The sequence below is a fragment of the Bidens hawaiensis genome, unplaced genomic scaffold (genome assembly GCF_021521415.1).
Source record: "Bidens hawaiensis isolate Kalapana, Puna unplaced genomic scaffold, B.hawaiensis_p1.1 tig00005162_1, whole genome shotgun sequence".
NCBI lineage: Eukaryota > Viridiplantae > Streptophyta > Magnoliopsida > Asterales > Asteraceae > Bidens > Bidens hawaiensis.
This window is the reverse complement of record NW_027491330.1, coordinates 342,385-398,867: the sequence shown is the minus strand read 5'-3', so window position 1 is coordinate 398,867 and position 56,483 is coordinate 342,385. Positions and strand designations below refer to the sequence as shown.

At 36.3% G+C, this 56,483-nt stretch overlaps 3 protein-coding genes across 3 annotated transcripts; all 3 read left to right on the top strand.

Annotated features, from left to right (window-relative positions):
* Window positions 1-15,172: 15,172 nt before the first annotated feature.
* Window positions 15,173-16,861, top strand: LOC143629126 (autophagy-related protein 8C-like). Its single transcript, XM_077098482.1, has 5 exons — window positions 15,173-15,248; window positions 16,012-16,067; window positions 16,149-16,201; window positions 16,296-16,414; window positions 16,510-16,861. Exons 1-5 carry the CDS (start codon window positions 15,212-15,214, stop codon window positions 16,602-16,604), a joined length of 360 nt encoding a protein of 119 aa, XP_076954597.1. The 5' UTR covers window positions 15,173-15,211; the 3' UTR covers window positions 16,605-16,861.
* Window positions 16,862-19,906: 3,045 nt separating this feature from the next.
* Window positions 19,907-22,627, top strand: LOC143629125 (GDSL esterase/lipase At5g55050-like). Its single transcript, XM_077098481.1, has 5 exons — window positions 19,907-20,390; window positions 20,846-20,994; window positions 21,195-21,431; window positions 21,521-21,770; window positions 21,945-22,627. The coding sequence occupies exons 1-5, from the start codon at window positions 20,120-20,122 to the stop codon at window positions 22,163-22,165; spliced, it is 1,128 nt and encodes a 375-aa protein (XP_076954596.1). The 5' UTR covers window positions 19,907-20,119; the 3' UTR covers window positions 22,166-22,627.
* Window positions 22,628-24,086: 1,459 nt separating this feature from the next.
* LOC143629113 (uncharacterized) lies at window positions 24,087-27,007 on the top strand. The gene is made up of 6 exons (XM_077098471.1): window positions 24,087-24,146; window positions 24,833-24,942; window positions 25,032-25,225; window positions 25,340-25,542; window positions 26,333-26,677; window positions 26,764-27,007. Exons 1-6 carry the CDS (start codon window positions 24,087-24,089, stop codon window positions 26,875-26,877), a joined length of 1,026 nt encoding a protein of 341 aa, XP_076954586.1. The 3' UTR covers window positions 26,878-27,007.
* Window positions 27,008-56,483: the final 29,476 nt, after the last annotated feature.

Sequence of the window (56,483 nt, the reverse complement as noted above, 5' to 3'; positions counted from 1 at the left end):
AATAATAAAACCTGTGGGTGAAGAGCATTCCGGCAAAGAAACAAGCAGCACACAAGAAGACAGTCAGTTGCTTTGACATCAATCTTCTTTGGACTGCATCATTCTGATGTAAGCAGAGAGTCTATAGCATTCGTCGATTTTATTTTGGTACACATAATAATTGATTTATATGAAATTTGAACGGCTGAAATGCTTCATATGAGGAAGGACAACCAATCACGTGTGATGTGATCTCTATTATTTAAACTTTAAAGCAACTCTTGTACCAATCATGTGAATTTTTTTCACTTGTTTTGCTATAGATGTACAACCACTTGTCTTTTTCGACTTCTCACTCCTCACACTACGATTTACTTAGACACATTATGTGTCATTTGTCAAATTCGGATCTCGAGTTGTGTTAGTTTTGTAAACTTTTATTTTCTTTTTAAACCGACTCAACAATTTTAGAACTTTATTAAATTATTATATAATATTATTTTTGACCTCAATCTTAAATAAACCGATGTTTGTCATCATTTAGTAGTGTTAAGAAAAACATAAAAGGTTCAAACGGATTTTTCGTAAACTCGTTATAAACTTTGAAAACCTTTAAACTTGTGTTAAACAACGATTGAAACTTGGAGGGCTTGTTTTGAAAATATACATTACATATACCACCAACACAAAACCTAACCCTAACATAAACATCAAGCCTCATCTCTTTCTCTCTTGTTTCCCGGCCGCCGCCGCCGTCTCCGGCGAGCACCGCCACCTCCGGCCACCACCTCCAACACACTCACACAACACACAGCCGCCCCATCTATTCTCTACCGTTTTCCGGCGACCTCGGTCTTCCGGCGAGAAGCCGGCGTCGGCCACCATCATCTCCTTTCTCATATCCGGCCACCACCTCCCACTGCATCACCACCATCTCAACCACCACCACTCTTCATTTTCTCTCTCTCGGCTTTCTGGCAGCCCCGCAACACCTTTCCCCTCCGATTCGTTTTTCCGGCCACCCTGTCTTCCTCCTTATCCTCGTCTCCGGCCATCGGTAACATTATATCTCTCTGAATCTGCTCCGTCTCTCTCTCCACCTCGCTGCTCCCTTTCACACTCCGGTCGCTTTTCCGGCGACCGGGAAACCAGTAAATCATACCTCTCTCTCTGCCTCTCTCTCTCTCTCTCACGGTTCTCTCTCTCTACGTCTCTCTCTCTCTATCCTTGCTCTCTCTCCCTCCGGTTGTTGTCAACGATCTCCGGCGGTCTCGGCTCGGTTTCTTCTCGGTGTAGAGCCACGACCAAATGGACAGTTAGTAGGTAAATTAAATCGGGTGTTGGTATCAAAGACACTCTTGTGCCGTTCAGGATGTTGGGACACGCCTCATCGAGGACGATGAGTCCAAATGGGGGTTGTCTGTAACACCCTTGGCAAACACAACATTGTCCCACTCTTAGGCTATCCCACATCGGGCGTGGACAAGAGAGATCACTGGTTCATAAGTAATGTCCTGCCTCTTCAATCACCAACGCGTTTTGGGCAACCAAAAACAAATCACTATCCAAATAAGGCTTTTGTACAACATTAACACAACAAAAAGCCTTAAATACCGACACCTTTACGCCACGAACACCTATCAAACTCACTATCCAAATACTTTAAAGACACCGACAAACACACCCACAAAATACCTTGAACATACAATAACCAAAGCTTACCCAACTATGACTCAAATCCTTCGACCCCTGCTATGTCAATTCACCAAACCATATCGCCACACCGTTCACATCCAACCATAGAGTTTAATATCAAAATAGAAATCCAAACACTCCTTACTAAATACATGTATACACCGAATCTAAACCCAAACTAGTCAAAGTCGACTTACCCAACCCATCAACTTACCCGAACTCAAATATGCAAGCATCATCCTAATAGCCCAACCACTACTCACACAAATCATCCAACCTTAACCCACTCAAAAGACCTAAACTCAACAAACCCCATCGACTCCACTCAAGAAAACTCAACTATCCAAACGGACCTAAACACTCACAATTACCACAAAAAAATAAATTATGTATATACAGCTAGTGTATTTATAACAACCTCATGTGTTCAAATAATCACTTTTAAATTATAAACTCTAAAATATATATATGGTACTGTCATGACAATAACAAAATTTGATTATGAGGATTTGCTTTCGAAGATTATTAAACGATTATATGGGTGATTTCATGATTTATAAATATTGTCACCTAAGGTGATAAATCTCATAAAGACTTTATAAATTCAAGTTTTCGTTTTGTATGTTGAATGCGGGATTTATTTAGTAACAAATTTTAACTTTCACCATCTTGCATAAACTCAATGACCATGGCTTTGCAAATCATTTGGGATGCGTTTATAAATAGATTATATTGTAACACAAATTCTTGCTCAATAACGATTTACGTAAACTATTACTTCTTATTATCGCAAGCATTATTTTATAAATAACTTTTTATCACAATCGCTTATAGTATACAAATTCCTTTAACAAATTGGACTTACATTTACACTTGATAATGACCAAAACGTTTCTCTAGCTACGCGATACCACGATATATTGATATTATTATATTCATTTTCCTTGGAAACCATAAAATGACTTTACTTGAGATTTCATTTTCGATGTTATTCTTATATTTTCAATGAGCCTATAAAACGCGATTTACATATTTCGTCATTTATTCGAGTCTCACTGTTATTGCGATTTTCTTTCCCTAATGATGAGATGTTTCAATGGTAACTTAATGCACATGAGATTTCATTTTGGTGTTTTGATTTTGACCGAATCCAAGCTATTCAATAACAATTTGTGTAATACTTTCAAAAGTTTAACTTCGCTAAAAATCTCCTTTATCTTTTAAACGATATTTTCATGACTATGTTGTTTATATTTGAGCATTTATGTAAACACGATTCTATACATTATTATATATCATTTTATCTAATCTATTAACGGCCTATGAGTGGCTGTCTACAAGTTTTGGCGTTATTAGAAACCGTTATTATAATGACGATTATATAAAAGGTTTCACAATAGTGGTCGTATTCATGTTTTATCACATTTCATCAATTGTTTGGGTTAATCAAATGCTATTTTATTTATATTGATACATGTATGCGTTACCTCAAAAGAAACTCACCTCACTCTCGTGTTATCACTTTTCAAGTAATCATATCCTCAAATACTTATAACCTCAAGTTTGTTCGCGTGTGAAACTCATTGTACGCCATTATTGTTAATTGTAACGTTGTTTACCTCGACCTCATGTACTCACTTATTGGGCTTCTCATTTACATCAATCGGATTTTATACTAGTTTAGTGACCCAACTTTAAACCATGGATTCTAATGATTTACTTATTCCTTCACGCTGAGGACGTTTAACTTCAAATCTCGTTTCATATTGTTTACTCTATTTTATATTATTCAATCGTCCTTACTTAATTTAAGCCGAATTGTTATTTTCGCCTTGATTTATATTCTAAGACTGTAAACTGTATCATTTATGTATCCCATTTTCCTACTTACTAAAAAGTCAATCCCGAAATTTTCAACCGCTAGAACTGTTTTGTCAATATTGGTAAAATCTAACAAATTTATTTACACATCTATGATAAATATTTCAAAATAAATATGTCTCTTAAACCACACAATGGACGAACCATGTGGACCATACGACGATCTAAATAATTTTGGGTGCACACTTAATTATCGAAATCCCCGTATGGAAGTCATAGTTAGTACCCTTGTGTGCGATAACTCAGTCCCGAGAATGATAGCGAAAAAAAAAACGGTAGAAATGCGAGTTATGATAAGGGCATGGTGGATACGCCGATGGTACATCCTATATATAAGTGTCTTTATTATGTTTCTCATTTGTAGCGTTTTTCGAGTCATTATAGGATTTGACGTTATTCTTTTGCTTAAAATAAGTTCATGCAAGTATCTTACTAAAGACAATATTCGTTAATAATTACTTTTTCTTTGAGTTTATTTTAGTTTCGGGACGAAATTTCAAAAAAGTTGGGGATACTGTGACATTTGTCAAATTCGGGTCTCGAGTTGTATTAGTTTTGTAAACTTTTATTTTCTTTTTAAGCCGACTCAACATTTTTAGAACTTTATTAAATTATAATATAATATTATTTTAGACCTCAATCTTAAATAAACCGATGTTTGTCATCACTTAATAGTGTTAAGAAAAACATAAGAGGTTCAAACGGATTTTGAGTAAACTCGTTATAAACTTTGGAAACCTTTAAACTTGTGTTAAACAACGATTGAAACTTGGAGGGCTTGTTTTGAAAATATGCATTACATATACCACCAACACAAAACCTAACCCTAACATAAACATCAAGCCTCATCTCTTTCTCTCTTGTTTCCCAACCGCCTTCGGCGAGCACCGCCACCTCCGGCCACCACCTCCAACACACTCACACAACACACAGCCGCCCCATCTATTCTCTACCATTTTCCGGCGACCTCGGTCTTCCGGCGAGAAGCCGGCGTCGGCCACCATCATCTCCTTTCTCATCTCCGACCACCACCTCCCACTGCATCACCACCATCTCAACCACCACCACTCTTTATTTTCTCTCTCTCGGCTTTCCGGCAGCCCCGCAACACCTTTCCCCTCCGATTCGTTTTTCCGGCCACCCTGTCTTCCTCCTTATCCTCGTCTCCGGCCATCGGTAACATTATATCTCTCTGAATCTGCTCCGTCTCTCTCTCCACCTCGCTGCTCCCTTTCACACTTCGGTCGCTTTTCCGGCGACCGGAAAACCGGTAAATCCAACCTCTCTCTCTGCCTCTCTCTCTCTCTCACGGTTCTCTCTCTCTACGTCTCTCTCTCTCTCCGTGCTCTCTCTCCCTCCGGTTGTTGTCAACGATCTCCGGCGGTCTCGGCTCGGTTTCTTCTCGGTGTAGAGCCACGACCATATGGACAGTTAGTAGGTAAATTAAATCGGGTGTTGGTATCAAAGCCACTCTTGTGCCGTTCAGGATGTTGGGACACGCCTCATCGAGGACGATGAGTCCAAAGGGGGGTTGTCTGTAACACCCTTAGCAAACACAACATTGTCCCACTCTTAGGCTATCCCACATCGGGCGTGGACAAGAGAGATCACTGGTTCATAAGTAATGTCCTGCCTCTTCAATCACCAACGCGTTTTGGGCAACCAAAAACAAATCCGTGAGATCTTCGTGGGCAGAGCGGACAATATTGGTGGTACGAGAGGCCGGGGTGTTATCAATGTTAATATATATCAATTATCGAGTCTAAATTGTTAATGATGGGTTTTTATGTATCGGTTTTATTTATTGGTTGTACTCTTGGAAACGGGTTGGACGGGTATGGAGTTGTTTTGAATTGGGTAAAAGATAAACGACCGGGTAATGGATACATTAAGTTCTTATGGGTTTAATTATCTTGGTTCCTTTGGTTTGTACGTTAGTTACTAAACTAGAGGTCACGGGTTCGAGTCTAATCCTAGCCGGTTTTGGTATTATTTTTATACTTAACAAATAATGGTTACTATTAGTACTAATATCACTACATAAGAATTATTATTAGTATTATTATGGTTAACTTACTATTATATGTATTCATGTTTAATATTGTTATTATTATCATTATTTTTATAAATATTAAAGTTGATATTATTATTAATAAAGATCATATTATTATTATTATTTAGTAAAATCATATTTTTATCATTTATTATTAACAACAATATTATTATATTTATTTTATGAATTCGTTTAGAAATCAAACCGACATCAAGTATGGTATCATTATTTACTATCAATATTATTTATTATTATTATTATTATTATTATTATTATTATCAACAACATTTTAATTAATACTAAGATCTTTATTCTTTAACTATTATTAGTAGTATTATACTATATTAGTATTATTATTAATAATTATTGTTATTATTATTATTATTATTATCATCTTTATCTTATATCTATATACGTATATATATATATATATGTATATATAACCTATCTTTTTAGAATTATTATTATCATTACTATCATTTATCATTAATAATATTATTATAAACTTTATTATCAGTTCATTTAATGAAAACCGAACTCTTGATTTAAAACCCGTCTTGTTTTTATTTAATATTGGTTTAGCTACTTAAAAGCTCAATCATATAATATTTATTTTATTTTAAATTATCAATTAAGTACGAGTCCCTAATCGTTAACAAATTTGCCGGTAACCCGATTAACAACCGAACCTTCTCGTTCAATGTTTCAAATGAAGTTTCAACTAAAGTTCAAGTTCATTAATATATTTTATTTATTCGTTTTCATTTAGCTTTCAAGTTGGATTCGTTCGTTTCGTTCGCAAGCTTTCTACATTTCGATCATTTAGTATTTCTCGATTCGTCAATTGAGGTGAGTACATTTCATCCCCCGTTTTCACTTTTATCTTTTGGTGGTAACATGCATACTTATTCAAAACAAGAATGATTTATTATACACTTTTCTCAAACCACAAACTTTAGGGTATATGATACTTGGAATACTTGCTCTTTTGTGTGATATGCCTCATATGCTTTACGTGCACGAGTGTTTATTTTTATGTTGTTGTTGAGCCTCATTAAGTATGATCATACGCTCCCCTAACTACTTAGCCTTGTGCTAGTAGAATAGGGCCTCATTATCCGAGTATGTCGGTTGTTACCGATCAGAAAGGATCCTCATTACATATGTTTTATATACCACGATTGATGCTTTTATTTATAGTCTCATATACGTTTGTGGATTTCGCTCATATTATATATACTCAAAACTATGAAATTGCTCACCAACATACGTGTTGACAAAATATTATTTTATGCATTGTTATAGGTTTGACTTTTATCGACTTGAGGACTTGATGAAAAACGTTACCAAGACTATTAGGATATTAGTAAAACGAACAATATATTTGTTTACTTGTGTTCAATTTGTTTGTATGACCAAGATGTGTTGTTTATTGATTTGTGAAATAAATGAGTTGATTAAATATTGTCACTTTAATAGTGTCTTGTGTTTTGGGCAATCGGTTGCACCCGGCATGTTCTGCATTTGGTCGGGGTGTGACACATTAGGCTAGGTCATTATATATTGTCCCCCATCCCACACATGCACACGCCACACCCTTCCTGCTTTCTCTAATCTAATCTACACCCGTCAACACCCTTCCTGCTTACTCTAATCTAGTCCACACCCGCACTCCCTAATACTCTAGTTTGGGTCACAATTTAACTTGACAATCACAACATATTGCGATCGGGTTAGGGTCGTGCCCTTTTTGACAATGTGTGTGATGACTTTAGAAAAATGTGTGATGTCTTTTAGTGATGGTTTTGATATTTTTATGATGCCGTAACAATCAATGAAAAGGTCAAAAAGAGACTTTCATTAATTTTTTTAACTTAACAATCACAATTTTTAATCCTTTTTTGTAACGAGATGTTATAATAAAAAAAACAGGCTAGATGCCAAAAAGACAAAATAAACATTTTTATTTTATAGTTATTTGTTTATAGTCAATGATCCCGGGCTCAAGTGGTTAGGATGAGTCATCAAAAGATTTCATTTTCTAAAAAATTAGAGATCTTAGGTTCAAGTATCATATTTAACGAAAAAAATAGAAGGTTTCAAGTGGGCCAGTGGATTTTCTGTTCTATAGCCATGGATGAGGAGACTCGGTATTGGTAGCGGTACCGATTTGGTTAATATACTTGTTTTCGTCTACAAATATTTATACGTAATGTAAATTTATCCTTTTCCTCTAAAAACTTTGAGCTTGACATCCCGTTTTACACGTATTAAGTCTGCTCATCTGCGTTTACATTCAAGCTTCGTCATTGCCTATAACCCTATCGCCCGCGAGTGAGTCAATGACATTCAAGAAAATATATTATTATTATTATTATTATTATTATTATTATTATCTATGGATAAGTAAAAAATGTGGGCCATATACCCTTTTGGATGTTTGTCTGCTCCGATTCACATGTTATGGTGGCCATTTCTATCTATGGATAAGTCTGCTCAGATGCACATGTTATGGTTTTGATGTTTGTTTGTTTGGTCATGTCTATACTTTTTGTGTAGTCTCTTCCTAGACTTTTGCTTTTATTTATAACTAGTGTGTTCTCAAAGTGCTTTTGCGAGAACCAATATTTTAAAATGTGGATATACAAATACAACATAACATAACGATTAATGACTATCAATTTTGATACAACAAAAAAAAGTTTATTAAAAGAACATGGTCGATATCGATTATACTCATTACAATATCAATGTGGAATTGACACTTGGTATATAAATTACAAGTTACGCTACAAAAAAGACAGTCTGTTATAGTGTTATGAATACATGTATATTTTCAAACAAGCTTATATACTTTATTGCGACTATACATCAGTTTTGACATCGTGACATAGATTAAAGAAACATGTCATAATCTCTCTATCTAACAAAGGAATGGGTTTTTCAACAAGTATCCCACCAAAACTCTTGCTTTGTACACGTGTAATTTTCCCATCATTATTTTCCTATTAATATAAAATCACTCCAATAAAAAAATATATATATAATGCTCCGATTTGACCCTAGAATTCTCTCAAATCTCCATCGGATCCAATTCGTATATTCTGAATGCTTACATTTTAGTAAAATCTTATTTGGCACAATTTGGCATTAATTGAGGCCCCTTTGTATATATTTGCTACGTCTATAATTTCCTCTTCTATCTTAGTTTATATGTGGTTTCATATAAAGGTTGCCAATCGAGATATAAATTGTTTACCTCATTAGATAAATAGGTTCTCAGTTTTGATCTATTATGTGTTTTCTCATCGTGGTTATATCAGTCAGCTAAGACTAATTGTTGATAATATTGATGTATGGTTTTACTTTGAGAACTTGGTTTTGGTTCGACTTTTTGAGAGCCAAAGTTCAAGCAGCAAAAGAGCTTATTCAATAAATCTCCAATGCTCTTTTAATATCTTTGAATGTTTCTGTAAATCATTTCTTACAAACTAAATCTTTTACACATCTTGGTTGTTTTTGATGGTTTATGATATTTAGTTTTATTTGTCAACTTAGTTGTGGCTGCACACTTTAAGAAGGTAGGACTGCTCACACTCTTACTACACATATAGAGGCTTGCTTGCCTTGCTGTTGAGTTGGTTAATGGTTTAATTTTAGCTGATCAAAAAATACCAACAGAAGTTATGGATCTATGAAGGTAGTTTTTTTTTGTCGTTATGTTGAACAAAAATTTTTCCTTTATTCTTGAAGTAGTAGTGGTTGGGTTCACCACATTTATATTATTTTCAATTTTTTTTATAGATTCCTAGATCGAATCTTTTATCTGCATCATTATTTTATATTTACCTTTGAATTTGTTAGGATGGGAGGAATAGATCCAAGCGAGTTGCAAGAGAAGGATGCATGTTTACTTTTATTGGCAGTCCATTATATTTCCCATGATTTATTACATGTGGTCATACCAAAAAGTTTGTGGCTCGATTTTGTATTAATCTTAATAAACAAATTATAAATAGCTTTTCAAAGTAGATATAAGATTGTTGGAATTATATATATTGTTTATGTTTCATAACCAATCCGTATATTACACGGGTTTTAAACTAGTGGAATACTAAAAAAATGTAACACTTGGTATGTTAACCATTATAAAAGAATCAATAACTCAAATATATAAATAATAACAAAAAGAAAAAACAAATGTAATGAGACAATTTAAAACCATGAAAAAGCTGAGGGCTAAATTACAAAGTAAACAAAGTTTAAAGAAATAATATATTAGGGATCAAGCTAAAACATATTAAACTTTTGGAGCTAACTTTAAACAATTTAAAACAAAAGGGACTGAACTTGCCAAAGTCTTTACTCTACCGTAGCAATCAGGTTTTCTTTAATATATAGCTAGGTGAAACCCGCCGCGTTGCGGCGATGCGAGTTTGATCGGCATCAGTTAACATGCATTGGTAAACCTGGGCGTTGCGATGGTTAGTTGAAGTAGGTATCGATTAGGTTCGTTACGGTAGCATAACTACCTCAAAAGTTAAATTTGTAAATAAACATATAAAACAACATAAATCGGTAAAACATTGACATTGCGTACCTAGTAAACATAAATTTTATCGGCATCGATAAGGTTCGTAATAGTATCAAAACTGAATCCAAAAAATAAATATATAAAAAACACATTTTAAAAAAAAATCAAATAAAGTATTCTAAAAGCTCACTTGTGACACCCTACTTCTGATAATTATCTATATTATAATTCCGATATCTTAACGTCTTTATTATGACTTGTAGATAATGCTTTGTTTATTGTATATTATCACACAACTAAATTTTTAACAAATTAGCAATTATTAACAGCAAAGGGAAAACGTTTTCCTATCCAAAGCTATTAAAAAAAACAAATACATCGTAAAAAAAACTTATCTAAAATTGCAGGACATATCTTTCCTCATTCTATGCCTTGGATTTGGAAAGAACAAAAAGTGCATTACTCGATTCTTAAGGGATGAAAGATGCAAAAGTAAAAATGATACTATAGCATCTAGATTTACATTAATATATATTAGTAAAGGTCCCGGCGTGTTGCGCCGCTGGTCATCTAGCGCGTGCCGGTAACCATCTGACGTTTGTATTGCCATATAGCCTATGTAATAGCATGTAGCCATCTAACGTTTGTTTAGCCATATAACCTATGTAATATTATCGACATGAAACCAATGTTGCAAAAGTCGCTAGGCGGTCCTTAGGCGGCCAACCCCCTTGGAGGGAGTACTCGGACATGATAAATATAAAGAAAATTAATTTTTTGGGTAATATATATATTTCAAATATCATAAGTTTACTAGTATTTATAATAAAATAAGTGAATATCAATATAAATAAGAGAAATACATTTTAAATACAAAATAATCTAAAAAATGTTAATCATTAATTATAAAAAAAAATGATATTCGTTCTTTAATATTATAGAAATACGAATTATGTTGTATTTTAAAATCAAAATAGGCCCAAGTTAAACGACTAAAGGTATTTCTGGCTGATGTTGACCATCTTTGAACAATTTTTAGTAACTAGGCGGAGTTAAAGAAACTCCCCTCAGCACCATACCTTGTAGCGAGTACTCTGAGAGTACTCGGCCTTGTAGACCTACTTTTACAACATTGCATGAAAAACATAAGACAACATCATGAACAAACATTCATGTTGCCATACGGAACAAATAAATTGACCCTTTTATATATATGATTTCCGCCTTAACAATACAAATCACCAAATTTTTGTCTATGTTATTCATATCCAATAAATAATAATAAATTTAGACCTTTTAATTTATCAGCATCATGTGAAACAAATGTCTCCACACCATGTTCATATGCAAACAATAATGCAATAGAATAAGCACACGAATAAGCACACTGACGATAAGATGCTTTAGTTAAAAGAACCACATAACCTATGCACAACAATCCCTATTAACATATATGAAATTATGAATCCCTTACTTTTAATTCCCATAATTTGTCAAGTACAGGTCAAACAAATACCTATTTACTTTTGAATGCGTAAAGATAGAAATAACATAATTCTAAACATGCAAATTCGACTTTTAGCTCAAAAAATGCACATGACTTTTCATTACTACAGCTACATTCTATGATCATTTGCAGTTTAGGTTGTAAACATGCAACTCTAATATCACTAATCATTAAATTGTAAAATTTGTATATCACAAAAGTTAATCCATACGCCCAATTCTTTTACTTAATTTTTTTATAAAAACAAAATTCAAAAGAACATCTAAACACATCAAACAATTTGCAGCAAAAAACACATCACATAACCTTTAACGGAAGGATTTGTACCAAACACAAAATCAATTTTTATAACTAAACAAATGGGTCAATCTGAACTGGTAAAACCTACGTTTATAACTAAACAAAATAAATCTACATGCCAAAAACAATTCTACTAAACAACATTTGAGGGCACTGACATCTACAATGAAGAAAAAAACTACATAAAAAGTCAGCCTAGAAAGCAATTAGAGTCCTAATTGAAGTCGAAGCATCTGGTGTCCAGTGGCGCACAACCAACCCCACGGAGGCACAAATTGTGACATTCGTCAATTTCGGGTCTCGTTTGTATTCGTTTATCATGTAAACCGACCCATTTGTAAACCAAAGCTTATGATATAATCAAAATGATGGATTTTATGTTACAATATTGTTTTACACTTGTTGGGTCTTTGAAAACATCATTTTTGGTCCTTAAAACTCCTTAAAAATGAGTTAAACCAAACTTTGGAGACTATTATTGTCATTTACCAAAAACTCTTTTGACCATTTCAACCATCACATGCATCTTTACCCCATTTGTATGAACCATACTCTTACCATTATAAAAGAACGGCTCCATACACCACTTTGGTTGTTCATCTTCTCCAAAATCTCTCTCAAATCCAAGTATTCATCTTCTACATTTTGCTTCTTCTACATTTTGCTATTTTGACTACTTAAGGTCAAACTAAAAGCTAACCTTGTTCTAACTAATTCTTATCACTTGAATATGATGGTACAACATATATATAATACACACCCCTTGTTACCTTCGGTACTTACTTCTCCGATTCCGGTTGGTTATGTTTCGGACCTCATAAGGCAAGGCTTCATAGAGGAGTTCGTGTTCTTGATATATATACACACACATAACTTGTTTGCACCTACTAACCATGACTAACTTCTACTCTTTTTAGTTTATTTGTCATATTTATGAAGTTCCATGGTGTAGGTTTGTATAGACTAACCTCGGTTTAACCGTAAATTGTCCAAACCAGAAACCGAACTTTTGCTTACTATTTTTGTTAAAATAGTTGTTTAAACATGTTTAATGTTATATTTGAGTTTCAAAAATCATTTTTACAAGTTCTTTTATATTAAGCATGTGGAATTCATCTATGAACTCGTTGGGAGATGGAAACTGAACCAAACCAAAACTTTTGCTTAAAAGACTTGTTGTTAACTTTTTAGTTGTAAAACTTAAATAATTTTCATTTATAAATTATTATACAAGATCTATGATATTTGAGCATACGGAAACCATCAAGGAATATATTGTGAGATGGAAACCGAACCAATCCGATTTTTACTCGCTTAAGACACACAAGTGTGTTTTTAGCTATCAAGACTTGTATAATTCTTTAAAAATAGTTTACAAACTGATTTTAATTATTTTCTTAAGTACTTGGAATTGTTGGATCCAACTTGATCTCATAACATAGTTTGGACCGACAAAACCGAACACTCGCTTAACGTACGTTGTTAGTTCTAAAACAATAGATCTACATACTTGGTTAAGTCTTATAAAGTTTTATTGAGTTATCTCATAACATTCATTATTTTGGAAAGTTGACTTTGGGTTTGACCAATTATCAAGACTCGAACCAACAACCCGAACACTCGTTAAAGACCCGTTTTAGTATCTTTGTCCCAAAGGAACTTGCATTTAGCATTTTCTCACCTTATTACTTAACATAGGTTAAGTAAATATTAAGGTTAGATACTTTAACCCGGTTTCGAGCAAACTTGCATTTTTAAAGGGTTATTATTATAAATTCTTAAATAATTACATTATAAACCTTGAACTTTAATTGTTTAATTTTTGTAACAATTATTTTATTTAAAGATCTTCAAGACAACCTTTCTAAATCCAAGACTTTCTTTTATTTAGGCTTCATACGTTAAACTCGTCGTTTCGGCAAATCTCCAAATAATCAATCTTTCAAGTTTATTACTTGAACGTGAGTAACTTCATACCCCGTTTTCTATCTTTTGTTTTGAGGGTGACATTTCATCTTATCTAAACTAAATGTTTTATTCTTGGGTCTTAAACCACAAACGTTGTTGTATACTTTACTTGAATAATTACTTGATTTGGTGTTCTATGCTTATTTGCCTATGTATTTATTGCTTTTGGATGGTGGAACTATAAATCTTAGACCATTTGGCAACCCCTCATGGCAAGGTGCCGTTAGCGTAATGCAATTAACGATAACTATAAAATCCTAAACTATTTGGCATCCCCATATAGTTGGGTGTCGCTAACTTGTTAGCGATAACTATTTCATCCAAGTTTATAGCTCTTATTTATTGTTTCGTATACTAGTTTTGTGGTTTTTCTTACTATATATTATTGTTGCTCAAACTTATGAATTGCTCACCAACCTTTGTGTTGACAAACTTTATTTTATGAAATGTTACAGGTTCGCATTTCGGTTGATTCGATGCTTGTGGAGAAAACAAATGTCAAGACCTTTAAGTTATTAGCAAAATGAACAATATTTGATTTGCTATATTTTGTTGTAATTGACTCATGAATATTTGGTTATGTGACATTTTCGATGTTGTGAAATGAAATGAGTTTGTTAAATATTGTCGCTTTAAATAGTGTTATGCGCTTATAGACAATCATTGCACCCCGGCATGTTCCGCCGCCTTTGGTCGGGGTGTGACACAAGTCGCAGCACTACCAATCACCACCACTCGGAAGAGAAGAGATTAGCATGTAATTGATGCGTGCTCAAAGCAAGTTGAAGATCGATGAAACCCAAACAGGTGGAAGTCGTAAATCCTATTGATGAGACAGCAGCCGATAAAGCCAAACAAAGTACAAACACACGCATAAAGAAAGCCCCGAAAAAACTTGGGAAATTACAAATATACCTCTTTTACTGTAACAGTTAGGATTCCTTTAATATATACAAACTTGAAGGGCTTTAGTTCGTTATCAAGCGTATGCATCAGTGAAACAAAGTGTGATTGTTAGCCTACTAACATAATGCTAACCATCCTAACTTCATTAAGTTTTTCATACAAAAAATAATAATAATAATAATAATAATAATAATAATAATAATAATAATAATAATAATAATGTGGGCCATAGTCGAGGCCTGGTGGGTCCGGTATTGAATGAAACGTAATAAACCCGAAATCAATCAATCAATGAATCTAATAAAAAGACGAATATCACACAATTGATTTGTTTCACAAATCTTTATTCCCAATTCTGAAAGTAAACCCTAATAATAATCTGATCGCAATGGCAAGAAGCTCATTCAAATTGGAACACCCCCTTGGTTCTCTTTCTTTCTTTACCTCTCTAATTATTATTATTATTATTATTTTTATTATTATTATTATTATTAATCAATCGTATATGTTCTTCCACTTACCGATTATTCGACTATCTAATTCTTATAGCATATACGATCGTGTCAGTTATTGATCGGTTAATCGCACTAATTATGATCTTTAACTGTCATCACGTTATTTATTAACTATAGATTTCAGTTATATGTTAGGGTTTGCGTAAAGAAAAACTAACTGTTTGATTTAATTATTGTAATTTGTATGCAATGTGAATCTTTTATGGTTACGTGATCATGATAGTTTTAACTTTAAACTATCATAACCAGAACCACTAGCTTCGCTTTGGTTCGGTTTGAATTTTACTCTTAACCATAACCAAAGCCGATCCGAGCCGCTGCTTCGGTTAATTGGTTTTGAAGCTCGACTATGGTTCGGTTTCTGTTAATTAACCAAGCCATGTTTTAACTAAAACTTAAAACTATTATGAATTCTCAAGGGTTTTTTTGTTAAAATATTAATACATAAACCTAATCCACATGTACTCAAATATATATTTATCTTGATGTAAGCATGTCTTAATACTTTTCGGTTCAGTTAACGTTCGGTTATAGGACACCGTTAATCATAATTCATAACTGATTAGTCGGTTAATCGAATAATCTTGACCATAACCATAGGTTAATCTCAGTTATCTGTTATTATGTGATATGTAAGGTTTTGTAAAGTTTCTATTTTTGTTAAAATTTTCAGAGAGGCGACAGGCTGAGGCTGCGCGAATCAGGGAAAAGTATCCTGACAGAATCCCGGTATTGAATGTTTTCGGTTATGGGCTAAATTACATTACTTTTAGCTTTGTGTATGTTGTTTATGTTTTTTCCTTTTTACAGGTTATTGTTGAGAAGGCTGAAAGAAGCGACATATCCGACATAGACAAAAAGAAGTTAGTTAAATTCTGTTCTTCGTGTTCGTTTTTAATCTTATATGAGTTCTGTTGTTTTTATTGAATTTTGAATTTTGTTGTGTGATGGATGCAGATATCTGGTACCCGCTGATCTGACTGTCGGACAGTTTGTGTACGTGGTGCGGAAGAGGATTAAACTGAGTGCCGAAAAAGCTATCTTTATCTTTGTCAAGAACATACTGCCACCTACTGGTATTTATATATTTCAAACCGGTTTAATATTAAAGTTTGCATTTGGTTGTTTGAATTTTTATTTATGCGTTATATTGTTGTCGGTCATTATATAGCTGCCATGATGTCTGCAATCTATGAAGAAAACAAAGACGAGGATGGTTTCCTGTACATGACTTACAGTGGGGAGAATACATTCGGAGCATGTTGAGGTTTAATAGTTGACGTAAATATGGTTATTGAAGAAGTTATGAACATGTATATTCTTTTGGCTATGATGCTCGCTTATTAAGGTCAAAACTCAAAACCGCTATCTGCTTTTATGTTTTTGCCTCAGACTTGGCCTTTTACTAGTTAATTAATGTTGGAACTGATATGAATGGATGCTATATGTTTCTGGTCGAGTCATGTGTTCATGTGTTTTATTGTGGTGTTGTGATCATGGCTTGATGGTGATGGATGGATGAAACATCATGTTTCGTCGCATTCGTCTTTTAAGGTGGTGTTTGGATGCATGATTGAAAGTAGTTGTCAAAAGTTAGTTTGTAGAGTATGTTGCTTTTGATCATCTAATAACTAGACCATATCCATTTATGTGTGTGTTATGACTTATGAACATACAGAGCTACTTGAGATTGGCTTACTAAACTGAACCTGTTCTGATCCATCCCCCCCCCCCCCCTCCCTCCCCAAATCCCAACCCAAAAAAAAAGGCAAGAAAAGAAAAATGCAATGTGGCCAATTTTTTAGATATACTTGGTATCACATAAATTTTGTAAACACAAATATCGTTTGAAAGCGTTTTAGTTAAACTAAGATTTAAAAAGTAATTAACATTAACACGAAATTGATGTGATTCAGTCTTTGTTTTGGAATTGTGAGCTGTGGGCATGTAAAAACAAAACAAAGGATTATTATAGTTGTAGGGGGTTAAACTAGAGGTGGGAAAAACCCCGCTTCTGGACCCGACCTAGTGTATCTGAAAACGCTTCTGGACACATGGAACCAATCTGTGCTGGCAAACCCAGTCAGATACCCAAATACCCGGAAACAGTTCCTAGAATCCTACCCTACCTGTTTTTTGACTTTTGTTGACCGTACCCGAAACTGGTTCCTACCCGGTTTCGGTCCTGAAAATACCCGATCTGATCAGCTCTACGTTAAATGATCTTGTTTGATTATGGTTTTTATACTTAGAGGTGTTTCTTTTTTCCTTATTGTCTATCAATAAAATTGAACTACATTTCCGTTTCCAAAACCAGATCTAATTGTTGAAGCAAAATGTGGCAGCTCCCTGTGTAGGAAGGAACTAGGATCCAAATGTAGTCAAATTTCGTTCTTGATTTCAAATATATAAGTTTAAATAGATTGTAGATACATACGTATATGCAATGTTGAAAAGTATATGTATTTGAATGTCTCCTACACCATTTTATACGGAAATTTAAATTATTTGTTTTATCCATACTATATATAATGTACCATTCATGGACAAATTAAGACACTCAATTTTAAGTAATTTACAATTTTTCAAACACATAGTACAACCTTAAATAGGGGTATAGTAGTCATTCTAACACTAAAGTTAACGTTTCTTTCATATTTCTTCAAATTATTTACAACATTGCCTCCTCAACTTTAATCAACATTTAAAAATTTAAAGAATAGTTATAACTTTGATCCCCCATCTTTTAACTATATATTATTTATAATTTTACTTTTAACCCAAATTCCCTCACGATTTTTAAACGGTTATAACTTTTTCATATGTTAATATTTTTTTATAAAAATGGCACCATAAAAGCGAACATTTAGTTCTCTTTAATTTGGGTATGATATTGTCATAGTTTGTTTTCAGTTAAAAAAATAGCATCTTGCGTATATGCGTTTGTAGTCCGGTTTTGATGGTTTTAAACTAAGCCGTGAGCCAAGCCGTTTTTTGTCATCGAAAACTGAAACCAAACTGTTGAAAATTAAAACCCAAAAAAAAACCATTAACAATGGTTAGCTTTCGGTTGCATTTGTACTTCGCTACTAAATTGAGTTTAAAATAAGAATTTTTAATCCACGGCTTCAAATGGAACAATGAGAACCCAAAAATCTCTTACGTGATTATTAAGGCCTGTATTTCCCGCTGCATCGCGCGGGCATTCGTCTAGTATAATACAATATTAAGGCATTTATTTACAAAGAAAAGGTAAGAAAAAAAGTGTTAGTAGGTCAACGTCAACCCGGCTTTTCAATCCTTCAGGCCCATTCGACACGTTGCCCACCTCGCCCATCGTGACGCGTTCTCAGTCCCATGTTATGAACCAGACCCGAGCCCAACTGGCCCAACAATGGAAATGAATTAGGAATTTCACAGGATATAATCGAGCAAAAGAGAGCAAATAGGGATAACGAATATGATGATTATGTGTATTCTGCTTCTTCTTCCTATCTCTTTCTGTAACGTCTGATATCCATCTCCTTCACTTCTTGATTTTTCAATTGTAATACTAGTTGTGTTATTTTGAGTACACAATATCCCATACCGTCAAATGTGTGAAGATCACTTTTAACATACGGGAATTAACTGCTTGCTTTACCCTTAAAGGTAGAGTAAATACCGATAAGTCAATGACATGTTGAATGTTGCATGAAAATATTCACATGTACACAAAGTTTTGATGAGGTGCAAACTAAGAACACTACCAAAGTTTTTAACAGTTTTGTTGAGGTTTTAAAGAAACAACTCTCAAGTCATATTCTCATGTTTAAGACTGGATGAAGCACCACTAGTTCGATTCGGCCTCACGACTTTGAAAATACCTCCCCCCCCCACACCCTTGGCGGGATTGTTGTGGGGGGTTTAGCCAAAGCCGGGACCTATAGTTGGGGCAAGCCGGACAACCGGCCAAGGCACCTACTTTTTGGGGGCCAATTTTTTGTTATATTTTTGTATAATTTTTAAGTTATTATTTACGAAATATGTATGTATCTTAATCATCTTAACTGTATTGGGCCCATGACTTTTTTTATCTATAATCCATTTAAGTTATTGGGCCAAAGCTAAATTTAAATGAAATAATTAATTAAATTAAAAAACAAAAACATACGGCATTACGGTCGATTGAATTCTAGGCCCAATCCTTCTTTGGTGAACATTGACGATTGACTAAAGGCGAGCGGACCAAACCATTGCCGTTGACCACCATCTCACAGCCGTTGAGCACTAGCTGGGCCGCCCTCGTGGGCACCGACTAGTATTCAATAAAGTGTGAGCCGTTAGCTATTAGAGTATTGGATTTTACTACTAAATTTTTGCTATGTTTATTGTTATAATGTTAACATGGTTTAAATGAACAACTTATATACTTCATTACTCGTTAGGGCCTACGTGCTTTTTTATGTTGACTTGGCCAAGGTATTTCTATTCTCGAAGACGGCCCTGAGTTTAACCAGTGTTCGTCATTAAAAAATGAAAATAAAAATTTATAGATTAGCCGCCACTTTCTGCATTTAGTATGTTCTGTTACAATACATATAAATCTCTTCGCTACTTTCAAAAAAATATACAAATATTATTATAACTTTTTGCCAAATTAAGCAAACGGTTGCCACACTTAAACGTGCGATCACGTATTGAAGATTTGAATCTCTCAATTATCTACACCCGTGGCCAGCTATTATTATTTACACCTTTATAAATCCCACACTTTCCATGAACAAAACACACACACACACATGCACGTACACAACATGGCCATCACTTCTCACATCACCCGTGTTGGCCCTACGATGGCATTGTTGGTGTGCGTTTTGGTGTTTATTTGTAAGGCTCAGGCGGCTGCACCAGCGGTTTACATATTGGGTGACTCGTTGGTGGACGTCGGAAACAATAATTACCTACCACTTTCACTCTTGAAGGCTAATTTCCCACACAACGGCGTTGACTTTCCCATGGGAAAACCCACTGGAAGATTCTCTAATGGCCAGAATGCTGCTGACTTTCTTGGTATTATTATTATTATTATTATTATTATTATTATTATTATTATTTATTATTATTAGAGTGAAATTAGGTTTTCGTCTTTGTGGTTTGTTCAAATCTGTTGTTATTTCAGTCCAAAAGTTTAAAATTTGTTATTTCCGTTCATAAATTTCATTTTCATTGCAATTTTCGTCCTTTTACATATTTTGGACCGAAATAGCATATTTTAACAAAGCATCAGGATGAAAATCGTAATGAAAACGAAACCTTATGAACGAAAATTGCAACGTACAAGAATACTTAGGGACGAAAATAGCAGTTTTTAAACCATTGAACTGAAATAACAAATCTGAACAAACTACAGAGAAACCATAGCTCACTTATTATTATTATAAACAGCAAGGTTACAACACTCCTAATACATTATTATTATTATTATTATTATTATTATTATTATTATTAATCACGGTGTTTTGCAGCGAAAAAGATTGGATTACCATCACCACCACCGTATTTATCATCACCACCACCGTATTTATCGTTGACTGGTGGTGCAACACCCATCACCGGAATGAGCTTTGCATCCGGAGGCGCCGGCATACTTGAAGAAACCGGTGGATTCCTCGTTGTAAGAACCGATCAAACTAAGACTAAAAACTTAATTAAATTTCATGTAGTATGTTAAAATCATCAAAAAGAGAAAAACAAATGAGTGCGGTGAATGTGGATCGAACACGTGACCTTCAGATCTTCAGTCTAACGCTCTCCCAACTGATCTATCCCGGCTGTTTGGTTATCAAATTATTAAATTTGGTTTTATGAATGCAGAAACAAGCACTTTCTTTAGGAAAACAAGTGGAATACTTCACCAGGGTCCATGACAAATTGGTCACTCAACTAGGACCATCTGGTGCACAGGCTCACCTATCAAAATCCATATTCCTAATCGTATTCGGAAGCAACGACTGGTTTGCATATTATAATGTCGGTTCACTTGCCGTTAAACAATACAACCCGCAACAATATGTTGATCGTATGGTGTCCACCTTCAAAGGGTTGCTCAAGGTAAGTTTTTTTTCACTAACAAATTATTTTAAAACAATTTGATAACCAATTTAAATGTATTAAATGAATGAGTTTTGAAATTTATACAGACGTTGTATGGATTGGGTGCACGAAAATTGGTGGTGAGTGGAGTTGGGGCGATTGGTTGTTGCCCAATTAAGAGAAAGGAAAACCGCACCGGTGAATGTAACGTTGAAATAAATTATTGGTCGACTAAGTATAATGATGGTTTAAAGATTATGCTAGAAGGATTGAAGTCGGAATCATTGGGCTTGAACTATGCTTACTTTGATACTTATGGTGCTATGGTCAACCTCTTCCAAAATCACGAGGCTTATGGTACATTATAAATTTATTAAAAACATTCATTTGTACGGTTTTCAATAAAGCGTAAAAAATTGACAGAACTAGAATCTTTCAACTTGGATTCCTCTAGTTCTGTCATGCAAAAAGATAAAAGTAGTAAGTAAAACTTATAATATATAATTATATATGCATTTTTTTTTATTTTAGGGTATTCTAAGATAAAAGAAGCTTGTTGCGGTATTGGAAACCTAAAAGCTGACGGACCATGCATCCCACTAGCGACCTATTGTTCGAACAGAACAAACCATGTTTTTTGGGATCTTTACCATCCGACGGAAACAATTGCTAGCTTATTCGCAGGCTATTTATATAGTGGATCGCAACAGTTCATGGTTCCCATGAATGTGGAGCAACTTCTTGCTCTTTGAATCAAGATCGGACCATAGAAGAAAACAAATAATCAGAATTAAATCGCTCGTTATTTTTTTAGGTTTTACCACAAAATGTATGTGAGAAATTAGAAAATACCAACACAATATGTTACATTTTCTCAATACACATAACTTTTCATGTTGTTTGCAATAGTCATTAAAAGGTATAAATTTTGAAAATCCACACCGGTGCTCGGTTCAAGGTTTAACCGGACCGCTTGTGGATATAGTTCGGACGAGATTATAAGACCACCGGTAAATACAAGGACAATATGTCCTTAGTTTATTGCATCTACATCAATTTGTTAAGTAACATGTCTAAGTTTATTTGATGAAAAATTAAACTTTACACTGACTTATTAACTAAAAGAAGGGTTCAAAAGGATTAGCATTAATCATTACCATTGTTTATCTCCACCACATACCGGTTGTTGTCGGCACCTCTGCCACCACCACCATCACAATCACCTCGGCCATCGCAAATAGTAACTATAATAAAAGAATAGAATGTGAATTGTTGGTATTTTTTTCCACTTAAAATGACTTATTTCAACTTGACTCTATTTTGATCAACATCCGTTTTAGCTCGAACCAAAATGACAGTCTTTCTATAAAAGCATTTATTTTGATCGAAACTCATTTTATCTACAAAAAAATTTACTGGAATCCGAGACTGTCATCCTTTCAGTTTCAGTTTCCAGGCTCAGTAAAAGACTTAAAAGTTATTTTAAAATTTGTAATATTGAATGATTAAAATGAATTTAAATTAGTAATAAGTTCAAAAAAAAGTAAAAATGCGGTGAACGTGGATCGAAGGTGATTGTGATGATCAGATCATAGTCTTCGAACACGTGACCTTCAGATCTTCAGTCTGACGCTCTCCCAACTGAACTATCCCCGCAATGTTATCTCATCATAGTCTTTGATAGTGAAAACCGATATAGACCTTTCACATTTCCCTCCAAATAATCAACACGAATCGTTTAATAACCAACCAGAAAATCTCGGATGTTAAAAATCAGATTCTGTTTTCCACTGATATAATTATTCTATATTTAGAAGTTAATATTTTGTGTTTACTAGCTAAATTTGTAATCCATTTATATTTAACCGTATATCAACTGAAAATCCTCATTGCTTGATTCCGAATACAATTCCCGGACGGAATACCGATATCCGGGAAGAGTTGTCCTCAGATTTTAACCCGCAAAGGAGGTAATTAATTATACTCATTTCCTCATCTTTCCACGATATTTGAATTCTTTCAATTACACGATCGTGATATCTAGAAACCAAGGAATTAATATGGGTTTTAGAATAAACCCATGCGCCTACCGTATGTTACGTGGCGCCATGCACGCAGAGCTGGCCCAAAGGGAGTTCGAGAGACCCAGGCCCATCGTCCCGAGAGACCCATGATTGTTAAGAACATAACATATATTTTATATATTATATTGTTTTAAAACATAAGGTTACAAGTACCATAATGTGCTAAATCAGCATTTAAACACGCATAACCTACGTCGTGTGCCTAACTGCTGCCAAAAGACAGAAGCAAAGCTTAAATTTACATTATTTTTTTTTTAAATAAAAGAACATTTTTAAAACAACAAATTTTGACCCTAAACCCATTCCGTCTCAAACCAAAATAACCCTTTTTTGAATCACTTCGTACCGACCTGAACCCGCCTGATCCGACTCATTTGCCGGTCCTAGTTTTAGTAATATATCATCATTATTGTTATTAGTTTTTATTTATCTTATTTTTTTCCTCTTATTGTTTATATATTATTGGGCAGGTAAAGTTAGATTTAAAAGATTTAGAGAAAAGGGAGTCCAATAAGCTATAACAAAAGTGTGATAATAATAATAATAATAATAATAATAATAATAATAATAATAATCAAAATATACAAAAATGGCGTTTCCAATATTTGCTGGAAATCTATACCTATCAATCAGGACTCCTAATTCTAAGGTACTTTCTTTACAACCTCTTATTGGCAACCAAAATTGTAGTTTGATGTGCTTTTCTTTGATTACATTTTTTTCATTATTTGATGTCAAATCTACAGAAACATCATTTATGTATGTCTCGGCTTTTGTTTCATTCTTATGTTTTAAAATCACTCTGGTCATCTATATGTTTCTTTTTTTGTTTCACTTTTCATTATCTATATCTAACTTTGTTAGTTTTTTAAGTAAGATCATAGCGTGTGCTATACATGTGAGGGCAAATTATTATAAGATATGTCAGGTGACAGATAAAAAGACTATGGCCGTATATTAGGTATAAATATTTTCGTTTCACTTTTCATTATTTATGTCTAACTTTGTTAGTTTCTTAATTAAGTCATTGCGTGTGCAATACATGTGAGGGCAAGTTAGTAATAAGATAAGTCGGGTGGCAGATACAATAAAAAGATACTCCGCAAAAGTTTTATCATCGAGGATGGGTAAAACCGTAAAAGTACTAATTCACCCTCACATGTATTGCACATGCCATGACTTAACTTAACAAACTGAGTCATAAAGAGATGAAAAGTGAAACAAAAAGGAAAACGTAAAAAATCGTCAGCGAGATTTTTATACATTTAAAATGAAACCTGAAAGCTGAGCCAAATGTGAGATATTTTACGTAATCCCGTCTTATTTGCTTAACAGGTTCATGTATTTCAGGATAAGAACATCGATTCACAAGGTCCAGATGACGTGAACAACAATGATATCATACCATCAGTATCCGTGCTAAAGCAATTAGCCATAGGTGTTGAGTAAGTTAAAAAACAATGAGTCCATATTTGAATGTAAATAAATGAACTTGTTTAAAACAAAAGAGTACTTAAGTTATTAACTACTTCAGGACCACAAAAATTGTAAAGTCAATGAAGGATTTGATGATATTAGCTAGAGATTATTCACCAGCGAAAGAGAAATCCGGCTTGAGTTTATCTGCCGTGAAGTCTTTCGTTGTTGGTGAGAAAGAAGATAAGTTTGCTGCTGAATTTGGTCGTTACGAAAAAGTAATGTCTTTTATGCATTCGCTCACGGATCCAGGTAACGGTTATCTTAATCCGATATTTTTTAACCCGTGTTTAATCCATAAACAACCTCAAAACTTTTACAAAATTCTTATTAAAGATGATCTTTGATATATTCACTTCCATTGTAATACTTGCAAGATATTCGCAGAAGGACATATTTCAAGAAGGAAAACAAAGTCTCTTTTGGATACAACGACAGCCGTTACTAAGTATTTTAAAGAACTTCATGGTGCACCACCAGACAGCTTTGTTCCCGAGCTTGCTGAAGCGATGGGAAGCATTAAAACTTTGAAGAAAATGGCATTGTTTTGGTGTACGGTTGTTATGGAAGTAAGTTACCATAGTTATCAAAATCGACCACTTAAGGCGCTTAAGCGCATTTATTGGGCGAGGCACATAAAATGTGCTTTTAATGCATCGATATTAAAAGCGTTGACCTGTTCCTGTTCTCAAGTGGCATGCGTATTATTTATTAAATGGCACTTAACTCACCTCTTCCTATTCTCAAGTAAAAACTAAAACTCCTACTATTTAAGGGCTCAACTAGTCTATTATTTATTATTTAATATTTAATTTATATACGTTTTAATGCTTTTTTCCTATATTTATTATTTATTTTTCTTTTATAAATATCACAATGTATGTTGTTTAGTATCTAGTCATGTTTATCATAATTTGATATATAAAATAATAATAGTTATATAAGTATATATTAAATTTTAATATATACTTATATAACTATTATCACTATATATATCAAATTATGATAAACATGACTAAATACTATGAACTGTTTCAAGAATGAATCTTTCTTTTCTTAAAAAGATGTTCTACTTTAGTTAAAATTTTGTTTTTTAGCGTGCGCTTTTTTTGCGCTTTTATTTTGGGCGCTAGGTGAAGCCTCAACGCTTCCGAGCGCTTATCGCTTTTGATAACTATGTAAGTTACTTTGGTTAATCTTGTACTTAAGAACTAAGAATATATTAAAGGCCACCTAAAGTTGTGTACTTTTTAAAATAAAAGTCAGACCAAAATGCCCTTTAATCCCTTATACATAGTTAATTAGCATACGTTAATGTACGTTTATATACTAAGCATATGTTTCTTGTTTTATGAGCAGTTAAGAAATATATGGAGTGAAGGAAAACATATTCCTGGGATCCCAACAGATGAAATACCAAATTTAAACACCTGTCTGTTACATCAACAGTTACAGGTTATCAACTGTTGTGTGTCTAGGAAACGACGTCGTGCTATTGCCACTGCATCATTAGATTCTGTTCTGAAACAAGCCGATGATAATGCTGGCGTGTCACGTTCTTCTAAGGATATCATTCCAGAAAGCCCTGTTATGTATGCTCGAGATAACTCTGGGAAGTTCGTGCTTCGGTTAGGAGCTGATAAACGACTTGAAAACACAACATTGTTGGATACCGGTGAGCCTGCATATACCCCAGTGATGCAGGTTTGATAATATACATAATTTATATCAAGTTGCCATGTTAATTTTTATTTTGCGCTGTTAAGTTATTTTTATGTTCTGGTTTCTAGGAATGGCCTTTGCTCACAGAAGATATTATTAAAGAAACCGAAGAATTTGTATTACGTACAGGGAGGTTGATTTTTTTTTTTTTTGAGTATAAGTTTTTAATACATGGTTTATGATTTTCTTACAAAGATTGATTTTTTTTTTTGGTCAGTGTTGGTGCAGGGTGTTCTCAGCTTCTATCTGATATGCAGGCTTTCAAGGTAAAAATCTTTAAAGAAAAAATGGTACTTTTGATTTTTTATTTTTGATTTTTTATTTTTTAAACTTGTTTGTTGTAAATTTTTAGGCAGCAAATCCAGGGTGCATATTAGAAGATTTTGTAAGATGGCATTCACCTCCTGATTGGACGGAAACTTATGATGGCGGTAAAGATGTTACTGTCGGTGATAATTCGCCTTCTAGAGGACACCTGAGTACACGTATGCAGAAGGAAGGTAAATTTTTTTACTATGATTTTTTTCAGAAAATAACGTTGATTGCTGACGTGGAATTGGCATATTTCATGATTTTAGGTAATTTATGGCAAGAACTATGGAAAACCGCAAAACCGATACCTGCTGTTAGACAATCTCCATTATACTATGAGGATTTATCTGTGTAAGTTGCACAGTTTCATTTACAATGATTTAAAAATTAAAATAAATAAATAAATAATTTTATTGTTTTTTTTTTTTGTAGTGAAGGGATTTTGAATGGATTGGAGAATATTTCACCTTCTAGTTTGTTTGAGCAGTTGTTTCTTTCACTTGTAAGCACTGTCGTTATTTATATTAAAATTTTATACAAAAGATAATTTTTGATATATCTAAAGTCTAATGACGTAACACGAAATTATTTCAGCTTAGTTCAGGATGCGCAATTGTTGAGACGAGAGTCTCAAGTAACGAATTTCTGTACAAGATGTTCAAAGAGTGCAAAGACTACATTGTCCTTGTTTGTCAAAGCAAAAGTTGGGTCGAGAAAGCCAACGATATATGCCAGGTATTTTTATATAATGTAACAAAATTATTTAAAAAAATATGTATTAACAATATTTTTTGGTGGCAGGTGTATGAGACTATGGTGGTGATGGCATTGAACCCGAATAAGGTTATGAGGATCATGAACGCACCGTCTACCGATCAGACTCCTGCAAAGGAGGAACCGAATAACTTTTGGAAAACATCATCAAAGAACCAAAAAGATAATGCAAGTCCACAGTCCCCGACAATGTTTTCAAAGAAGCCGCCAAAACCGATCCTTTGCTGAGAACAAGTCGGTTTTACTGAAAACGGATGTATATATGTTTGTAAATTGTAATGAGCTTGGCTAGACACCATGTATAGAAATATTACTTTCTTATTATTATTTAAGTGTAAAGTTTATGAAGTTGATCATGATATATCAGTGTGTTAATAGTAAAATAACAAAGAGAAACAAAGAGATGGGATAACTATGCATCTATAACTTTACATTATATAGCATTTTTTTGTAATGCCTTTTGATGCATAGCAGCATAGGTTTATTATATGTGGCCAATAACATTATAATGACGCATCGAACTTTTCAAGTTTAATGAATCGTTCTAATGCTTCTTAACACACAAGTTCATAAACCGTATAAAAGGCACAATAACAATGTAAGTTTGTTGCACATTTATATACTTACATAGTTAAATTTTCGGCTCAGTCTGTGTAACGTACTAATGTGGGTTACAACTACAAGTTCATAATGGCGTGTCTAAAAACATGGGCTGGCTGGCAAAGTGGGTCACTGTTGTTAGGATTAAACGCACACACGAACTGAACACGACACACGAAAGCAATAAACGACACGAGGATTTAACGTGGTTCGGTCTAAACTGACCTACGTCCACGGGTGGCAACTAGGTATTCTTTATTGAGTGACAATAATTACAAGTACATAGCATTGTTTAAATAGAGACTGGTCTAAGGTTTGTAAATTATTGAACAATAAATCTAAACCGGGCCGGTCTTCGGTCTGGCCACCCTACGTCCCTACACCCGTCAGCCCTTTAGACTTCAAATAATAAACCGGGACAACAAGGCCTACGAACCCAACACTTGAATGGGCTATAACTGTTTAGTGGGCCTTCTTTTCTTTAAACATCTTGGGTCTAAAACAAGTAGGATCTAAAACAAGATAAAACTACACCTACCCATCAATGTAAGCTAGCTACCACAAGTATTTGATATTGATATGTTTTGAACAAATGCATAACCATATAAGTTGTGGATGAAAGTCTCTTATATACCTCCCATGGGGGCATTATACATTGGCTTGTAAATTTCATACGGTGGACGAGTTGTGTACCACAAGGAAATACGCCAAAGAAGAGAGAATGTGCTTTTGTGTCATTGTGTGTGTATATGTGTTTAGTTTTGGCTTTGGTGATCAAGGCACAATGGCTCGTTTAGTACATACTCACTTATCAACCTTTGCTAACTAGTGTATACATGTATTATACTATTATCTGATATGTAACTAGAACCCAAAGGTTGTTCGCGAACAAGGATCGAACACATTACATTTTATCACAATGTAGGTCTTTTGAACACTATTACAAAACCTTTATCTAGTGTTACTAAGAGTCTATACACTTACTTTGAAATGAAATATGAATGTGATTGTAACTAAACAAACTAACTCATTTGGATGTTAACCCATCTCAGTGTCGGCCATGATACTAGTCACTGATCTTTATTATTTGGAGTTGACCTAACAATAACAAATGAATGGTTATTGAACCTTTAAAAGGTTGTAAGTTGTAACTACTCCACTATACACCAAAAATATTTCAAAATAAACTACTTTTTTGGACGGATGACTTCTAACTACTAGTACTTAAGTCGGCATATCTTTATTATTCTAGAGTCACTTTTGGCTCTTTAGGGTTCAAATTTGAACTATATATATATGCCCTTTCATATAAAACCCAAGAGGCAATAATTCAAAAACATTGACCTTTTCACCTTTAGCCTTTTTGCATCTTTGATGGGGATCTATTTGCAAGAATGAATGGTTGGCGTTGTTATTTTTTTTTTGAATGACCAACTAAGTAACGCCGGGTACTTCGTACGCGGTTCTCATTGGCTAAGGGTAGCCCGAGCCGGCCACTAGTTCGGACGGACGAAGCCCCTAGCGGTCCACCTATTGAAGGATTCACCGGATAAAACTCGACCCGCACGCCCGCCAAATGGCACGACAGCGAGGAGCCGGTAAAACCGGGTGAGATCAGGACTCGAACCATGGCAAGCCATGGTCATCCCTCATATCTCCCATATAAATTGGTGGTAGTGAGGTTTGAACCTCCTACATCTCACTAGTAAAGTGAGTGTTCTACCATTGAGCCACAACCAATTTATGGTTGGCGTTATTATTATTATTATTATTATTATTATTATTATTATTATTATTATTATTATTATTATTATTATGAAAGAGATTAACATAATTATCTATTAGTAAATACAATTTTAGTTTTAACACATTAAAGTTTATGAATATATTAATTTAGGTGTACTGTTTTTTATTAATCTTAACTATTATTTTTTAGTCGTTGTCGTTCTCAACTAACGAATTGGTTGCTGACGGTCCCAACTTTTAACGTATTTGCTCACAACGGCCTGCAACTAACAGAATTCTAACACCGTTAGTTGCAGATTACCTGAAAAACATTTTTGACCGGAAAACTCACATTTTTTATGGAAAACTCAACATTTTCGTCTCAGGCATCTTTGTTACATTGGAGTGGACCTTTAAGAACATTTTTCTAGTAAACCCCAATAACTGATGTCGCGGAAACTGTAGAATCATTGTCGAAATCGGTTGGTGGTGCTCAAGGGGTGGTGGTGAGTCAGTTTGTGGTTGCAGTGTTCGGGTTGAGTTTTCCAGCAAAAAAATGTGACTTTTCTGGCTAAAAGCGTTTTTCTGGCGACATGCAACTAACAGCGTTAAGATTTTGTTAGTCGCGAACCATTAGGAAAGTACATTAAAAGATAAGACCGTCAACAGTTAATTCGTTAGTTGAGACCAATGGTAACCAAAAGATTATCATTTAAATTAATAAAACCAATATCCGGTATATACCTATAATTTATTTTTTATAGAATACACCACAAACTTAAGTCAGTATACGTATCTTCTCCGATTGACACAGAAAGTATTTATTTTTTATTCCTTTTATTTTATCTTTTTAGATTGGGGGCGGTGGTGGGTGTTTAAACCTGTGGCTGCCCTTAAATCACACAAATAAAATAAAACTGATGCATATCATATTATCATGTGACATGTATTAGAAATCCATGTGGCATGTATATGCATTACAGCATTAGCACTTTTTAAAGTTTTAAAACCATATAAAAATTTAAAGTTGTTTTATATTCTACTTTAAATTAGTTATATGTGTATCAATAACGCATACATTATTTATGACATCAGTCTGATTTTAAGATCGATCTGTGATGAATAACCAATAAGTCCGCCAATTAACCACAAAAAAGTTGCCAAATTATTCCTTTCTACATAAAAAAGACTAACCAAGGTTTGAAGATCATAAACACATTGTGTTATACTGTTCTTGGTTACAAAAACACAATTAAAGTTGTACTCATTTGCTAATTCAAGAAATAAATGATCCAATAATGCAAAGTTTAAATCTGAATCAATTACCAAACAATCATTATCATTCATATTCATTAAATCAAGAAAACTTGAAACAACCACACTTGAACCATTATCTACATCAGATCCTAACATCATTCTATCAGACCATGAATAATCATCCACATCCAAATCCGAAAACAAAAACAAATCCGCTCTGTTCGACTCACTATCATCATCACTATCACCATCATCGTCATCGTTATCTTCCACATCAACACCGAAACACAAATCCGGTTCGTATATCCTTAATGCTTCATCAACATGATTGATTCTGACTGTGATCCAATCATCCTCATCAACCCAATTTGGCAAACATGATGCACTCGCTTCCACCAACTGCCTTATTCTGCTCATTGGGTAATCACCTGAGACACCCACCAATCGTGTCGGTTTGGGTGATACCTCGGGTTCTTCAAAAGAATCCCAGAATCCTTGATTTAGGATACTACTTGGAGAACTTTTTACAAAACTTTCACTCTTTTTACCACTAGAGTTCAAATTAACAAAAGGGTGTTGAAGAAGCTCTTTTTACATTCCATCTTTCTTTATCATCTCTTTCCAAACATTTGTGCAAGAAATCTTTAGCTTTCTCGGTTAACCAATCCGGAAACTTCGGCACATCACCCGAATAACCAATTCAGTATAAAGCTGACACCGGGTTGTCTAACCCCTGCCAGGGGTGACAACCCATTGCCATCTCAATTACCGCACACCCAAGGGCCCACACGTCACCAGCAAACCCTTGCCTTTCCCCTCGTGCAACCTCGGGCGCCATAAAACAGGGGTGCCCGAGGTTGTAGAGGAAGTGACCTGGGTTGTGCTAATATCAACCAGTTTAGCACAACCTAGGTCACCAATTTTAATACAGTCGTCACACACCAAAATATTTGAGCATTTAATATCGCAATGCACAATATTATTGGAGTGAAGATAATCCAACCCGAGTAGAATCTGGTGAGTATAAGACCGGATCAAACACTCGTTAAGAGACCCGCTGAAGAGGTAGGTGAGCCCAGTTGGACCCGCAAGACTCACCTTGAAGAGGGACGTCTGCGCAAAGACCAACTGGTTTCGCAGGACCCACCATGCTCAGAGAGATGAAGACCTTACGCGCATACGCCAGCTGTTCCCGCAGAAAAAGCCTCCCAATGGTGAAGTACCCCGCATGTTCGCGCAGCTGCGGATACAAGCCATCAGCGGAGGCTACCCGCACTAATAGCAAGGCTACACGCACAAGGCACTAACTCAATAATTCAGTAATGTCACCTGAAGAAGGAATGAGCAAGCCGGGAATACTCCCGCCCAAATGAGCCAGTCCGTACGCTTCTGGAGGATCTTTTGTACTATACCTGCCAAGGTATGGACAAAATAGACAAGATCTGACCAAAGCAGCGACAGCTTACTGACAACAGTACGACGAGGAGCACGCTCTAGTACTTAATGTCACTATCAGCCGCTGCCTACTCACCAACCCTTGTCGTGGCACGTACATAGCCTGCAGTTGGTGGAAAAGGAATAGTACACGGCCGGCCATGTCACTATCAGCCGCTGCCTACCCACCAACCACCAGCATGGCACATGCGTAGCCCACAGTTGGTAGAAAAGGAATATTATACAGCTGGCTGTACCTGCTTGGAAACCTACCTTCGGCTATAAATACTCCAACACCTTGGAACGGTATGATCATCTTATATCTTATATCATATCTTATACCATCATATATCTGCTCTAGCTATTTCTCTTAATATACACATATTCAGAGCAATCTAGTCTGATTCTCACGCCGGAGGGTGGTCACAAGGAGGTACCCCCCCCCTTCTCAGTGACGAGCTCACGGTGTCTGTTTTGCAGGTCATCAGAAGAATAACCATCTTTGCCGGACCTAACCCTCGTGGGAAACATCTACTTAACCCCCAGATTATCCGTAATCTGCCGGGGTCACTTAGTGTTTCTTCATTGGCGCTATCCGTGCATAAAAGCTAGAACTAATTTTCAGTTTTTTCAAAACCTCTGGAAAGATGGTTAAGGTTACTCCGGTGCCAAGGCCAGCGAGTGACCAAGAAACCCCGGTAACCACAACCCCAGCTACTGGGGGGAACACCGGCGAGTACACAATTTTTACGAACACTACCCCGGTTACCCAAGCCGGGGCAAGTGCAGTAAACAATCATTCACTGGGATTCACCGATACCCAGTTTGAGAGACAACAGACGAGGCTCCCCCGCCAAACACTTGATCAAGTTAAAGCGTGGGCGGAAGCACGTCAGAAGGAATTCCAAGCTGAGTTGGATGAACGCTTACGTTCACTCCAACAGGCTGACGAGTTCGGAAACACTCGACAACAGCTCAACATGAGCAATGAGTGCGAGTACTTGGATAATGATTGGGAGGAGTCCGACAGTGACGCAAACCCTCGTCATAGGGCGAAAGAGAAGCGCAAGGAAACGAACTTCCAACCAAGAAGGGATTTTGGAGAAACCTTCAAACCAAGGAACGCGGGGGGAAACCCACGTGACTTCTCCAAAACCTTTAGACCAACTGTTGCAAATGCGGGAATGTCCAAGTTTGCAAGGGACATTGCGGAAGCAATCGCCCCGAAGAGTGCCAAATAGATGTCCAACATCGGCACTTATGATGGTATATCCGACCCAGATGATCACTTGAACAGATTCATAGCGGGGGCAACCGTCAGCAACTGGACGGAACCCACGTGGTGTTATATGTTCCAGATGACGCTGGTTGGAGCGGCCAGGGCGTGGTTTGATCGTTTACCGGTCCACCAAATCTATGATTGGGCGGACTTCCAACACAAGTTCAGCCAACACTTCAGCCAACAGAGGAAATATACTGAAGAGCAGTGGACGATCCTCAACTGCGTTAGAGAAGAGGATTAATCTTTACTAGACTTCATCACTCGCTTCAACTCGGAAAAGCTGAGTCTGGGCACCGTAAGCGAAGATCTTGTTCGCGCCGCTTTCATCCAGGGCGCCGAATACCCAGAGCTTATCCGCACCTTAACGGGTAAAGATGGCATGCCATCCACGTGGGATGCCATCATGACAGCAGCTAAACGCTTCGCGGAAACGGAATGGGTAGGGATCTTCCCCAGAGTACAAACCTCTTGTAGGTTCCTGGACGGATCGTACACGGGATGTCGCTAACAACGCAGGTGCGGAATCCCTGCGTGGGTAGATACGAGTGTAGAGTATGTAGAGATCGAACACGAAAGCAATAAACCAACCACGTTATATTAATAACAACCACGTGACCCGAGGTCACTGTTACAGACTATGACACGAACACGTTCACTGAACAACTGAAACAAACCCTAAATACTTTCTGCTTGTAAACTGTTCGCTGAACAGTATATAAACACGACAACTTCGCCACAGGCGAAGTTGTCAATAACTTCGCTGATTCAACAAGTTCGCCATAGCGAACTTGTTGACAACTTCGCGTTTTACATAACTAAACATAAACAAAACATAATTACATTACAGACTCGATTACAAATTGCTAGACTATGAACTACTGACACATGTACCAACAGACTCCCCCTTGGCAGTAGCTTCATATCTTGATCTTCAAATCTTGAGTCTTGTAATCTTTCATCTCTACGCGTGCGCCCCTTCTCTAACACATACCGACACCACCCGTTGATATTTCCTAGCTTGATCCTTCCAAGCAGGAATGTAGAAGATCTTCTTCTCGTTGAGCGCCTTCAGATCAGCCTTCGATAGATTAACAAGATGCATCGGGTCGTAAACCCGAAGTACTTCTTGTTCATCCTCATCTTCCATTACCGCCTCAGCTGTCTCGCAATCTACGTACCACCATTTTAGATCTTTGAGCACGTCCTTGGGCATGAACTTCATCGGTACTTCTTTAAGGCACCGGATCGGTTTGTATTTCATAACCATCCAAGGTTTTCCATCAACTCTCAGATCTCTATCCTTGTCTTCGACAAGTTTTCCTTTTTGTGGTTTCAGTAGCTCAAACTTTTTCTCTTTAACGCACTCTTTCCACACGATCTTCGCAATGATTCTAGCCATGTTATCTTCGCTTCTGTTTACCAATCCCAATCTGGCTAGATCTTTTACTTCACATTCTGGCAGTGTGTTTAGAGATCTCAACTTTCTCTGGAAGTACTGAACGCCATCGTACCTCTTGATCACAAAGAGCCGTAGCTGCTCGTCGTATAACCAGCAGATAATACCTTTCTTGGCTTCCGCGTATCCCTTAATATTGTAACTTTTTCTGAACATCTTAGGGACCGCCGGCTTCTTCGTCTTTACGAACCAGTGGGCACAACCTTCCTTCCAGTTCGGTTGTTCCTCCCACTCAGCATCTTCCTCAGCATTCTCATCACCCAAACCTTTTCCGTCAACCACCAACAAATTTTCTTCCAGTTTTGTTCATAAACCGTTTCACACGCCTCACAATCATTGCCATTTGCCACTGCAAATCCATCTCCTCCAGATCATCAGCATCGATCTGGTCGTAATCCTCATCAAGAGCAGCAGGGTCCACAATCTTTCCCTGGATGTAGTTTTCGTAGGAAGCAATAAATGAATCATAGACTGCAAACTGCTCTTCAGCAGATTTTACACTCATAGGCATCTTGGAATAATTATTGCTTGAGGCATTTGCAGAAAAACTACTTGAGGATGCTTGAGGCTTTGAAGTACTTGATCCTCCAGCAACGAAACAGACGTCACCATTCGAGTTTACAGAGACGTTTCCTTCATGAGAAGAGTCAGAACCTGACTCCCCTTTTGAGTAATAAGCAGCAGATTCAGGCCTCGAACTTGAGCCTGATTTAACCTTTGCACCATACATACTAGGGTCTTGTATCTGATCTGTTGGTGTTTCTTTTCGAACCATATTAAGCTCATAAGTTCTGAGCTTGTTTACTGCCGTTTCAAGATCACAATTTGGAAAGTCTCTGTCTTCCCTCATAAGAACGGTGTACATTTCCCACTTCGGTGGGAGAGCATCGAGAAGCTTTTCAACGATCTCTTCTTCTCGGTAAGCAATTGAATAATTGCTGAGCTCTGTCATTAGATGATAGTATCTGGTGATAATATCATCCAGTGATTCGTTCTTCAAAAATTTGAAGACGGAGAACTGGGTCTTCAAAAGTTTTACCTTCGATGCACGGATACCCACATTCCCCTCGAATCTATTTTCAAGAGCATCCCAAAGCTCTCTTGCAGAAGTGTACTTTCGGAACGTATGGAGAACCTCTTGAGGAAGTGCCATTGTTATCGCAGCACGGGCCTTGCTTTCGGCCTCGTACATTTTCTTCTCTTCGTCCTCCATTTTGCTGTACTTCTTAACCACATCGCGACCTTCGTATTGCGCAGTTGGAGGGATATATCCATCCTGGATGCACACCCATATTTTGGCATCCTGGTATTTGATGTATTGGATGAATCTGTCCTTCCATGCCACGAAGTCAGTTCCTTTCATCAGCCTCGGGGCCTTAGTGGCAGACCCCGCTTCTACTTCCATCTTGACCAAATCGGAGATGTTAATCGACGACATCCTTGCGAAAACCTGAAAAACCTGAAAATACAAAAAAATATTAAAACAGCTCAGTAGGCGAAGTTAAGAATAACTTCGCTTGAAAGTTAACTTCGCTGAAAAGAGAACTTCGCTGAGTTCTTAAATTCGCTAGACTTGGCGAAGTTAAAAATAACTTCGCTTAGAATGAGCGAACTTAGGAGTTAAGCGAACTTGGGTGGGAAGCGAAGTTGCGGATAACTTCGCTAAGGCGAACTTATGATGTTAAGCGATGTTGTGGTTAACTTCGCTAATCCTTATATCTTCGCCGAAAACCCTAATTTCAGTGACGGCAACTTCGCCTGAAGAAAGGTAACTTCGCCCGAAGAACGATAACTTCGCCCGATGAACAAGGAAACTGTTCAGATTTGTTTTCGTCGATCCAGCAGTTTCCGATCAATGCAATGGCTTGAAAATGACTGTCAAGCACGAGCAAAACACAATCCCAACAAAAACACGTCCCGCGAATAGGTCAAACGAGACGTTTTCTACACCCGCGTGAAATCCCGAACCTCACAATCGAGCCGATGGCTCTGATACCAATTGTAGGTTCCTGGACGGATCGTACACGGGATGTCGCTAACAACGCAGGTGCGGAATCCCTGCGTGGGTAGATACGAGTGTAGAGTATGTAGAGATCGAACACGAAAGCAATAAACCAACCACGTTATATTAATAACAACCACGTGACCCGAGGTCACTGTTACAGACTATGACACGAACACGTTCACTGAACAACTGAAACAAACCCTAAATACTTTCTGCTTGTAAACTGTTCGCTGAACAGTATATAAACACGACAACTTCGCCACAGGCGAAGTTGTCAATAACTTCGCTGATTCAACAAGTTCGCCATAGCGAACTTGTTGACAACTTCGCGTTTTACATAACTAAACATAAACAAAACATAATTACATTACAGACTCGATTACAAATTGCTAGACTATGAACTACTGACACATGTACCAACACCTCTACACGCAGAGGACTAGAGAAAACAACGTTTGGACCGCCCGGCAAAACAAAAAGAGGAAGCTAGGTATTTGGCAGTCAAGGGTAAACTTTTACACCTCATCCAGCTCTCGCCCTCTAGTAGGCGGAAGGGATAACACGCACCCATCAAGCCGAAACCCCCGGTGGACGCCACTCACCAAAAGCGTCACGGAGATATTTGCCACCGAAAAACTCCCATGGCCAAAAACTCCAATGGTCCGGCATCGACATAACGCGGATCAGAGCAAATCCTGTGACTTCCACGGGACAAAGGGTCACACCACTGAGGAGTGTATATCCTTGAGGGATATTGTTGAAACATTCGTCAAGGATGGAAAACTTATACACCTTGTGGCATCAATCAAGAATGGAGGGAAGAATGATAACCGATACAAAAGCAACGGACGAAAGCCCGTTGACATCAGCATCCACATGGTTCATAGTAACGTCATAGGAAGAAAACGACGAACGACAGAACCATGCGCGTGGAAGGAAGATGAGGTGCGCTTCCCGCGAGTGCCGGGAGGACCCAGCAAAGAAGGCCCTATCGTCATCAAAAGCCAGCTGGGGCACTACATCACTTCCCGCACTCTTGCTGACAACGGCGCCTCGTCAACGGTTATGTACAGGCAGTTCTTCGACAAGCTAGACGACGAAGACAAGGAACGCCTGAAAACAGTCTACGCCTCGATGGAAGGGTTCGACGGCAGCACAAACACCCCCTGGGTATCCTATCTTTCCCCGTCATTCTCACAGACGGGAAACACTCCCGCACAGAAGACGTGGACTTTGTCCTAATGAGGAAGCCACACCACACATACGACATTCTCTTCGGGAGAGACGGGATGACAAGATTCAATGCCGTGGTATCTTTAGTCCACGGCATGATGGGATGGCCAACAGCTGAGGGTGTAGCGATGATCACCGGTATTCCCCAGGTATGCATCGCATCTGTCTCATCAAAACCCAAACCAAAGATGGCTAAACCAACCATCACCGAACCAGAAGAATGGGCCTTCAATGGCAAATACCCTGACCAGGCTGTTACCATTGGCCCAACAGTCATGGATTCTACGCTCACCTTACTCAAACGCTTACTACAAAAAAACGCTGACATCTTCGCGTGGACACCAGCTGACATGACTGGTGTACCTCGAAGTAAGGCAGAGCATAAGCTCAAGTGTGACCCGGCTTTTACGCCAGTCATACAAAAGCGAAGAGTAATGGGGGCGGAACAAGCTAACGCGTGTAGAACCCAAGTCATGGAACTCCTTGACGCGGGCATCGTACGCGTTAGCAGATATCAAACATGGGTTACAAATCCCGTTATGGTACCGAAGTCTAACAAACAATGGCGCATGTGCATAGATTTCAAAGACTTAAACAAAGCATGCCCCAAAGATTGTTACCCGTTACCCGAAATTGATCTTAAGGTAGATTCGTTAGCACCGTTTCGCCTTAAATGCTTCCTTGATGAGTATAAGGGGTACCATCAAATCCACATGGCCGTTGACGATCAGGACAAAACCGCATTTCGGACGCCCGATGGCACATTTTGTTATCAAATGATGCCATTCGGACTTAAGAATGCCAGGTCCACATACCAACGCCTGATGGACAAAGAGTTTCATGCCCAAATTGGGAGGAACTTGGAAGTCTACATGGATGACTTGGTCATCAAAAGCACTGACCCAGAAACGATGTTGAAAGACATCGAAGAAACTTTCAACACGCTCAGAAAGATAAACATGAAGCTCAACCCGAGCAAGTGTTCCTTTGGGATGGAAGAAGGGAAGTTCTTAGGAGTCATTGTTACTAAAGATGGCTTCAGAGCGAACCCTGAAATTCTGAAAAGGTCGAAGCCATTATCAAAATGGAATCACCTACTACCATCAAGCAAGCTCAGACACTGAATGGACGCCTAGTCGCACTTAACCGCTTTTTGGCAAACCATGCGGATAGGTCGTTCCCATTCGTGTCAACATTGAGAAACTGTTTAAAGAAAACGCACTTCCGCTGGACACCAGAAGCGGAAGCAGCTTTTCAGGAAATTCGGTCACGCTTGATCGAACTCCCAACGCTCACAGCACCAGAAGTGGGGGAGGAATTAATCCTATACCTTTCCGCCACAGATAGAGCAACCGGGGCCGTCCTGCTAGTAGAGCGAAAAGGCATCCAGATGCCAATCTACTATGTTAGCCGTGTCCTAACAGACGTAGAAACCCGGTACTCTACCCTGGAAAAATTAGTCTTAGCACTTGTACAGGCTTCACGCAGGCTAAGACGATATTTCCAAGGTCACCCAATCACCATTCTCACCAACTTCAAACTCGCAAACGTTCTAGGCAAACCCGAATTGTCAGGACGCCTAGCCAAATGGGCAATAGAATTGGGAGAATACGCGATAAAGTACAAGCCGAGGCCAGCCATAAAAGGCCAGGTCTTGGCCGACTTTATTGCAGAAGTCCCCGCTTCGTGGGAGAAAGAGTGCCAGGAGGAGGCTCAACCATCTCCAGCACAGGACATCGGTGATGTCTGGCGACTCTACACTGATGGAGCAGCCAGCACTGAAGGCTCAGGCGCAGGGTTGAAACTAACCAACCCAGCAGGCCAAGAATACACTTACGCTATTCGACTGGATTTTCTAAGTACAAATAACGAAGCGGAGTATGAAGCATTCTTGGCCGGGCTGAGAATTACGCGTAAGATGGGAGTAAAAAACTTGGAAGCCCACGTGGATTCCATGTTAGTAGCCAACCAAATAAACGGGACGTACACGGCCGTGAACGACACAATGGCCCTGTACCTCACACAAGCAAAAACCCTTATGCGCGACTTTAACGATTGTAAGGTCATACACGTCAAGCGTAGCGAAAACAAATCTGCGGATGCGTTAAGCAAGCTTGCATCATTAGCCTTCACCCACTTGGGAAAGGACATCCGCATTGAACTCCTTGGAGCACCATCAGTCCCGCACAAGGAAATCTGTGTCATCCAAACCGGCACAGAAACGTGGATGACACCAATAATAAATTACCTTGCGGCAGGTATACTACCAGAGTCAAAAACACAGGCAATAAAAATACGCTGTAAAGCACTGAACTATCAACTCATCCATGACATCCTTTACAGGCGTAATTTTCTTGGCCCACTCCTAAGATGCGTGGACAACCAAGATGTTGGCTACCTCCTAAGGGAAGTGCACGAGGGCATCTGTGGAGTACACGCAGGTCCACGCGCTGTTGTAGCTAAGCTAAACAACGCGGGATACTTTTGGCCGGGGATGCATACGGATGCGCTGGTATACATCAGAAAGTGTAGGTCTTGCCAACTCTACGCACCCAACACGCATCGCCCGAAGAATGAACTTGTTCCAGTCACCTCTTCATGGCCATTTCAGAAGTGGGCCATCGATGTGACAGACCCATTTCCCACAGCAGCAGGGAACGTTCAGTTTCTAGTGGTCGCCATCGACTACTTCACCAAGTGGATAGAAGCAAAACCCTTAGCCCAAACAACCGCAAAACATATCAAAAAATTTATTTGGGAATTTATTATTTGTCGTTTTGGACTTCCCCAGAATTTGGTGAGCGATAACGGCACCAACTTTGCTGACAAGAAGCTACAAAAGTGGCTGGAAGAACTTCAAATCACCCACACCTTTACCTCAGTGGCGCACCCGTAGGGTAATGGTGAGGTGGAAAGAGCAAATAAGAGCATCGTCGACGGCATAAAGAAAAGACTCTTGGAACACAGATCCGGCTGGGTGGACGAAGTTCCACACGTCCTTTGGGCAAACAGAACGCTGAAAAAGGCCAGTACGGGAGAAACCCCGTTCAGCCTCACTTATGGCATTGAAGCCATGGTCCCGGTCAAAATTGGTTTACCCTCACCAAGGGTCTTGATTCAGCCAGAAGACAATGATGCGGAAAGACGGTTAGACCTTATGCTAACCGAAGAACGCAGAGACTTAGCCGCAGCGCGTGAAGAGAACTACAAGTGACAAATGCAAAAGTACTACAACACGCGGGTAAAACTCTGCAACTTCAATGTCGGAGACTACATACTGCGTAACAACGAGGCTTCGAACCAAGAACGCCCATGAAAGCTGGCCCCAGTCTGGGAAGGGCAATACATTATCAAAGAAGATTTGGGAAGGGGCGCATACCGGCTCGAAAGGCTCGATGGCAACCCCATCCCAAGAACATGGAATGGAGCTCAATTACGCAAATGTTACATGTAGATCAATTCCAAACTTATAACGAAAAGGCCTAGAGCCACTTCTAATGGAAATGATTCTCTTTATCATATTGTGTTGATAGTCTTACCTTTATACTTATTCAAAACACTGATATGCCGGTATTCACCGCATAAATAAGTGGGGAAGTCGTTGCGTGTGGACGGCGGCAAAACCCGCATAAACACAAGAAACGGCAAAAATTTCTAAGGAAAACATGAGGAAAACCTTCACGCAGGTCAGTTATAGGTGAAGTTTGGTCATCCCACTAAAGGAAAGTGAAGGTCCTACCCGCACAATCATGATAGAGGAAACTGAACATTAACCTATTGACAACCGCGCCTCGAAAGGTTAACTTATTCAAAGCACTTGGAAAATTGCTAAGTTAAACTAAAGTATGCATCAACGAATCATATATTGTTTGAGGCAAAACAAGTGCCAAATTAAACTATAATATGCATGAGCAAGTCATATAACGTTTATAAAGCAAATCAAAAAGATTCAAAAAGATTCAAAGATTCAAAAATAAGAGGGAATATACCCCCTTACCTTGGTAACCAAGAAACCGTAAGACAAGTGCGGGTACAGTGTAAAGGCGAAACCCTTCACATACTTAGCACCTGCAGGGAATTGAAGCCAAGAATACCTTGGTAACCAAGAAACCGTAAGACAAGTGCGGGTACAGTGTCAAGGCAAAACCCTTCACATACTTAGCACCTGCAGGGAATTGAAGCCAAGAATACCTTGGTAACCAAGAAACCGTAAGACAAGTGCGGGTACAGTGTCAAGGCAAAACCCTTCACATACTTAGCACCTGCAGGGAATTGAAGCCAAGAATACCTTGGGAGTCAAGTAACTATAAGACGAGTGCGGGTACAGTGTCAAGACGAAACCCTTCACATACTTAGCACTCGCAGGGAATTAAAACCAAGAAGGATCTTTTGGGCCATGCTTGTGGAAAGGGAAATAACATCCCCGCATAGCGGGAACGTTGAGAACTAGATTGTTTGAAGCTCCAAGATGGAATTGGTTGTTTAACATAATTGATCACTATGTCTAAAACTACCAAAACCTCGTGGAGAATCTACAAGTGAAACTCAACGCTCCTGACTTGCGAGGAGGTTACACAACTACCCGCATCATACCCAAAGATCAAGCAGAAGAGTCAGGAATTTCTGCACGTGACATTAGGGAAACCGCGGGAAGAATCCCCACGGACAACCTTAAAACTAAAAACCCTTTTCAAAACCCCTTGCTTAAGTCCAAAAGTTCACCTCACTTATTAACAATTCATGAGAAGAACATTGGACTGGGGGGACTTGAAGAGGTAGGTCCCAGCAGAGCCCAGTTGGACCCGCAAGACTCACCTTGAAGAGGGACGTCTGCGCAAAGACCAACTGGTTTCGCAGGACCCACCATGCTCAGAGAGATGAAGACCTTACGCGCATACGCCAGCTGTTCCCACAGGAAAAGCCTCCTAATGGTGAAGTACCCCGCCTATTCCCGCAGCTGCGGATACAAGCCATCAGCGGAGGCTACCCGCACTAATAGCAAGGCTACACGCACAAAGCACTAACTCAATAATTCAGTAATGTCACCTGAAGAAGGAATGAGCAAGCCGGGAATACTCCCGCCCTAATGAGCCAGTCCGTACGCTTCTGGAGGATCTTTTGTACTATACCTGCCAAGGTATGGACAAAATAGACAAGATCTGACCAAAGCAGCGACAGCTTACTGACAACAGTACGACGAGGAGCACGCTCTAGTACTTAATGTCACTATCAGCCGCTGCCTACTCACCAACCCTTGTCGTGGCACGTACATAGCCTGCAGTTGGTGGAAAAGGAATAGTACACGGCCGGCCATGTCACTATCAGCCGCTGCCTACCCACCAACCACCAGCATGGCACATGCGTAGCCCACAGTTGGTAGAAAAGGAATATTATACAGCTGGCTGTACCTGCTTGGAAACCTACCTTCGGCTATAAATACTCCAACACCTTGGAACGGTATGATCATCTTATATCTTATATCATATCTTATACCATCATATATCTGCTCTAGCTATTTCTCTTAATATACACATATTCAGAGCAATCTAGTCTGATTCTCACGCCGGAGGGTGGTCACAAGGAGGTACCCCCCCCCCTTCTCAGTGACGAGCTCACGGTGTCTGTTTTGCAGGTCATCAGAAGAATAACCATCTTTGCCGGACCTAACCCTCGTGGGAAACATCTACTTAACCCCCAGATTATCCGTAATCTGCCGGGGTCACTTAGTGTTTCTTCACCCGCCTTGTGACTTAATGACATCGGATATAGTCCCACCGGGTGCATACTCCATGAACATATTATACATTGGAATATTATTATTATTAGTATCAACATGACTAATATCATACCCTATGTATTTGATCACATAAGGGGATATTAATTTAGAGAGATAATATTGCTCTTTTTGTAGTAATGAAGAGTTGGTCAACTCCGTTGACTTTACGGTGAAAAGGTTTCCAGCAACGGTGGTGGCGAAGGAGACGGTCGCGGTTGCGCCGTGGCCGATGGTGGGACCCTTGGTCCAGTTGGTCATGTTGAGGGAATGTGAATGAAAGTAAAGGGAGTGAGGGGTGTGGTATATAAAGGATGGAATGGTGAGTTGTGATTGGAACACGTGGCGGATGGAGAGAGGTTAGAGTGGGTGGGCGGCGTTTGCTTGGTTTAAAATAAAAGGGAATCATATTCATATTATCATTATTAGAAGAACACGTTAGCACATGGGGTGAGTTTGGTACTTTGGTTATTTGTTTTTTACTGTTGCGTATATTTGTGAAGTGAAGTGAAGTGAAGTGAAATGAAATGAAACATTGCGGCGCCACTTGGTTTTATGAAGGGTAACTAAACGTTATCATAACCTCATGCTTACGTGACTTGCCTGAATAATATAATATCTCACAATCTGGTTTTGTTTTTTTAACAGAAACTATGATTCGGTTTCGGTTATAACTCGTTCTTTTTAAATGAACGAACAATACCACAACACACGAGATTAGAGAAAACATGAATCTGGTCAACGTTCAAGATCAATAAGTACTTTATTATTGGCTTATTGCAAGAGAAAACTAACACAAAAACTCGTTACATAATTCTTTAAAGTCTAAAGCCCCGTATTTGGTCAGTGGCGGAGCCACATGTTAGACATCGGGTTCGGCCGAACCCGGTCCATTTTCGGTTTTATATATAACTTATAAGTACGATTTAACGAGCGAACCCATTCTTTTTCGGCGAACGAACCCAGTGTCACGAAATCTCTGGAAACATTTCACCGTTCGCCGGTGAAAAAACAAAAACTTGAATTTTAGAAAGAGATAACGATGTCGTTTTCTTAAGCTTTGAGTACATGTCATTTAATTTTGGGCATCCATGAAGAAGAAGTAGGTATGAGGAGAAGTCTTGCCAATTTATTTGCGCTCACCAAATATGTCCAGAAAAAAATTGTTTTAATTATAATAATACATGTAGCACCGTATTTTGTTTAATGGTCGTCATAATTGATCTATATTTATTTTTATTATTTTTAACGGCTAAAATATTATTAAATAACTCCAATGCCTAGCAAGAAGCTTGAAACGGAGAAGCGTACAACACCAAACTTCAATTTTTTATAAATGTACAATTACACAAACTCGACCGATCAAATTCCTCTCATCGCCCCCCTATTTTTATCCATAAGAATATACTCCTTTAATTTTGATTTCCTCCATCATCATTTTAAAAAATATTTGAACTACTCGTATGTGTAGCGGTTATTTTTATTGAAAATAAGTTCTTTCCGCTAGTCGCGGTCGAAAATTTTATGATTTGTTTTCAATACATGAAAACGAGTATTGAACAATTATAATATGTAAACATTTTTATTTAATTTGACTTTATATATATTTTTTTAATGTTTACAATGTACTTTGATTATAGTTGTGATATTGCATTTTATTAAGCCGAATAACATACCCGGCCAATCAGGGCCGAAAAAATTGACGACGGAAAAAAATCGAACACCGAAAAAATTCCGAACCCATAGGAAAAAATTCCTAGCTCCGCCACTGTATTTGGTGACATAAATCTAACTTGGTGACTAAGACATTACCATATAAATCGTAGTATGATTAGAAACTAAACCAAATTAACTGACTTGTTAACTTATGTCCTTCTATATTAACTGGCTTATGAATAAATGTTGAATTACCAACAATCATTCTCGTGGATTTTAGAGTTGTAAATGTAACTTGATTTTTCTTGTTCATCGGCCATTGATCGTCTTTGGTTCTTAATTCAATAATTTGAATCAGGGGTCAGATCTGATTTCCAACTTGAAATCAAAATCTGAATTGTTTAATCGAACAACAATCTTCTAGTTGCAAATTTGGTCATGGGTCTGGTCAGCAATTTGGGTTGCAAGTTTGATTCAGCTTTGGTTCAGCGAATCCCAGTCCCTAGTATCTTTGATCGGTTGACCCTCTCACTCGGTAGATCTCTTTATGACGGCCACAGGCTTCTGTGCGGCTAGATCTTAGTATCGATCCCGGGTATCTCAAAACTATTTATATTCATACATACAAGGATAACATCGACACACAGTTTTTAAGAATAACTATCTTCTCTAAACAAACTCTTTGGTTAACCGAATCGGTCTCACTTTTAACAATATTTGTCTCGGTTTATACATAGTCTATAAGATATACATTAAAAATATTGTCGAACTTGATTGAGCTATTAAGTTAACAATCTCTCTTCTAGATTGTAACCTCCCTACCAAACACCAAGCACCAAACACTAAAATCCAAAATCCAGAAGGATACAGCATATTACAATGTTAGGTAGATCCTTTAAATTACCATAAACTGCATAAAGGTTGCTGACTAAACCCAAGTGGGCATATGCATATCTTCATTATCTTTTGTCATCTTAAAATGTCTTTCCAAGACCAAATGCAATGAAAGACATGTTGACTTTAGAATTCAAAATTGAACTACGTGCCAAGAGGAAGAACTCAAACCAATAAATGTCCACTCTCGATCTCTCTTTTTATCTAGTTTTACGTCCCTCTTTTGGGTTGGACCGACTTCGTCAATAGTATTGACGTATCCTAAATTTTCTCATAGTAATCGGAAAGTTTTTGGGTATGTACTTAGTTGATTGCCACTAAATAATTTTTATTGGTCTGGTTCGGCTGTTCTGGTCAGTTCAATTTGGGTTGATTACAGAGATTGGTCGAGATTTTAACATGTATACACCACTAATTTTTTGGTCACATGGAAAGTCGTCCCCACTACCCTGTTCGTCAACAAGTTGGTTGGTGATTAAGAAATTAAACAGGTTTTCTTTTCTAGTTTGTAGAATTTAGTATAGATTTATCCTGTTCTCTAAGCTATATTCTGTCTATGTATATGTATCGAGTCATGATTACGTATGGGTTGTAATCAAGCTTTAATGTAAATTTACTTAGGTTATCAATAATAAAGAATCTGAGAGTTAACCTGATTATTAGTTAACGTGTTTCTGTACTACCTATTCAGGAGTTGAGTAAGGGATCTATGTTGCAAAAGTAACCTTTGAAGACTTATAAAATGAGTTTACTCAAAAAAGTCAACTGAAATGAAGCGTGGTAATTGATGTACTTTTAGAAGTTGAAGTCATTGGTGTTCACACTTCACACAAAGAGGTTCGGATGTACAAAGTGGTTTACTTGTACAATTCTTTTCACCAATCTATTCAAAGTCAACGTTTTTCTTTAACCCTTAACCCTTGAAAGTTCCAACCGGACACTTGCGCAACAAAAAAATATACTCACTTCCAATTGTATGTTTTAATTTTTATTCCATTCATTTCCATTATGGATTTCCACACGAAATAACCAATATGTAGGCTCTAAACGAACCGAACGTTCGGTGAGCTGTTCGTGAATTGTTCGGCGGGAAGTTCGTTTATGTTTGTTTATTTAATAAACGAACGAACATGAACAAAATGTTTGTGTTCGTTTAGTTAAACGAACTAACATGAACACATGTTCCGTTCGTTCATTTATGTTCGTTTATTTATGTTCGTTTATTTATGTTTATCTATTAATAAAAATAATTAAATATTATTTGGATGAGTCAACTATTTAAAGTTTTATATTTGTAAATTTAATTTCATTTATGTTCGTTAATGTTTGTTTGTGTTCATATATGTTCATTTGTCTTTGTTCAGGTATATTCGTTTAGATTTTAAACATATGAACACAAACGAACACAAATGTTCATTTTTTTAATAAACGAACATGAATATAAATATTTGTTTGATTAAGTGTTCGTGTTCGTTTAAAGTTAAATGAACGAACACGAACATGTCCTTGTTCGTGTTCGTTCAATTCGATCGTTTACACGCTTTCATTATTCACATTGATTAATACATCGGTCTCAATCTCTAGGCTCTGCCGATTTTATTTGTGTTCGTTTATGTTCGTGAACCGTTCGTGAACACATTAATTTCCTTAATGAACGAACACGAACATACTATCTCGTTCGGTAAGTGTTCGTGAACCGTTCGTGAACACAATATTTCCTTAACAAACGAACACGAACATGGCCTTGTTCGTGTTTGTTCGGTTCGTTTACAGCCCTACCAATCTGAATTAAAAACTGACGGTTCAATGAATTTAGTAAAAACTAAAATATTGGTTTTGCTTTGGTTAAGAGCTTTGTGGAAAACCAAAAAAAAACGGATCGGACCGAAATAACAAAAAAGAACGAGAAAACTGTAATAACCGAACATTTTTTATTAAAACCAAACCTACCGATGACTAAATGTTATTAAATTTATGACTTTTATTTTTTATTTTGAATGTTAGAATCTTTTATTAGCGTTTAATATCTTAGGCCCAAGCGTTTAATATTCTATTAACCGTAAACTTTTTTTTCCAAGTATTACGTCCAATATAAATTATCTTTAGTAAATTTTTTATCGGCCCGATTAGGAACACCGAAAAAACTTAGTCCAAAACCGACTCAAAACTGAAAACCGTAAACCAAAAACCAAAAAAACCGAACAGTTTTGAAAAATCAAAAAACATTTGGTTTTCAATTCGGTTTAGCCCAAAACTGCACAGAACTACATCACATACATACCCTTTGCTCTATATTCAAAAGGGTATCTAAAAATCACTCATTATAGCAAGAAAACTAAGTAGGTTGAAATATTCTTCAATTACCCTTAAAAATATGTGAGTTCTTGAAGATGAATGACTCTCTTCTAGGTTGTAGCCGAACGCTAAGCACCAAACACAAGAGTCCAAATCCAGAAGGATAGAGCATATTCCAAGATTAGATTATGTACTATTGAGCAAAATTAGCATAAAAAGTCAAAAGGATGCTTTTAAAATGCCAAACCAGGTAACTCAAGTGGGCATCTATATTAAATATCATTGATGACCCTATAAAAAAAAATAATCTAACGAGTCATCGGTACTCAAAAGTGAACTACATGCCAAGAGGAAGAACTCCAACCATGGCGAATATTACACCCAATTCCACTTTTTTTTCATTGGACCAGTTCTTAAAGCATTCACTTCCCTTTCGTATCTTATTCGAATTCAAAATTACACTAAAAATCGTTGTTTTTTCTCCGTCTTCAATTCAATTAAAAATATTTTTCTATACATTTATCATTACGTTTTCGCTTTCCTCTACTCACAATCTCATTAAAAAATATAAAAAAAAATTTAGGCTTTCTACATAAACTTTTCAAAATATATAAAAAAATAACAGCAATTTCTCTCTTATTCACTCATAACACCTACACACTTTCTATATTTACAAAAACGTCACTCTCATAGTCACAAATATGATGGATGGATTAAGTGTTAGTGATTATAGTGTAATCAAGGATTAACTTGTCGATCAAGTTAATTGTAATACGAATTTAAATAAGTCGGGTGCGGGGTGCACAATTATTTGATCTTATTGTAATTTATAATCTTATTGGTACTTAGGGGCCATGGGGGTTCCAAGGGGGCAACGCCTCCTTGGCGGGGGTCCGGGGGCAGCACTCTTGTTAGCGGGATGCGAGGGGCGGCATCCCCTGGCAAGGTCCAATGGGCAGCTCCCCTGACTGGGGTCGAGCTGCCAGGACAGCTTGGAAAATTTTTATTTCGGACATATGATTCTTTATTAAAACCGTATTAGAAAATTAATTAATTAATTAATTTTCTTTACAAAGCTTAATATCTTAAAGGAGCGTATTTTTAGTTATTAATTAGATAACTGTTATGATAACTGAAAAGCAGTTATCATCATCCATGCTTTTTCAAACCCTAATATTACGTAGTTTGATCATATGATACGATTACTGGTTCAATAAACTCTCTCATTCTCCATACTGATTCTTGCACTCAATCTGAGTTTTATCCTGTCAAAACATTTGGGAACTAACAAATAGTTTTGATCTGAAAGTGTTTCACGACTCTCAGATTTTTCTAAGATATACGATTGCAGAAGCCCCAACATTAAGAATGCTCTTAAAGGGATAAAGGGATTAGATAACGTCACAAAGTAGAGATTTTGTTGTTAGATTACTATTTGTATTTGAAAACATATAAAGTAGTTAACGTTAAAGTCAACCATGAAACAAGCATGATATATATATTTGATGTGCTTTAAGATGTTGGAAATCATTGATGTTTAAACAAGGAGGTGCAAAATTTTAAAATTAATGGTTATTCATACACATTTTTTGGTTAAAACTGGTTGACTTAAACGATGCCAATCCTTTCTTTAATCAAACCATCAATCAAATCAGCTTTTCCTTCAACCCTTTTACCCCATCACACTTGCACAAGGCAAAATATCTACTTCTACTAGCTTTGATTCTTTCACTATTTATATTATTATTTCAATAAAACATCATATAGAATTATAGATCATCCAAGAATCCAAAGGACTATACAGCATATAACGATAAATAATGAGCATTGGAATAACTGTTTGTGCGTCTTTATTCGCTTGGCAACAACCGTCTAATGTGACTTGTTTATGTGTTATAAACTCTTTATTTATGTTTCATTTGGTATAATTTGCAATCAACTGAACTATCTAAACTGAAGCAAGTCGAATGATTTGTTGGATTTGATATATATATTTATTGAGTTACGCAATATCTCTCTTCTAGATTTAACCTCCCTACCAAACGCCAAGCACCAAACACTAAAGTCCAAAATCCAAAAGGATATAGCATGTTACAATGTTTGGTAGATGCGTTTAAATTGCCATAAACTGCAAAAATGTTTGCTGACTAAACCCAAGTGGGCATATCTTCTTCATTATCTTTTTCTGATCATAAAAAGTGTTCCCAAGACCAAATGGCAATGAAAGACATGTTGACTTTAGATTTCAAAATTCAACTACATGCCATGGGGAAGAACTCAAGCCAATAATTGTCCACTTCTATCCCTTTCTACCAAATTCTATCACCCTCTTTTGGGTTCGTTACCGAAGGCGACTTATCTTTACACCAACCTTAGCATTTGTTTTCCATGGGTCCAATGTTAAAACCCGAGAAACGACATGAAGTGGTATTGTGGTAATACTATTTTTTAAGACATGGTTTATGACATCTATGTTGCATACTTGACTTTGAATGTTTATGTGTTACATAGTGACCTTTGAAGACATATAGAATGAGTTAACTCAAAAAGTCAACTGATAGGAAGCATTGTATTTGATTATTTGATGTACTTTAAGAGGTTGAAGTCATTGGTGTTCACACAAACAGATTCAGATGTACAAAGTTGTTGACTTGTACAAAGTTAGCAATTTCTTTAACAATCAATCAAAGTCAACGTTCACTTTAACCCTTGCAACTTCCAACCGGACACTTGCACAACAAAACTCTCTTTACACATACGCAAAATATTACGTATATTGTAAATATTTAGTTACATAGATGTAAAACAATGTTAAACATATATAACATTGACAAATTTACATATATGTAGATTAATAAAAATAAAAAAACAATTAACAAATAACATATTTGTATATTTAGCAAATATACAATTAACACATTACAAATTTGTATATTACGCAAACATACATCACTGAAAAAGTTACATATACACATTTTATTTAACATATAAAAATTTTGTTTTTAAACTTTACATATATGAAAAATTGTATATCAGTTTACATTTTACATGTACGAGGGACATGATCTAGTGCATTTCTTCAAAATGACATATGTATATTTAATGAAAAATATCAAGAATTCATGTTTGTTGTGTGATCTTTACGGTAAACAATTATTAATAAAGGAGATAATTCAGGAAACTAAAAATTAAATGGCTATTTTATCAAAACACCCTTGTTAAAAGAAAAGTGAATTTGAAAGAAATTAAACGATTGGTTAGAATTAGTTCTTAGAGTTCTTAAAAAAATTAGAGTTCTTAAAGGAGACCTTCCCTATATATATATATATATATATATATATATATATATATATATATATATAAGGGTTCAAATAAAAAGAAAGAGTTTCCTAAGAATGATAAGAACCAATAGATTTTTGACAAGTGGCATTAAAATCTATGGTGAAAGAACAATTCTAAGAAACTATGTCGGTTTTTGTTAATTTTAAATCTCAACCATTGATTAACATGATCTAATGGCTATGATTTATTCTTAGTCTTCCTAGGAAACTACTTCTTTTTAGTATAACCCTCCTCTATATATATATATATATATATATATATATAAAAGATAAAATGAGAACTTTCTGTTCATGTAACAAGCGTGAGAACCACTATCAATGAATTATTTTTTTTCTCATATGTTTTAGATGTCAAGAGAAAACAGACGACGAATCCTGTTAGATCCGTAGAAAACATTACTATAGAGGGGAGGAGGGGTAGAGGACGACCGAAATTGACTTGGGATGAGAGGATTAGGCATGATTTGATAGACCTAAACCTCTCCGAGGACATGGTTGAGGATAGGAATTCGTGGAGAAGTAGAATTAAAGTTAAGGATTTTTTGAGAGAATTGAATACCTTAGGGCTTAGACTTAACTTATTTAGGCCACATACCATAATGGTATTTCCTTACATATATTATTATTATTATTATAATTATTATTAGCTTTTATATAGCTGTTAAACTGTGATCTTATTATTAATATTATTATAATTAGTAGTAGTTTTTATATAACTGTTAAACTTTGATTTCCTTTATTTTGCTTTATTTTCCTTTATTTTGCTTCATACACATGTACTTAGAGCCGAGGGTCTCTCTGGAAGCCACATCTTTATTCCTTTGGATAGAGGTACGGTGTGCCTACATCCCACCCTCCCCAGACCCTACTTATAGCTTTGCTGTCGGTGGGATTTTACTGGGCATGATTGATTGATTGATTGATATGTTTTAGATGTCAGTAATCGTTAATAACATATATATATATATATATATATATATATAGGTCAACTTATTACATATATCTAATCAACGAGAAAAATTATATGTAATAAGGGAACAAACCGTTTAAATAAAACCAACTAAAAAACCTCCGGATATGCAAATCTACCTATTCTAATAAAGTAAAATAATTGTAGACACGTATCAGTTTGTGGTTAATTCTCACTAGTTTTTCACTCCAAAACTAACATATAGCATATATCTATAATTATTCACTTTCCTTTTACACTCAATTTATATTATATTAATACATGATTAATTTATTCACTTTTCTTTTAAACTTATTTATATAATATCTATACACTTTTATAAAAATAAATAGTTACATGTTATACTACTATACATTGTTAGACTATATTTCACAACATACTTGGTGAAATCCAAAAATCAAGAACGAAATGTGTTTGTTAAATATTAAAAAGAATATAATTTTAAATGTTATCATCAACATATTATGCTATATATATTGTTGAATATTGTACATAAAAAAGCAAACAAAAAACTATAATATGCTTTCAATTTATGAATAATTTTTTAATCATTAATTATAAATATATGTTTAAAAATTGATCCATTATTTTAAAATAAATCTATTTATCTATTGGTTTGTTTGTACATTGTCATATAAATTTATAAATTATAAATATATGATATAATTCTATCTATTTAGTGTATTCGGTTAATTTCGTAAACTATACACATATGTGTTAAATTGCAAGGATAGTACATACAAATAACTTTCAAATATAATAAAGTTTATCATATTTAGTTTTTTGGGTTTTTATTAAAAATTGTTTCGGGTTTTTTGTGGAACTTAAATTTGATTGTTCCGGGTGAAAAGTTCGCAAATAAATCGTTTGGTACAAATTAACTACATTAGCTCAAATTAGTTACGGGTAAAAAAGGGTAATCTAAATATTTTTATAAATTTGATAATGCAAATAGATTTATCGTCTTTCGGGTTCAAAGTTTTGACTTGAAAATGTAAAACAAATGAAGGTTAGAATTTTAAATGTGATTGAGTTTCAAATTTATTTTTAAGGACATTTTTGGAAATAGTTAAAAGATTCAGGATTTTGCACATTAAGTATTTTTTCCATAACTATTAAAATTTAAGAAAAATGACAAACACTTCTGATATGCCACCTCTAGGCCTATCCATGCTTCTAACTTTTATCAAATTAGTAACATTTGTGTCAACATTGATTTTTCCTTGAATAGTGATCAAAATGTTTTATGTGAAACATGTCAAACAAAATTATGCTCAAGTGAAGTAAAACATTCACAAAATCGAACGGGTTAACATGTTATTTTTTTGTCAATCGACAAAGTCGAGAAGCCCCTCAAATCAAAATATTTTTCATGATGTAGCTCAAAACTATTATTATGTGAGAAGTATTCTCCAAAATTAGTTGATAACCAAATTTATTTCAATCATACATATATGATACTAAGGATATATTTTCAATAGATTGAGTGTTCTTTGGTATGTTTTTACACGTGCATTATTATTATTTTATTAAGTTCATTTTTTTTTGAAAAAAATCATTTTATGATATAAATAAAACCAATTTATGTATAATTATACAAGAATATGTGTAATATATTTTTCTATATACATTATGTATAGCTTTATTTGTAACTTAATTATTTAGATCATCTCATGTGTTACACGGGCTCTAAAGCTAGTTGATAATAAAAAGCCATATGAGCATGTGCTCTATGCAAAATAGTTCTTTTTATCATGTACAATGTACCTTTAGTATTTATGTTTTGCACATAACCTTTAGCACCGACTCACGATTTTACACCGTACGTAGTTGTCATGTACCTTTATTAGTTAATGTTTTAATTATTTATTTTTATTAATTTTGCATGTAGTGGGTGGTTAGTTTGAACCACTATCTCACGTTTATGGTTAGTTCCTATTTTCTTGTTCTTGTAATCCTATTTAAGGAGTTTATGTTTAGTATGAAGATCATGAATGAAAATATTATGATTTGATAAATCAAAATCTCTTCCAAAAATCTATGATTTCTATTCTGGTTTCCGTCTATTTTCTTTGAACCATTTGATTAACGAACGAGGTTCGTAACAGTAGTTTGCTACTTTGTTCTATATTCAAATGGATCGTTGCAGAATCTCGAATTATAGCTAGACATGCATCTTCAAGTACTCTTTTAAATATGTGATTTCTTGAAGTTTATATAATTTCTTCAAGTACTCTTAAAAATATGTGATTCCTTGAAGATGAATTTTCTTATAGGTTATAGCCTCTCTACCAAACACAACACACCAGACACAAGAGTCCAAATCCAGAAGGATGTAGAATATTGCAAGATTATGTACTTGTTGGCAAAACGAGAATAAAAGGTCAAAAATAGATACTTTTAAAATGCAAAACTAAACCTCAAGTGGGCTGTAGACATGTATATTTATTATTATTTGTGACAATAAAAAGTTGAAGAAGTCTTTGGAACTCAAACTAAATGCCAAGAGGAAGAACTCAAACCGTTGACCTCTTTGTTCTCTTTTTTAACCTGATTCTACTTTCAACTTTTGGTTTATTGTAAAAAAACGACTAATCTTATGCTCGATTCAGAAGGATAGCATATTCCAAGATCAGATTATGTACTTTTAAGCAAAATTAGCATAAAAAGTCAAAAGGATGCTTTTAAAATGCCTAACCAGTTAACTCAAGTGGGCATCTATATTAAATATCATTGATGACCCTATAAAAACATCTAACGAGTCTTCGGCACTCAAAAGTA

Bases quoted from the DNA above. Each gene is read 5' to 3' on its own strand.
- LOC143629126 (XM_077098482.1), top strand. From the start codon at position 15,212: ATGGCAAGAAGCTCATTCAAATTGGAACACCCCCTTG. The intron at 15,249-16,011 runs GTTCTCTTTCTT...TAAAATTTTCAG, and splicing joins CAAATTGGAACACCCCCTTG to AGAGGCGACAGGCTGAGGCT. The intron at 16,202-16,295 runs GTTAGTTAAATT...TGATGGATGCAG, and splicing joins TCCGACATAGACAAAAAGAA to ATATCTGGTACCCGCTGATC.
- LOC143629125 (XM_077098481.1), top strand. From the start codon at position 20,120: ATGCACGTACACAACATGGCCATCACTTCTCACATCACCCGTGTTGGC. The intron at 20,995-21,194 runs GTAAGAACCGAT...TTATGAATGCAG, and splicing joins AAACCGGTGGATTCCTCGTT to AAACAAGCACTTTCTTTAGG. The intron at 21,771-21,944 runs GTACATTATAAA...TTTTTATTTTAG, and splicing joins CCAAAATCACGAGGCTTATG to GGTATTCTAAGATAAAAGAA.
- LOC143629113 (XM_077098471.1), top strand. From the start codon at position 24,087: ATGGCGTTTCCAATATTTGCTGGAAATCTATACCTATCAATCAGGACT. The intron at 24,147-24,832 runs GTACTTTCTTTA...TTTGCTTAACAG, and splicing joins TCAGGACTCCTAATTCTAAG to GTTCATGTATTTCAGGATAA. The intron at 26,678-26,763 runs GTTTGATAATAT...TCTGGTTTCTAG, and splicing joins CATATACCCCAGTGATGCAG to GAATGGCCTTTGCTCACAGA.